We start from the raw sequence: 72,089 nt of genomic DNA, 5'->3' as shown, positions 1-72,089 counted from the left end.
TTACAATATCAAAATCAAAATATCTTGACAACCAAGTACAGTAAATCTTGCTAAAAAATGACGATTTTTATCAACATATTAAGGTAATGGTCCATACCTCACTAGATAAAAAAATGCGTACAGAATTTTTTCATATTTTTCAAACATGTATCTGAGGATATGTTCTCATCAAATTTTATCCTGTTGGGTGGTCCATCGGTATTATAAAAGCTAGGGTCGTTGCTAAAAATAGAACCGATTGCGGAAAATGGCGCTTTTTCATACATAAAGAATATAAGCCTAAGCCTGAAATTAGAATTTCACAAAATAATTTTTTGACTTATATCCTATGTAAAATAAAGGAATTATTATTTCAAAACAAAAATTTTTATGTTACACTTGCTTATTTATCAAAAATAGATAAATCTGCATACAAATGAGATAAAATGAAATAAATTTTCAAAGAGAATTTAAGCTCTTATAATTTTATTTACGTACAGAATTCTCTAAAATTTTGATATTATTTACACATTAACGCCCTTAATCAATTGGAAATAAAATTACCCAAGGGATCGGCCTTTTCAGGATCACAATGGGCGTATTTTGGGTAAAAATCATTAAAATATATATTTTGAAAAAAGATCCGTAAAAATTGTCCATAGGTTTATTATTTCATCACTCTAAAAAAAATGTTTAGATTATTGTTAAATAGAAAACATGATTTAAACAAACTGTGGATCAATCTGTATGATCTAGTCCGCAAAAGATTGTATCTTTGGATATCGGTAAGTATTATGGATCGAGATCGGTATTTAGAAATTGCAGTCCCACGCTTGGATAATGCTAACTACCTGATATATGCCTGTAAGACAAAACCTCTATTCAACTTTTTTTTACTGGTTTTAAAGACTGTTCTTAAAATGAAATAACTTTTCTTAAGCGTATGATTTTAATTCTAAAAACATTTTTTGTGGGAAAATATATCTATGCTCGTTGCTAAGCGAATATAGAATATAGATGAAATAAGTCAAATTATTTCCCCTTGTGTATTTATCTCCCTTATGAACTGGAATATAGATCTCGGTCAGGATGTTTATGCATCTTCAGGGATTAACGTTCAAAGAATTGGATTAAGTTCAACCTTGTAATGAATTGATGTTTATGCAGGACAAAAGTAAGCGGTATGTATTTTCAAAACGAGTACTCAATCGACACAACCCAGTCAATTTCTCATTTCGCTGAGTAATAGGCTAATTGATTGCAGTTTTCAGGATTTTTAATAGATTTGTTTTGAATTAATTTCTAGGTCAGCTTGATTTTTTTGTTTTGAAACACATGTACACCTTTTAGCGTTAGGTCTCGATTAGATCGGGCACGGAAAAGACGTAATAACGCGTGAATTACGTCAGACGTTGTTTTGTGACGTATGGATCATTACCTTAAATGGTAAATACCAAGTCCCTTTTTTGTTGTACCTGTAAGAATACTTTTTTCTATTCTTATATCTATATAACACCCCCCCTCCCCCCGACTTTGTGGCCCCTGTTTTCTGTAAGGAATCATGGTTTGATCAAAGTTTAATCTGCACAACCCGTACTTTCGCTAAAGTTACTAGGGAGTAGGGACCATGATTTGAACAAACTTGAATCTACGCTATTTGAGAATGCCTCCATAAAAGTTTGAGCTTTTCTGGCCTAATAATTTTTTACAAAAAGGTTTTTTTTAAAGATTTTCTCTGCATATTCCTTTGTAAAAATTCATCTGCCCATTGTGGCCCCACCCTACCCCTGGAGAACATGGTTTGAACAAACTTGAATCTACACTATTTGAGGATGCTTCCACTCCTATTTGAGCTTTTCTGGCATTATAGTTTTTGAGAAGAAGATTTTAAAAAAATTTGCTCTATATATTCCTATGTAATAATACATCCCCCATTGTGGCCCTTCATTTGAACAAACTTGAATCCATATCACCTAGTGATGCTTTGTGCCAAGTTTGATTGAAATTTGCCCAGCGGTTCTTGAGAAGAAGATGAAAATGCAAAATGTTTATGTCACGACAGCCGTCATGACTGTTCAGTCAAAAACAACAGGATTCGATTTATATTTACAATTGTATATATATATATAAAATAAAACCAAACACATATACCTAATTTATACATAACAAGAACAATAAAATGGTTAAGTTTTCTGTTGTCCCAAGTCTCCATCACGGGCATGTAGACTAGGAGTGAGTAGATATGGCATGGCGTAAGACAGTGGCGGACAGGTATAACCACGGCGATGGACTGCCAGAAACTGGATAGGGACCTTATTAAATTCAACAAATAAACATATTTTGAGTTACATGAATAATATACCTTACATAAACATAGGCTAAGTCGCACGGACTTAAATATAACATTATGGCAACAACAGCACGCCATACAATAGCACGAAACCACAGCGAATACGATCACTGCATAACGTTCAGAGTATCACACTACTTAACAAAGAAAAATCACGTCAAAACGATATACAAATACTCCGTACTACACGGACAATATACAAGTACACCGTACTACACGGCAAAATACAAGTATATCATGCATTTATATCCCAATATAAAGCACACACACTCGACACGTGACCACACAGGAACACACGCGAGCAAGCACCTATGTTTAACAGTTCTACCTCGTAAAACCAGTATATCAAAGGTTACAAAAAATACTTAATATAAACTTCACAGTTATATAAAAAGACTGAGCCGTAGTTAAATTACAAAAGTATAAAATAGTTTAACTTACCCCTAATAGGAGAAAGGGTTACTCAAAACCTTAGCTGCTCATACCTGTCATGTAGAAAACGTGGCCACTGTCTGCCAGGTCTGCAATGCGGCAGTTTAAATAAGGTAATCAAACAATAGAAAAGAAGTGACCAATACGTACTGTAGCTGACACCGTGTCCAGAGAGGTACACTTCGGGTATAAAAAAATAGTTACAGAGGAACTTTAAGAGGGTCCCTACAGGATACTTATACGTAAAAATATAATACCGGTAGATACTGATTTGTGACAGTTTACAACAACGACAACGCCAATGCCAACGCCGACAGACAACGGACACATTTTGATCAGAAAAGCTCACTTGAGCTTTCAGCTCAGGTGAGCTAAAAAATTAAAATGAAAACGCTCTAAGGTTTTTGCGTCGTTCAGCATTCAAATTGATTTATGATTCAATTGAAAATGTCATTATCATGAATCAAAAAATATAACCTTTTAATTGTAAATATTGACCAAACCTGTTTTTTTTTTTAATATATATTCATAAGGTGTGGAGGATGGTAAGAATTTTAGATTAAAGCAACAGCAGGTTTGCATATCAAGAGAATTTGTAAGAAACTGTAACATACATCTTACTATAAATGTAACAGATCTCCTTTTTTCTGAAAAAAATATTTCTAATTTGAACAAAGATTTAATTAACAGTAACAAAACTTGCAATTTATTTATTCCAAAAAAGTCGGGAATACTTATTTTGATTATGTATTGTTGTAACATAAATAACTAGCTCTGTGGTATTTATTAACTTCATAATATTCAAAGAATGATTTCTCATTACATATATGTACTTTTATTCTTATAATTTTCTTCAATTGTTTATCTTATATTAAAATTCAGATATTTTTACGTAATTTTAATTTCATTGTGTAAAATTATGCAAAGTCTGCTTACGCTATCACTAACTCATTTGCATCATTTATGAAATGTATTGTACCATACGTTATAAATTTGATACGTTGTGATATCGCAGACAAAGTCAATTTAACAAATGGGCATTTTGCCATAAGAATACCCTTCTGATTTCTTGCTTTAGTACCAAATAAGACGATGAAAACCAGCAAATCGTAATGATAAACTTTATATCTATCACATACTAAATATTTGTTTTGTTATTTAAATTTTGATTGAAAGCGCGATAAAAGATACTTTATTTTTGTTTTCTTATACTGAATAATTTATTTCCATATAGCTTTTAAAGGTTGCGATTGCAACCCTGAATATAAATCACTACATTACAATTTGTTGAGGCGGGTATTTGTCATTCTAACAATTTTTGCAATAATTTGTTTTGTGTTCCAAGCATTTCAAAACTACTTACATATGTCAATAACAATATGAATCCGAAATAACATATATTAGTACATATTATTTAGCCATACAAACTGTACGCGATCATGGTGTGCATTTTGAAAAAAAAAGTGAAACCATGCTTTCTTATGTAATAATAATCATGGATGAATTCCATTGATGATCACGTTGATGACAGAGTTGATCGATCTTATCTTTAATTTGTTAAGCAATCATGTCGTCGATAATTAATAAATTGATTGTACTTATATGCAAAGTTTTACAGTATTCTTCGACAAATATTTTGCGACTCATTTTAAACTGCGACTTTGTAAAAGCGTAGATTCTGATTCATCTGTTGCTCTCATGTTCTTATAAATAGACCCGTATTGTTAACATCCATACAGAACTAGAAAGCTAGTTGCAGTTTCAACTTCTGATATCCACAAGTTTCTCGACATGTCTAGCCTACGATTGTCTGTTATTTTGATCGCAACACTTCTCTTTGCCATAACACATGCAAGACTCTACGACAACTACAACAACAGCTATCGAGGAGGAAGAAGTTCTCTGACCAGCAACTACGAGGGGAGACTAGATTCACCGAACAACTATGAAGGTGGAAGTTTGCTGAACAACAACTATGGAGATAGACGAGGTTCCCTGGGTGGGGTGTCGTCAACGACAAGGAGAGAAACCCAGACCACCAGACATGTTGTGCGAGATAATAACCGCCTAGGACGGAACTATCGCAACGGAATGGACAGCATACGCGATACAAACAACGGGTATGATTACAACAACAACCGTGGAGTTAACACAGGACGTGGAGTTGTCGGCAGCGGATATGACAGAGTTTAGATGTAATACAAATTGTATTTTATCTCGCAAATAAAATTTCTAAAAGTTTCATCTGTTTTAAGGTTTTATAACTAAATGATTGAAAATTATAAATCGTCATTTTTATTTTTTATATGTATTTTCCATGTTTAAAAAAACCATTGAACAACAAAGATAATGAAATTTGCAATTCCATCTATAATTACAAACGTTTAATTTTGCAATTAGGATAAGTCATAAGTAGAAATAAAGAGTATGGATGCATTTTTGAAAATACCCACAAAAATCAGCTTTTTAAAAAATGTCCATACCTTTTTATAAGAAAAGTTTTTGGTAAGAAAAAACCATTACAACTCATCATATTTCAAGGCGAAATAAGCAATTGCGTGCACACGATTTACGGTTGGTGTGGGTGGTAGAGACCTAAAATAAGTTGAAATTGTCGGCTTTGTATCAAAGTTGCGACTGGTTTTTTGAAAAAAAATAAATGTATACGTTTTCTTTTTTTGCAACATCTGGGGACTATCAGGTATAATAAACTTATCAAAAATATATAATAAACTTATCAAAAATATGAAAACATGAACGAAAAATGTATATACATTTATTTCAACACTAAAAAATTAGTGAATTGGAAGTGCTCAGAAGAAACTATGTTTAACGTTGCTATTAACGTTGCATTTTTAAAGAAAACATGTCGGAAATAGATGTTGTAAAAATTGATGATTTTATTAAAACAGTTTAATATGATTTCAGTGTTAAAAATTATATAAAGTACGCTATTATAGATAAGAAGACTAGTGCATTGAATTAAAAAGTAAATAGCATATAATACTTACATAACACTTTCTTCCACTTTTCACGAAGCAAAAAGTGGTTTTCAATGGTCTGCATCGTACCAAACTGTTAAGCAGCAAAATGTCCACATCTTGTACAAGTTTCATTAAAATATGACTTGTTAATAATTTGTATTATAATGGCAATTCAGAAAATAAAAATATTTTATTTTGATATGACATTGAAAAAGCGGTATATGTTTTTCTGAAGAAAAAAAAAAGCCAATCAGGAAAAAGTTTAAGAATTGAGGATATAGAAATTTTTTTTTCTTTGCTGCAGCAGATGAATGGTTTCATGTTGAAGACATAAAGGCAACAGATGTTTCTTGTTTTGCGTTTTTGATAAAAGCGAGTCGCAAAAATGTCGAGAATTAATTTACTTTATTAATTCATAATTATAGTCATCAAAAGCTTACCAACACAAAGAAATGATCGATACTTTAATGTACTTTGTGATCAGTTTATTTACATTTATTTTATTAAGAGATTTCCAAATAATATTTTTCTGTCAAATTTTGTTAATATAGTATACTCAATTTCGAAATTGTTAACGTCTGTATCACCATTTTTACAATGATTTAATGATTGTAAACAACTAAAACCACGTGGGTTGATAACAATATGAAATAAAAATGACAGATGATACCTTACTACATGTACCTGAGTGTCCCCGTCAGTCCAAGCCCTCCGACGTTATTACCAATCAGGAGATCCAGCCAAAACATGATAGGTTCAAATGGTGCCAGTGGGGTCGGTTAAATATGACTGGTTGTCCTTGTTTTGTAGACATGTCTCCTCGATTTCGGTTCAAGAGACTTCTGCCAAGCAATCCCATTGTTAAGTGGAAGATAATCATCGTTGTAAAATATTGAGTGGGCGCTGAGGAGAGGAATCGCCACAATGAAACAGGAATATATTCTGTTATATATATCAGAAACAATACATTCTGATCTTTATATTGAAGCGTTTTGGCCCAAACAGTTCATGTTTTTTTTTATCAAACCACAGACTCATTTTAAAACAAGAGGCTCAGGGACAACATCGCTCACCTGAGCAACAATATCCTCAACTCTGATCAAATTAGAATTACAGTATCAAAATCAAAAATATCTTGACAACCAAGTACAGTAAATCATACTAAAAAAAATGACGATTTTGATCAAGATATTAAACGGTAAATACCAAGTCGCTTTTTTGTTGTACCTGTAAGAAGATTTTTTTTTCTATTCCTATATCTATATACCCCCCCCCCCGACTTTGTGGCCCCACTTTTCTCTAAGGAATCATGGTTTGATCAAAGTTTAATCTGCACAACCCGTGCTTTCACACAATTTACTAGGGGTATGGACCATGATTTGAACAAACTTGAATCTAAGCTATTTGAAATGCCTCCACAAAAGTTTGAGCTTTTCTGGCCGAATAGTTTTTTACAAGAATTTATAAGAAATTCATCCGCCCATTGTGGCCCCACCCTACCCCTGGATAACATGGTTTGAACAAACTTGAATATACACTATTTGAGGATGCTTCCACTCCAATTTGAGCTTTTCTTACCTAATAGTTTTTGAGATGAAGATTTTTAAAAAGTTTTCTCTTTATATTCCTATGTAATAATTCATCCCCCATTGTGGCCCTTCATTTGAACAAACTTTAATCCATATCACTTAGAGATGCTTTGTGCCAAGTTTGGTTGAAATCTGTCCAGTAGTTCTTGAGAAGAAGATGAAATGCAAAATGTTTACAACAACGACAACGCCAATGCCAACACCGAAAATCAACGGACACATTTTGATCATAAAAGCTCACTTGAGCTTTCAGTTCAGGTGAGCTAAAAAAATAAAACTGAAAACGCTCTAAGCTTTTTGCGTCGTCCAGCATTCAAATAAATTTATGATTCAATAGAAAATGTCATTATCATGAATCAAAATATATAACCGTTTTAATTGTAAATATTGGTCAAACCTGTTTTTGATATATTCATAAGGTGTGGAGGATGGTAAGAATTTTAGATTAAAGCAACAGCAGGTTTGAATTTCAAGAGAATTTGTAAGAGAATGTAACATACATCGTACTATAAATGTAACATATCTCCTTTTTCTGAAAACATTGAAATACTAAGAATATTTCTAATTTGAACAAAGATTTGATTAACAGTAACGAAGCTTGCAATTTATTTATTCCAAAAAAGTTGGGAATACTTATTTTGATTATGTATTGTTGTAACATAAATAAGTAGCTCTGTCGTATTTATTAACTTCATAATATTCAAAGAATGATTTCTCAATACATATATGTACCTATATTCTTATAATTTTCTTCAATTGTTTATCTTATATTAAAATATCGATATTTTTACAAAATTTTAATGTCATTGTGTATAATTATGCAATGTCTGATTACGCTATCAACTCATTTGCAACATGTATGAAATGTATTGTACCATACGTTTTAAATTTGATACTTTGTGTTATCACAGACAAAGTCAATTAAACAAATGAGCATTTTGCCATAAGAATACCCTTCTGATTTCTTGCTTCAGTACCAAATAAGACGATGAAAACCAGTAAATCGTAATAATAAACTTTATATCTATCACATACTAAATATTTGTTTTGTTATTTACATTTTGATTGAAATCGCGATAAAAGATACTTTATTTTTGTTTTTTTTTTCTGGAAAAAAAAGCCAATCAGGATTATGTTTAAAAATTGTGGATATAGGATGTTTTTTCTATGCTGCAGCAGATGAATGCATTCATGTTAAAGACATAAAAGCAACAGATGTTTTTTTGTTATGCGTTTTTGATAAAAGCGAGTCGCATAAATGTCGAGAATTAATTTACTTTAATAATTTATAATTATAGTCACCAAAAGCTTACCAACACAAAGAAACGATCGATACTTTAATGTACTTTGTGATCAGTATATATACATTTATTTAGCGTGAGAGATTTCCAAATAATATTTTTCTTGTCAAATTTTGTTAATAAAATATACTTTATTTCGACATTGTTAACGTCTGTATCACCATTTTTACAATGATTTAAATGATTGTAAACAACTAAAACCACGTGGGTTGATAACAATATGAAATAAAAATGACAGATGGTTTTATTAAATGCAACAGATAAATATTGTATATTCATTGTAAAATTTGACAACACAAAAAGCATCAGATGGATTGCATGTGTCTATAAAAAGAGATTAAATATATCGAAACCCACACCAGTTACGATTATACCCCATCTTATACCATCTTCAGACAAAATGCCTTGTCTTAGATTGTCTATTTGTTTTTGCGTGCCGGTTTTCTAGTTAATGTCCACTCTTGATTATTCAACAATGATTATCTTCCACGTAACGATGGTTAACTAGGCAGAAGTCTGTTGAACTGAAATTAAGGAGGCGTTTCTACGGTTACCAGGAGGGGGGTAAAAACACAAACAACCAATCATGTCTTGACTAACCCGACAGGAACAATTGTAGGTTTGTCTGGATCTCTGATTGGTCTTAATGGCGGAATGCTTGGACTGACTAACCAATATAACAATCGCAACCAGGTGAGACTGAGGGGTGGATCAAGCACAACGACAACACCGTTGGTGGCGGAGGACTAACAGATGGATTTGTCTTAAAAAACTATTGGCGGATTTTATTTGTAAAACAAACAATAAAAGATGCAAAATATTTCCCTGTAAATGTATTTTGTGTGCTGACACTGATAATTTTTTAATCAATGTAATAAGCATTCAACACATGTTATTAAATAAAACGATTTAGATAGTAGAAAAAACTTCATTTCAAGAAATGCAAAGTTAAATGCACTTAATATGTTGTTGTTCACTAAAAAATAGAAACTTTATTGCTGCAAATACTTTCTGTTGTTAAATTTCGATTTTCATATGCTTTAACTCTCATTTGTTTCCTTTTTTGTCAATAACAATTACATCCAATATCACGAGAGGACATTGTTTTAGAAATGGCCTCTAAGATGAAAATTAGTTACTACAAAAAAGACAGATATAAATTCAAAGTGACTTGACTTTAGTTTGCATATTATTTCAAATCTGCATTAACTATAGAATTTGCAATTTCAAGATTAAAATTTTCAAATTGCTTTCATGTTCATCTTCTTCTAATTTAAGAGTAATACAATCATTAACTTATAGTTACAAACATTAATGAATGTTCACTTGGTTATCATCATTTTGAATTTCGTTTAGCCTTTGCAGCGGTTTCATTTGCAGGTGTCAATATCCAAACAAAATAGAATTGATTTCTTAATCCTGAATATTTTTTAGATAGAGATATAACATGCAAAATACATATCTATACACAGATAAATAAATCAGAGTTCTTAATTGTGATAATCTAAGCATTATAGATATGTTATCATTATGATACACCTTTCATTTAAAAAGCCATGCCTTTTTGAGAAACACATGCATTTGTTCAGTCATATTGAATTAGTAATTTTCATAACGTTTTGTAGATGATATATAAATCATTTAGTAATCTAGGCATGTGTATATTGCTTCTGAATTTCGACTTTCTTTGTGCATTTAAGAGTTACTCGAATTAAGAGACTGAATTCAAAAGAGATGGATATAATTGAAGCATAAATACAGAGTAATACACATTTTATGTCACTAACAAAATGTAGACAGATTTTTTTAACCAACTTACAATTGAAATGAAACAGGTCATGTTGTCGTTATTTTAAACGATTTTTAATACTTTTTAAAAAATACGTTTTGTAAATTTTCAAACCCGTTAAGTTTAAAAATAATGTTTTAAAGCACAATCATCATTTTATATTTTATTTTTCAGTGAAATTTTATTGTATTAGAAACAGCAAACAACACTGCAAAACATTTTCTCCATTGTCTTTTGGGTAATAGTATCAATTCACGTTGAGAACAAAGATCGTTTTTCAGGCACAGCACTTTGTAAAGCAGAATTAAAACATTAGAGATTTGTTCTGTAGTTGTTGTCATATCTGTTGTTGTCATATCTGTTTTTGCCATATCTGTTGTTATAGCGACGTAGGTTATATCGTCTTCTGTTGTAACGATTAGTTTCTCTAGATCGAGAGTTGGAACCGTAGTTGTTGTATCTTCTACGACTAATTCCGTAATCGTTTCGGGTTTCGTAGGCAAAAGCCGATAGGAACAGGCAAATAAAAATGAGAACTCGAAGGTTTACCATTTTGTTTTGACTACACCGTTATATCGGGTTATTAAGAGTGCCTCTAACATGTCTTCTTTTATAATATTCTAATATCGTGTCATCTGCTGTTTTTACGCTTGTAATGTGATAAATATGATTAATTAAAAATTACGTCAGTAGTTTTTTTTAGTGACAAATGGTTTATATCGCCATCAATTAAAATATTTCTCTAAGGTGTCATTAACCTTGAGAAGCGGTTCAACCATTAAATTGTCGTTTTGAATTTTCAAAGAATGTGAGCTCTGAAATCAAAATGCCTAACACGGTGCCATTATGATAATATAGGAAATAGTTTACTGCCATAGCCATATGGTGATGTAATTTTCTGATGTCGTTAATTGTATCACCGGCTTTTTACGATTTGACCTTTAAATTTTTTTTTTTGGAATTTTGGACTTTCAATATGATTTCACTACTCAAAAGTTAATGGTTTTTTCCTTACTGGGATCGTAAGGAATCTCAAATATCCGGACGATACATTTATCATAATTTATCACTAGTAATTGTTATTTGTATTGCATTAAAACTTATTTTAAGATAGCAAATACACCGAATTTGTTTTTGACATCGTCATTTAGAAGTAAGACATTAAATCTGAGATTAATCATGAATGATTCGATTTATCCAAGATTCATAAACCCATTTTATTTGGCATTCTTGTAACCTTCCTTTCAATTCTCTTCAGATTATACACATATACATAAACCTATCGTTCAAAATAATATTAATCTTTAAACATAAAGTTTAATATTTTTATAAACCGCATTGCAATTTTAATTGCACGTATTCAGAAACACCGCTGATTAAAAGCAAAATTGATTTCTTTACCCTGAAATAATTTCATAGTAGTATAATGTATAAACTTGAAGAAAAATACTCATAGCTACTAAACTCGGAAATTCTAAGCATTTATAAATGTTATCAATATAATACACTTTTCAATAATATATACCTTAAATGGAAACGCAAGTATTTGTTTAGTTTTAATTTGATTTGATGTAGTTAATTACTGCCTCTAGATACTTTTGACAAATTATTGTCAATATTAAAGTGCTTTCTGAAGTATAGATGCAGTGAAATATATGTGACTAGATTGCACTAAATGTTTAATGTTTACATTTTGCCAAATGACTACTGAAATCACAACTATTTCTATTTATATAAATGGTCCTTAAATACTATTCCGATGAATTGTTTTTCTTCAAGACGGCGATTTTCTGGGAGGTGCATGTATAAATTTCAAATTGTTTTTCCTTGTGTGTCTTTATCAAATATGGTTAATCTCTTCAATTAACAAAAAACTGTAAAAGCCATGATTTTTGTTATAAATAAAAACGAAAACGTAGTTCACTAATAACATTATAGAAAATGATTGATTTCTTCCAATCATTTAATCTTATAAAACAATCAACTTTTCCATTATACTATAATTGACTTGACATTTGACAACGCAAAAAGACAACAAATGGTTTGCATTTGCTTATAAATGGGGACTGAAGTCAACTCAGCACCATATTGCTGATTTGTACCCCATCTCTCAAGTTCTACGGACAAAATGCCTTGTCTTCGATTGTCTGTTTGTATTGCCTCGGCAGTTCTTTTTGCCAGCGTCCACCCTAGATTGTACAACGATGATTATCTTCCACGTACCGATGGTTTGCTCGGCAGCAGAAGTCTGCTTAACCGAAATATGGGAGGCGTGTCTACAGTTACCAGGAGGGAGACACAAACACAAACAACCAATCATGTTTTGACTGACCCGACAGATACCATTGGAGGTTTGGCTGGATCTCTGACTGGTCGTAACGTCGGAAGGCTTGGACTGACCGACCAATATAACGATCTCAACCAGATGGGGCTGAGAGGAGGATCAAGCGGTTTATACAATGACAACGTCGTAGGCACTCAAATGGATGGAGTTGTCGGCAATACCTATGGCAGGCTTTAATTGTTGAAGGCAATAAAGAAACAAATATCATATTGCATATAGTTTTATTGTATTTATTCTGGTTAATGTAGTAATACAGCTAAACACCACATTAAATTAAAAGAAATACCAATGTTGACATTGAAAAAGGCTATTATGATAATAATATAATAATGTTTTACTGAGACCTGATTTCGAATTCGTTTCCAAATATCTAACAGCGTCATTGAGTTAACTATTCTAAATATTAAGATTAAAATAATTTTGTTTGAAATGAAAATAGATGTTAGTTTTAGTCACATGAAATGGGTTTAGAAAATTTTGGTAAAAATAAACGTTCCGTTTCTTTTATTAATCATAAACCGAGATTTGGCTCATGTAAATGACTGATAAACGGAAAGTTCAACCCAAACCTCCGTTAAAGCTTAGTTATCCAATCGAACGAATAACAAGACTATTAAACCGTTTTGTCCATCATTTTTATTCTTTCAAAAGATCACGTCTTTCAAAATTTCTTCGTAATTATGATAGACTAAAGGAAGATTTCGTTTCATACAAATCAGACGAATATGCACTGCAATGCACAGAAGCTCAGAGCAAAGTGTTTCTATGACAGAGAAAGCAAAACCAATATAAGAATCGGAAACACACAAGAGGGAAAGTTGTGATGGATGTTGTAAAAGAGGCCCCAATAATTTGTAAACTAAAGTACAACCTTCGATTGGTAAAATCTCAAAATAATGTCAAAACGTGTTGGGTCTAAACGATGCAGGCACAGAAACCACTGGAAGCTACATGTACATTTGTATATGGCCTGAAAAAAGACCATAAATGCAAAAGTGAGTCATTACTATCAAAACGACCAGCGTAAGACAGTAAAATGGTCAATAATTTTTAACAAAAAACCCACCAAAATTGAAAAAAGTACAACACGGCGCGATATATATTGACGTGATTAAAAACATGCGTGATCAATCACACTCAGACATACCTGAAGCATCGATATGTTTCTTCCGATCGATGTTGACTGTGTCACAAAACGCCAAAACAGGATAAAATTGATTAGTATTATGACTTTTAACGGCTGTACTGTGAGCACCCATTTCATCAAAATTGACTTTTTGATGTAATTTTCTAAAAGTACACATGAAATGATATTTAAATATTTAAAAATTAAGGGGATACTTAATTTTGTAATCTACAGTACCGATCAGATCCAACCTAACAGAAAGCAACCCAAAACTAAACGCTGGGTTTAGTTTATGGGTTTACCCCGGGTGTACTAGAGTGGACCCAGATTAAACCCAAAGTAAAACCAAATGTGGATACAGAGAGTAAACCCGGTTAGAAGTATACCTCTGAAAGCAGACACTAGCTGTGTAATCGGAATATAAATACACAAGGCGCAGGAATTACAGGTAGTAGGATGGTAACATAAAAGACGAGTCTGCTTCACACTTCAGTGCGTATAGTTGACCTCAAAAGCATTTTCCAAGTAACCCAAAGTAAATCCTGAGTTGACCAAAATTTTCAAAAAGTAAACCCAGAGTACACCCAAAGTAGACCAAAAAGTAAACCCGGGGTTTAGTTGGGATTCACTCTGGTGTTAGTTGGGTCTGATCGGTACTGTATTTTGAAGAAGTATTTTATACCTAAAAATTTGTAATTGTGAATGCCACAATTAAAATGCTAATGAAGACAAATACAATTCATTCTAAATTTTTTTATGCATCAAGACAACAACTAATATTTTAAAAATTCAAATTTCCATTCCAACTTTTGTATGTAACGTTTTATAACAAACATGACTTGGTAAAGAAACTTATTGGCACCACATGTTAGTTTTGATACCTACAACATTTAGACCATTTTTTGTGAAAAACAAGACACATTTTAAAATTCCATTTTACACAGTATACGAACAGTTGTAAATAATGTGCGATCTATATGAACTATGCAATGATCAATACAAAGACGGCATCTCACATATACAGTACTAGGAGGCTATCATATTGATTGCAACTGATTGTAAAAACTTCTGCTATTTTTAAAAATATCCACAATGGCCCCAGCATTCTCATTATCGTTAGTGTTGGTTGTTAAATTGAAAAAAATACGATGATGTATGAAATTTATTTTCATGAAATCTTAAAACCCTTCAAATAGCATTATTTTATTCTATAAAAAAACCTATAAATAAAATATAACTAACAATTTTTGAAAGTTATACAATCATAAACATATATTTACAAACATTATCATTCTTTTGATTTGTCTTTGCAGGGGTTTCACTCACAGGTGTCAATATAAAAAAAAAAAAAGAAAAATAGAATTGATTTTTTAATCCTGAATATTTTTTTAAATTTAGAAATAAAATGCAAAGTATATATCTATACACAGATAAATAAATCAAAGTTTTTCTTTGTGATATTCTAATCATTTTACAAATGTTCTCATTATGATAATGTTCTTATTAAATAATCCGCACATTTATGAGAGACACATGCATTGGTTCAGTCATATTAATATATATATATTTGATTTGTATTTTTTACAACGGTTTATAGATCATATATAAATCATTCGGATTCTATGTATTGGTACTGGATTTTGACTTTCTTTGTGCATTTAAGAAACTCTAATTAAGAGACTGATTTTTAGAAGAAAACAAAATGAATAATACTGAAGCATAAATACAGAGAATACACGTTATATCAGTGATAAGATATTTACAACTTGCAATTTGCAACTGATATGAAAGAGAGTTATTTGTAAATTTATCTTCATTGTTCTTGCATCATATTTACATCATTACTTTTCTTTAATATGACGATTGTCTTGTATAGTTACAATTTCTACGATACTTATTAAATATGGTTAACTATTTACAATGTTTAACAATTTCTTCTGCTCTGTGTTATATGTTTAAAGATAAGAAGAAAAAAAAATCCAAACTTATAGTTTACTAATAACATGATAGAAAATGATAGATTGACTTAAAACAAATACCGCTTATAAAACAATTAACATTTCCATAATACTTTAATTGACTTGTGACATTTATAGAAGCAAAAAGCCAGGTCATGGTTTGCATTTGACTATAACGTGGGACGATATCTACGAAAAAAACACATTTATATTCGGAAATAAAGCCTTACCTTCAACTAACTGTCTGTTTCGTTGTGGCGATTCTATTCGTCAGCATGATTATTTTCCACGTAAGAACAGTTTGCTCGACAGACGTTTTTTGAACAGAAATCCAGGGGGTGTATCTACAGTAATGTATATACTTGGAGAGAAACACAAAAATACACAGCCAACCATGTCTTGACTGGTCCCACAAGCAACGTTGAAGGTTTGGCTGGATTTCTGACTGGTCGTATCGGAGGGCTTGGACTGAGCGACCAATATAACGATCGCAATCGAATGGGACTGAGAGGAGGTTCAAGGGGTTTACACAATAACAACGGACCAACATATGGAGTTGTTGGCAGTAACTATGACAGGCTTTGGTTGCACCAAAACAAAATGCTAATCAATGATACTATATTGTTTGCTGTTTCTACAATAATGAATTTTAAAAGCTTTAATATCCTTAATTAACAATGGTATCTGTATACATTAATTAACAATGGTATCTGTTATTGACTTTGTGCCTAATCTCAAGTAGAAATGTCACTCATCATACTACCCTAAGGTAGCAAGGGACAGTTTCGGATAAAGTACCCGTCAATATTTTTGTAAAATTGAGAGTTGCTGTACTTGAAGGCTTATGAGTGTTGCTAAAATTCATGAAATGATTTTTAATGATTATCATTAGTTAGAGGGGTGTCTCTTGTTGAAATTGATATGCAATATGTAGACCCCATATGTTAGGTACATGAGAATCAGAAGTAAAATGCAAAACCTGCGGCTATGACTGTTGTGTTGACTTTACACAGTGAAATTGCAAGTTACAGACGGAAGGTAAAATAACACGAAAAGTAGGTGGATGGGACATTGTAAACTATACACCGGTAAGCTTCTGACATGTGATAGTGGAACATGCACGCGGTACAGCCCGCTGGGGGAGGTCTAAAAAGCTGAAAAATCATGAAATATTAGCAAAATATGAAAGGGTCAAAATCTCATAAAAACCAGTATGTAGAGAATTTTACAGGTTTTGACTAGTGATTTTGTTCAGAAATGGGTGATTGGCATAATATATAAAGAGTGAATTAAAGGTATTTGTGCTGAATGGAAACTGAGGAAATTCTAGTTACAGAGTTCCGAAGACACGCATCCCCTGGCTACAATGAATTGTATAAAAAAAATGTCCCGTGCCACCTAACGTCTAATTATAGTTTTATCCCAATAGATATTATTTTGACAAAATTTAAAGATTTTAAACAAAATAAGCAATGATTTTAGCCACTGATTTTAGACATCTTGATTCTAAGCTTATTAGAAGGGCCCTGTGGTTGTGACTATTTAAGACTGTATTAATCTCGTTTTGCAGAAGAGCTCTATATAAGTTTATTGAAATTAAAAGACAAAATATATGGGTTTGTCCATTACTAAATAATACTTTGTAGCTAGCTTAACAAATGATTTCTCAAATGTTTCGGTTCATCCGTGATTTTTAATTTGTTGACCAGCCAGCCTTCTTATTGTTCCGGGTGATTATAATGATAACAATCGAATCCCGTCAGATATATAATTAGGTTACTGAAAACTATAAAACTAGTCCGGGAACCAGTTTACAGTAGCATACAGCAATAAACATAATGGTGAGTTCCATGTTTCGAGAACATGCATAAGAGGAATTAAACAATTTACTGGATATGGGGGACAGTAAAAATTCTACGATAATCATTAAAGCGTCAGTAGAATTCTCCAAATATATGTCATGGAGGAAGAGTTGGATTACGATAAGTGCGTGTCATTCTCATCTTAAGAAATGAAGTCTCTCTCTTGAGGAAATTCTATGCTGAAACTAAAAGATTTAACGAAGAGGTATATGCAACGAAGTCCATGATATCGCTTTGTTATTGAATGACAGTATCATCACCGACGATGCTCGCTATACTTTAAACAAAATCTTCATAGCTTGCCTTGTAACACTGAAAAAAATTGTCTCGGTGAATCTAAACAGATGGCACCAAGCACACCAACCAAACAATATTTCCTTCCCAGAAACCTTGCTGGACAAGAGAAAAAGACAAGACTTGAGTACATGTATTATTTCTGTCATAGGGGATGAGAGATTATAAGAGATAGTATCAATTCACGTTGAGAACAAAGATCGTTTTTCAGGCACAGCACTTTGTAAAGCACAATTTAAACGTTAGAGATTTGTTCTGTAGTTGTTGTCATATCTGTTGTTGTCATATCTGTTGTTTCCATATCTGTTGTTACAGCGACGTCGGTTATATCGTCTTCTGTTGTAACGATTAGTTTCTCTAGATCGAGAGTTGGAACCATAGTTGTTGTATCTTCTACGACTAATTCCGTAATCGTTTCGGGTTTCGTAGGCAAAAGCCGATAGGAACAGGCAAATAAAAAGGAGAACTCGAAGGTTTACCATTTTGTTGATTGGGCGTTTATATCGAACCCAGGGTTATTAAGAGTCCCTTTAACATATCCCCTTTTATAATATTCCTAATATCGTGTCACCTGCTGTTTTAACGCTTGTAATGTGATAAATGTGATTAATTAAAAAAATTCATTATTGTTCTTAATGACAAATCGTTTATATCGCCATCAATTATTTCCCTAAGGATTCATTAACCTTGAACAGTGATATTCAACCATTAAATTGTCGTTTTGAATTTCCAAACAATGTGAGCTCTGAAATCAAAATGCCAAACATGGTGCCATTATGAAACTATAAGAAATAGTTTATTGCCATAGCCATATGGTGATGTAATTTTCTGAGTCGTAAATTGTATTACCGGCTGTTTACAATAAGATTTGACCTTTTAAAAATCTTTTGGAATTTTGGACTTTCAATATGAATTCACTACTCAAAAGTAAATGATTTTCATCTAACTGGGGTCTCATATATCCGGACGATAAATCAATTATAAGTTATTTCTAGTATTTGTTATTTGTATTGCTTAAAAACTTATTTAAGAAAGCAAATATACCAAATTTGTTTTGGGCATTGTTATTCAGATGTTAGACATTAAATCTGAGATTAATCTTAAATTTTTCGATTTATCCAAGATTCTAAAAGCCTTTATACTTGCCATTCTTGTAACCTTCCTCATAATTATGTTTAAGCTATACACGTTTACATCAACCTATATTTCAAAATGTTAATATTTTCAAATAGATGTTAAATTTTTAGACTCTTATATAAAGAATTGCAGTTTCAATTGCAAGACTTTAGAATTGGAAAAGTGGTTTCTTTACCCTGAAATAGTTTAATAGTAATTTAATGTATTAACTTGACGAAAAAAAAATCATAGATTCTTTAACTCTGAAAGTCTAGCCATTGTAAATGTTATCAAAATAATACACTTCTCAATGTTTGATTCTCTGAAAACGCAGGTATCTGTTTAGTTTTAATTTGATTTGATGTATTTAATTACTGTCTCTAGATACTTTTGAAAAATTATTGTCAACATTAAAGTGCTTTCAAAAGTAGACAGGCAGTGAGATATATGTTACTAGATTGTGCTTAATGTTAAGTGTTTACATTCAGCCGAATGGCTACTGAAATCAAAATTTTTTTTAATTTATATTCATTGTCCTCATATAATATTCAGATATATTGTTTTTCTTCATGATTCTCCTTGAAGTATATGCATAAATTAAAAAAAAATGTTTTACCTTGCGTATCTTTATTAAATATGGCCAATCTCTTCACAAAACTAAAAAAAAATTGAAAACCATGATTTTTGTTATGAATAAAAAACAGAAACGTAGTTTAGTAATAACATCATAGAAAATGATAGATTAAATTCAATTTATACACCTTATAAAACAATCAACTTTTCCATTATACTATGAATGGCTTGACATTTGACAACGCAAAAAAAGCCACAAATGGTGGTTTGCATTTGCCTATATAATGAGCCCTAAATCAACTAAGCCCAACACTTCAGATTTGAACATCATCTCGTACAAGTTCTACGAACAAAATGCCTGGTCTTCGATTGTCTGTTTGTTTCGCCTTGGCGGTTCTCTTCGTCAGCGTCCACTCTAGATTGTACAACGATAATTATCTTCCACGTACCGATGGTTTGCTCGGTGGCAGAAGTCTGCTTAACCGAAATCTAGGAGGCGTGTCTACAGTTACCAGGAGGGAGACACAAACACAAACAACCAATCATGTCTTGACTGACCCAACAGATGCCATTGGAGGTTTGGCTGGATCTCTGACTGGTCGTAGCGTCGGGGGGCTTGGACTGACCGACAAATATAACGATCGCAATAGGATGGGACTGAGAAGAGGATCAGGTAGTTTATACAATAACAACGTCATGGACGGACTAACAGATGGAGTTGTTGGCAATAACTATGGCAGGCTATAGTTGCAAAAAAATAAAAAATATGCAAATGAATGATACTGTATATTGTTTGTTGTTTCCAAAATAATGGATATTAAAAGCTTAATTATCTGCATTTAACACTGGTATCTGTTCAACTTATTTACTGTATCGTATACAATGCAACGTCATGAGCGGACTAAGAGATGAAGTTGTCGGCGATAGCTATATCAGGCTTTATTTGTTGTCAAGCCAATTAAATATTAAACAAAATATTTCATTGCATATCATTTCATTGTATTCACAATGATTAGTATAATAATACCGCTTAAAGCCACGTTAACTTAAATAACAATTACCAAAGTTGACATTGAAAGGCTTTTATCAGAAGTATATAATTTTTGATTTTACTGAGACCTGATTCCTATTTCTTATTTTAAATATCTAACAACATGTTATTGAGTTAATCATTTTAAATAATACGAATGAAATAATTTTAATTTAAATGAAAATAGATGTTGGTTTTAGTCACATGATACAGGTTTAGAAAACTGTGTTAAAGATACATGTACCTTTTCTTTAATTAATCATGAACCGAGATTTGGCTCAGGTAAATGACTGTTATACGGAAAGGTTAACCCACACCTCAGTTGAAGCTTAGTTATTAAATCGAACGGATAACATTAACGAGACAGTAACTCGTTGTGTTTCAAAACTGTCCATCATTTTTATCCTTTCAAATGATAGCGGTTTTTTTTTTAAAATTTGTTATCATGATTGACTAAAGGTAGATTTCGTTTTATACAAATCAGACGAATTTGCATTCCAATACAGAGAAGTTCAGAGCAAAGTGTTTTGATGACAGAAAAATCAACACCAAAATAAGAATTGAAAACATATGAGAGGGAAAGTTGTGATGGATGTTGTAAAAGATGCCCCATTAGTTTTAAGTTCAACTACAACTTTTAGTTGGTAAAATCTCAAAATAATGTCAAAACTTGTTGGGTCTAAACGTGGCGGGCATAGAAATAACTGGAAGCTACATGTAAATGGCCTGAAAAAAAAGACCCTAAATGGCAAAAGATGGTCATTATTTTCAAAACGACCAGAGTAAGATAATAAAATGTTCAAAAAGCGTTTACCAAGACAAACACAAAAATTGAGGAATAGTACAACACAGCACGAAATATATAGACGTGATTAAGAACATGCGTGATCAATCGCTCGCACTCGCACTGAAAGGATCGATATGTCTCTTCTGATCGATGTTGACCGTGTCGCAAAACAGGATAAAATTGATAATTATTATAACTTTCTAATACAAACAACGACTGTACTGTTAGCACCGATTTATATCAAAATTGACTTTTTGATGTAATTTTTTAAACAAACAGATGAAATAATATTTAAGTATTTAAGAAATAAGGGGGATACTTTATTCTGTAATCTATTTTGAAGAAGTACTATATACCTAAAATTCGTAGACGTTCCTAACGGTTATTGAATTCAAAAGTATACACTTTTTAAGATACATGTTACATATCGGTGATCATAAATGGGATTTAATTATTCAAATATATGTATAAGGGTTAATATGTCACACACCCGGGCTGGTAATCATACAATTGTATGTACAATTATATGTATACATCATTTGCAATTGCCACATGCAGTAAATACGTCACCGGTTATTGGTAATATTGTTTGTTATAGAATTGATAGTCTAAAAATCATGTATACAATTAAATATTTAAACATACTGTAACGGCGCCGTGATCATGAAAATCGGGAAATTGCGTATAATAATTAATAATAGTAATTAATACCCTAATAGTTTCAAAGCATTTAATAAAAGAAATGATTTGATCTTCTTCCTTGCATTTCATTTAGCTATGAATAAGATGAACGTATATCTACTCGGTTTAAATTTATTAACTACTTGTAAGTAGGCCTACTAGTAAGCCTGACAGTTTCCATTTAGGTATAATTTTTTTTTTCACGGAAGACCAAGTTCCGTATTTCATTCTAAATACATGCATGTTATTTATAAATTAGATATAATTGATTGTTACAGACTGAATGGAAGTCAAAATCTTTTCAATTAAAAAATACACATTCAATACATTGATTCAATATCCACCATATATAGGATATAAAAACCACATAATATATGTAAGTTACCGTGTCGTAGAGGGAGTGAGGTGATGCTGGTAAACGAAGGGTCTCGGATTCAATCCTCTTTGGGCGGTTTTAATTTTTTTTCATTTTATTTTCTAGAACAAAAACCGTTTTTAATACCTTTTTTATCATAAAGTTAATACATTTTGTAGATAAATTAATCACAATATTGAATTAAAAGATTTTTAATGGCTTATAGGTGTCTAAAAGGTAGCTTAAAGGTGGCTTAAAGAAGTTTGGACTTAAAGGACCTATAAGTTGTCCTTAAAGGTGGCTTAAAGATAGTCTTTAAGCTGCCTTTAAGCCATCTTTACGCTTTCTTTAAGCCACATTTAAGCAATACATATGGGTTTATCCCTTCAACTATTTTTAGAATCGGTAGGACAACAAAGTAGTGCCATTAAAATTAAAAGTTCCTTTATTAGCAGACTAAATAAAAAAATAATGAAGCTATGTATTATTATGAACATCATACTTGTAAGTGAGGATCATTTTTCCTGTAAGTATACTAAGCAAAATGTGATTTAACCTGAAATTGTATGGAATTATTTTGTGTTGTTTGATGCTTCACTGATAGGCAGGAGTTTACTACTTTCACTTTCTTTTTCAGGGGTTGACGTAAACAGACGGATTTTGCGGAAAAATGAATCTGACATCAAACCACGAAACTCGGACCGAAGATGGACAACTTGTGTAGCTTCAGTTTGAGGGATCGCTCGTTGCTGAACGAACATTAGGGAGAATTCTGTGTGACATTTTGTTAACATTACCGGCAATGGAAAATGTATTAGTGGACTATACCCATATAGCTTAAAGGTGGCTTAAAGATCGTCTTTAAGCTACCTTTAAGCACCTTTAAGCTTTCTTTAAGGAGAACTTAAAAATGGTCATTCATCCTGTGAAAAAGGCAAGTTCCATTGTTGGGAGCTTGCAGATGAGGACTAAGACATTTTTCTGGATATCCGACACAACAAAAATACTACCATAATCATTAAAGCCAGAAGAATTTTCAAAAAATATGTTGTGAAAAAAGAGTTGGATTATGATGAGTGCGTGGCATTCTCATCTCGGAGAAGTATGTGCAACGAAGTCCATGATATTGCTTCGTTATGGATAACTGAAACATTTTTTTAAAAACAACGCGGAATGAGGGTATCATCAACAACGTTGACAAAGCTTATCAAACTTTAAAACGAAACCTTCCTAGCTGTTCTTGTAAAACTGAAAAAGAAAATAGCCTTGGTGAATTAAAACAGAAGGAACCAGCCTCACTAGAAGATTCATCCTAACAATTTTTCCTCGACAAGAAGACAAGACTTAAGTACCTATATTATTATTGTAAAAGGGGACAAGAGAAAGAGCAAGGGAATTTCCCGAAACGAATATGTTTGCTCTCGAAGCACTGGAATCTTGCTGACTTTCTCAATAGTGTATTTAAGATTTATAATATAAGAAAAGAAAAGATTTGCAGAAAAAATCAACAAATTTGCAATAATATTCAAAAGTCTTAATAATGTCTAGATTTTGATTAAAAAACGTTATCGTAAATGATTTTAAGTACTTTTGTTGAAAATACGTATTGCAAAGTTTAAAAAAAAAACCCTTAAGAAAATATGTACAATATTTTTAAGCACAATCTTTTTTTTTTTTTTTATAAAAAGTCTAATACGCACCTAAAATTTCTGAAGTCACCACAAAAGTAAATAATTATACGTTTCTTCCCTACTGTCTTCAAATACTATTTTGTCTGATCTTCGCTTAATTGTTAACAAATGATAGCAATTCAAGCGAAACTTCGAAATGTAAAAATATTTTAGGATACGAGAAATATACATACATTCTTTTCCTATTACTTGGAACAAAGAAATGCAAAAAACATCTGTCTCACGTCGTGTTTTTTTTTTTTGAATTTCAAAGCAAGTAACTTCTACTCTTTCGATGACCAATACATGTACCTTATATACAAGCAAAAACCAAGAAAAAGAAAATGGATGAGTTTTCAACAACAGGCAGAAAACATTTTATTAAGTATAATTTAATTGTATTAAAAACAGCAAACAACACTACAAAAACCTTTCCGTCCAATGTCTTTTTGGTAATAATATCAATTCACGTTGAGAACAAAGATCGTTTTTCAGGCACAACACTTTGTAAAGCACAATTTAAACGTTAGAGATTTGTTCTGTAGTTGTTGTCATATCTGCTATTGTCATATCTGTTGTTGCCATATCTGTTGTTATAGCGACGTCGGTTATATCGTCTTCTGTTGTAACGATTAGTTTCTGTAGATCGAGAGTTGGAACCATAGTTGTTGTATCTTCTACGACTAATTCCGTAATCGTTTCGGGTTTCGTAGGCAAAAGCCGATAGGAACAGGCAAATAAAAAGGAGAACTCGAAGGTTTACCATTTTGTTGATTTGCCCGTTATATCGAACCCAGGGTTATTACGCGGCTATGTTAAGGCTGTCCGAAGCTAAATATATATCGAAAAATGATACTATTTTAATTATCCAAAAATGCTTTAACCGAGTGAGTCTCTTTTAACTTTTATTACACCAGTTAACAGTGGCATCCAACACTATATTTCATGTATTTTTGTGACGTCATATATTTTTCTTAAGCACGTGACGGGTGTATTCTAACTCGGTAAATAATCTATAAAAATCGCATCGTTACAAGTGAATAATGACATTAAATCAAAAATATTTTTATGAAAAATCCTTCGATAAGTAATGTATTTTGCAGTTCTTGCTGGGGGTTCATATAAATATTTCGTTTATTTGAAATATTGTCAAAACATTTCGCACCGCCATCGAAATTAGGCACATTTTTACCTTTTAGGCTCGATTTACACAAAATCGGGTCAATCGGTAGGTTTCCCCAGCAAGATCCACAGTGGTACTTATTTTCTCTCCCGATTTCACGTAAAATATACTAAGACTGTTTTTATCTTTCACTTGTGCCAAGCCGTTTTTTATATTCACATACATATCACCATTCATTAGATTATACGTAGCAGGGGGAGTCTCAAAACCATTATTTTATGAATAGTTATTTACCTATTACGAAGCTTTAAAACTGTTGATTTTTTTATACTCCATATCGGTGATATTGAATTTAGTATCACTAATATTTAAAACAGTGTCTATGTAAAAGAATGATGCGGTTTTATTATGCACAATGAATATCACTTATTACGTTACGATACATTCCTTAAGAACGATCGAAAGGAATGCAGATCGTGACGTCAAAGTTTACTATGACGTCATATCTTATGAAGTACAGACAAGTGACTTTCTACATATCGCTGTGAAATTAATCGGGCAGCCTTAACATAGCCGCGTAAGAGTGCTTTTAACCTGTTTCCTTTTATAGTATCCCTAATATCGTGTCATCTGCTGTTTTTACGCTTGTAATGTGATAAATGTGATTAATTAAAAAAAATTATTACTGTTTTTAATGACAAATGGTTTATATTGCCATCAATTGAAATATTTCTCGAAGGAGTCATTAACCTTGAACGGTGATTCAACCATTAAATTGTCGTTTTGAATTTCCAAACAATGTGAGCTCTGAAATCATAATGCCAAACATGGTGCCATTATGAAAAAAATAAGATATAGTTTATTGCCATAGCCATATGGTGATGTAATTTTCTGATTTCGTTCATTGTATTGCCGGCTGTTTACGATAAGATTTGACCTTTTAAAAATCTTTTGGAATTTCGGACTTTCAACATGAATTCACTACTCAAAAGTAAATGATTTTCATCTAACCAGTCTAGACGGACTCCCAAAACGGAGTCAACGGAAGTGAATTTCTGCAAGTATTTTGGACTCCGTTTTGGGAGTCTACGCATGCGCACTTGTACAAAAAATGGCGATTTTTCGATGAAAACATAGGGTCCACGAGAAATCATCTTGCAAAGTGCTGCATGTGTTGGCAGACTTCTAACATGTTTTAAAAGACCCAGGATAAAATTTACTATCGATCGTATTTGCACGAAATAGGTGTTTATTTGCACTTAAGAAAGTTATTTATCTCCGAAGTTGGATGTTTGGACGATGCTTAAAAAGTGATATTTTTGTGTTTTTCATGGAGTTTTATCGTTACTAAAAGGTAAATTGCATTAAATTGTACTTTCTTCGTATTGTGTTACAATTTAAAGTCACCAAACACACAAATTGATAAGTACATAAACGAAAAGGGCCCCGACTACTAACAAAAACTGGCTGCTCTAGCAATGATTAAAAACGTCTTATTTGTTTTGAAAAAATAGAATTGGTAGTTAAAAACCCTAGAAAATTAAACAAATTGTCATTTTAGGTACAATAACTTTTTAAATTAAACAGATAATTATCATCAAAACAATTATAATCGCTCGCGGCGTTTCCGATGTTAGTTAACCATATTAAATGCATAATTATTCGAGGTAATTAAGTAATTAAGCCTAAAAATCATGTAAATGAGATTATATATCAACCAACAACGATTAATAATCATATCCAAGCATTTAATTTATTTCTAAAAAGTTAAAGTTATGCGCGATCGAAGATATCTGTGAATTTTTCATTTTAAAAATTAATCTTAAGTAATACAAGTAAACAGTTATGAAAATTTGACATAAATATGACAAATAAACGTTTAGAAATGTTTTTGAAAGTTTAAAATTAATTTTTGTCGTGTTTTTGGCCAATTTTAGAGATTTATTTAGACCTAAGGGGCATAACTCATACGTTGTTTACATTAGAAACGCCATTTTACCGCAATGCATGGTGGAGCCAAAGACTCCGTCTTGGGAGTTAACTCCGTTTTGGGAGTCCCGTCTAGACTGCTAACTGGGGTCTTACATATCCTGACGATACATCAATTATAAGTTATTTCTAGTATTTTTTATTTGTATTGCTTAAAAACTTATTTAAGAAAGCAAATATACCAAATTTGTTTTTGGCATTGTTATTTAGATGTTAGACATTAAATCTGAGATTAATCTTAAATCTTTCGATTTACCCAAGATTCTAAAAGCCTTTATATTTGCCATTCTTGTAACCTTCCTCACAATTATGTTTAAGCTATACACGTTTACATCAACCCATATTTCAAAATGTTAATAATTTTTAAATAGATGTTAAATTTTCAGACTCTTATATAAAGAATTGCTGTTTCAATTGCAAGACTTAAAAATTGGAAAACTGGTTTCTTTACCCTGAAATAGTTTAATAGTAATTTAATGTATTAACTTGAATAAAAAACGGAAACGTAGTTTAGTAATAACATCATAGAAAATGATAGATTTAATTCAATTATATACACCTTATAAAACAATCAACTTTTCCATTATACTATGAATGGCTTGACATTTGACAACGCAAAAAAGCCACAAATGGTGGTTTGCATTTGCCTATGTAAGGAGCCCTAAATCAACTAAGCCCAACACTTCAGATTTGAAAATCATCTCGTACAAGTTCTACGAACAAAATGCCTGAGAAGAGGATCAGGCAGTTTATACAATAACAACGTCATGGACGGACTAACAGATGGAGTTGTTGGTAGTAACTATGGCAGGCTATAGTTGCAAAAAAATAAAAAATATGCAAATGAATGATACTGTATATTGTTTGTTGTTTCCAAAATAATGGATATTAAAAGCTTAATTATCTGCATTTAACACTGGTATCTGTTCAACTTATTTACCGTCTCGTATACAATGCAACGTCATGAGCGGACTAAGAGATAAAGTTGTCGGCGATAGCTATATCAGGCTTTATTTGTTGTCAAGCCAATTACAGATACAAAACATTTCATTGCATATCGTTTTATTGTATTAATGCCGCTAAAAGCCACGTTAACTTAATTAACAATTACCAAAGTTGACATTGAAAGGCTTTTATCAGAAATATATAAAAAAAATTCACTGAGACCTGATTCCTATTTCTTATTTCAAATATCTATTGAGTTAATCATTTTAAATAATACGAATGAAATAATTTTGCTTTAAATGAAAATAAATGTTGGTTTTAGTCACATGATACAGGTTTAGAAAACTGTGTTAAAAATACATGTACCTTTTCTTTAATTAATCATGAACCGAGATTTGGCTCAGGTAAATGACTGTTATACGGAAAGGTCAACCCACACCTCCGTTGAAACTTAGTTATTAAATCGAACGGATAACATTAACGAGACAGTAACTCGTTGTGTTTCAAAACTGTCCATCATTTTTATTCTTTCAAATGATAGCGTTTTTTAAAAAAAAATTTTGTAATCATGATTGACTAAAGGTAGATTTCGTTTTATACAAATCAGACGAATATGCATTCCAATACACAGAAGTTCAGAGCAAAGTGTTTTGATGACAGAGAAAGCAAAACCAAAATAAGAATTGAAAATATTTGAGTGGGAAAGTTGTGATGGATGTTGTAAAAGATACCTCATTTGTTTTAAGTTCAACTACAACTTTCAGTTGGTAAAATCTCAAAATAATGTCAAAACTTGTTGGGTCTAAACGTGGCGGGCATAGAAATCACTGGAAGCTACATGTATCTGGCCTGAAAAAAAAGACCTTAAATGGCAAAAGTTGGTCATTATTTTCAAAACGACCAGATTAGGAAAATAAAATGTTCAAAAAGCGTTTACCAAGACAAACACAAAAATTGAAGAATAGTACAACACAGCGCGAAATATATAGACGTGATTAAGAACATGCGTGATCAATCGCTCGCACTCGCACCGAAAGCATCGATATGTCTCTTCCAATCGATGTTGACCGTGTCGCAAAACGCCAAAACAGGATAAAATTGATAATTATCATGACTTTCTAATACAAACAACGACTGTACTGTTAGCACCAATTTATATCAAAATTGACTTTTTGATGTAATTTTTTAAAACAAATAGATGAAATAATGTTTGAGTATTTAAGAAATAAGGGGGATACTTTATTCTGTAATCTATTTTGAAGAAGTACTATATACCTAAAATTCGTAGACGTTCCTAACTGTTATTGAATTCAAAAGTATACACTTATAAAACTTGGAAGTGTTCACTCTGAAAATAAAATAATATCAAATTTTCATAATTTCCTTTCTGATGTGCCTTCTCAAAAATAGCATGGATTAAATAGAACAATACGTTTTGAAATTTATGTAACGTTATATCAGTAGTTGTAAAGTTTAGAATTTCTTAAACCACCAACACACAACGATTATCAAAATTTCTGTTCCTGACTATCTTTAAATGCTATTAATTCTGATCCTCAGAAAATTAATAACAAATGATTGCAATGATAGGGAAACTTTAAAATCGAAGAACACAAAAAAATATGCAAATGCGAGGGAAAACACATGCATTCATTTGTTATAAATTGGAAAAAAAAGAAATGCAAGACATCTCTGCCTCAGTTCGTAGTTTGTTTAATATCAAAGCAAGCAACTACTACTCTTTCAATGATAAATGACTAGCATCTAGGCAACATACGTGAAAAATTCAATATGGATGAGTTATTTAACCAACACTTCGGAAACAGAAAAGATATTTTTCAATGCAATTTTGTTTTATATTTTTAAAAAAACACCAAACAATGCTGTAGAAACTGTCAATTGTCTTTTGTATGATACTTTCAATTAACGTTGAGAAAATATCTTTTTTAAGCACAGCAAAATTTCACAGCAAAATTTCAAACATACTGCGAATAAAAGCCTGAAATATCATGATAAAAAAACTAGTACATGCACCAGCTTACAGTAGCACACGGCAACATACAAACACAGGGTGAAAAAAAATATCTTTAAGCAAGTCCTTAAATGTGGCTTAAAGGTGGCGTAAAGTTGGCTTAAAGGATATACAATCTTTAAGCCAACTTTAAGTCACCTTTAAGCTGAGGCTATAGGTCCTTAATGTCCAAACTTCTTTAAGTCACCTTTAAGCCATCTTTAAGCCACCTTTAAACATCTTTAAGTGGCATTTACGCTCCCTTTAAGTTGTATTTACATTTTTAAGTTACCTTTAATCCAAATCTGATCAAACTGAACAATAAAAACATATATAACTAGAGCAAAGCTCGTTGCAAAGCAACGAGTGGGTCTTCCGATAATGTCGAAGGTAAAGCTAAAACTGTCTCTAAGAAGCAGAGTTCTTAAACCAATAAGCATAAGTAAATAAAACAAAAAGAAAAAAAATCGAATTATTTTTGGTACGAGTTCACAAAATCAAAATGATTCTAGGTACGAATTAGCAATAACATTATCAATTTCAAGAACGACTTAGCAAATACAAATCCGAATGTGTTTAAGTACGATTTAACAATTATCGATATATTTTAGGTACGAGTTTATTAAACTATGAACATAACATTCTTTTCTTTACCAAGAATGTGGAATCAAAATTTCCAGAAAAGTCAATTTTCAAACACCTATATCTTTGTAATGCATCGGCCGATTTTAAAACGGATTTCAGTTTTACATTAAACTTAATAAGCTTTTATTTTTGCTTTTATGATTAATAACAAATTATCGCTCTAAAAAAGGTTACTATAAAAATACTTTGTAGCATAGCCCTCCTGGCCCCTTATTTGAAGGGTCAGCCCCTTTTTCTTGATATCAAATTAAAGGTCTCGCAAATATAAACATATTTTATTCAACAAGTGTTCACGAATTATTAACCGTTATAGAGATATTGGAACAACTGTGTTTTAGGGGCCGACCCTTCAACTCCTTACTGGGGCCACCAACGAAAAATGTTTAGGTATCACATTGTTCACAACATTATTTTCAGCAACTTTTGTTATACAATGTTTTTCAAAATATTTCTCCTTTTCAAGATAATATTGATCAAAGTTTTGGACTTCTGGCCCCTTCAAACCCCTAATTATGTAACATATGACTTTAGTATGGTCCAGAATAGATGAACAGCTGTACAATGAACATTTTTGCTTCTATAAATAATAACAAATTATTTTTCAGTAAAGAGTTATTATATAAAGATTTTAGAGCGCTCTTGGCCCCTAATTTGAGGGGCTAGTCCCTTTTTCTTAATATTAAATAAAAGATCTTATTAATATAAACATATTTTGTGTAATAAGTGTTCAGAAATTGTTGACCGATTTGGAGATATCTTAACAACAGTATTTTAGGGGCCGACCCTTAAACTCCTTACTAGGGCCACAAACCATAAATTTTAAGGTACCATGTTCTAAAGAACATTATTTTAAGCAACTTTTGTTCAACATTGCCTTTCAAAATATTTCTCCTTTTTAAGATATTAATGATCAAAGTGTTGGTCTTCTGGCCCCTTGAAACCCCTAATTACGTAACAAATGTTTAAAATAAGGTACTGTGTAGATAAACAGCTGTACAATGAACATTTTTGCTTCTATAATTAATGACAAATTATTGCTCAGTTAAGAGTTAAAATTAAAAGACTTTAGAGCCCTCCTGGCCCCTAATTAAAGGGGCCAGCCCCTTTTTATTAAAACAAAACAAAAGCTCGTGTAAATCTTAACAACTTTTGCTTTACATGTTTTAACAAATTATCAACAGGTTAAAAGATATTTTGCAAAACGTGTTAAAATTTTGCCAAAAATTTTGGTGCCAATTTTTGACCTCGGGCGAGCTTCGGCGCCGTGCGCATTTTCCACAATGTCAAATACAGAGGATCATCTACAGACATTCATCTACATATTCCTGAAAGTTTTTATACCCTTTAGTTTCGGAGGAGTTACGTGGACAAAATGGTCCTTAAAAATTCACAAAATCCTCAAAATCTCAAACCGGAAGTGACGTCATCAGCTCAAAATTTTATATTCGCAAGCACGTTTTATGTTATATCAGTCCTGTAAATTTGGTGAAAATCGACCAAATAGTTTTTGAGTTATAGCTCTCGAAAAATGTCAGAGGAAAAATATAGAATAATGATAAAAAGAAACCGTAGAATAACAAGAGGGTCTTCCGTTGGAAACGGAAGACCCTAAAAATGCAAAAGCCCTTTTTAAGGACGGGAGGGGGTGATCCGAGTGATGATATAATTTCCAAGAAAGATGGAGGGGTGTTCCAGTCGGTTTTAATTGTCGCTTCATTAAACACAGATCGCTATCACCAACACCGCTCCGATGGACAGGTTGCCTTTATAAAATTCTTTATAATTTTTAACTTTGTTTCAAAATTATTGTAGGGATGAGCGCAGTCTCTGTATCTTAATCTGTGCCTGAATTTTTATTAAAGTATGTATGTTTTCTATTATAAATTAATCGGTGATATCTCTCTCTCTCTCTCTCTCTCTCTCTATCTATCTCTCTCTATCTCTCTCTCTCTCTCTCTCTCTCTCTCTCTCTCTCTCTCTCTCTCTCTCTCTCTTAGTTCATCCGGTTACTAAACAAAATAAAGATAATGAACCAAAAATGCGTGATTTAATTCAATAATCGATTATAGGTATGTATTTTTTTCAAATTTAATTATTTCTAGGTCTAATTATAGATCTGCTAGATAAATGTTAAAGTTATGTCGGGAAGGATATTTCTGCTTTGTTTGTCTGGACATAGTTTTGTTCGTTTGTGTATATCTAATTAGAGTCTATTGTTTGTCCAACTAAAGTAAACCCCTGAAACTAACACAGAATATATAAGATATACACTAAAGGTAAGTCATGTGCCCAGGTGCACGTTTGTGTATATCTAATTAGAGTCTATTGTTTGTCCAGCATAAGAAAACCCCTGGAACTAACACAGAATTAACAGGATATACGCAACAGGTGTGTCGTGTGCCTAGGTGCACGTCAGGGTTTCTAAAGACGTTAAAATCTTAGTATGATAAAAGTTTTTTTTTACATTTGTAAATCATTTTCAAAGTATTATTTCCTAACTCTAGGTTTTAAAAATGTTACGTCTACAAATTAAAGATACATGTATGTAACAGTAAAATCTAGAGGCTAATTGATTACTGTACCGGTGATCATAAATGGGATTTAATTATTCAAATATATGTATAAGGGTAAATATGTCACACACCCGGGCTGGTAACCATACAATTGTATGTACAAATATATGTATAAATCATTTGCAATTGCCACATGCAGTAAATACGTCACCGGTTATTGGTAATATTGTTTGTTATAGAATTGATAGTCTAAACATCATGTATACAATTAAATATTTAAACATACTGGAACGGCGCCGTGATCATGAAAACCGGGAAATTGCGTAGAATTAATACCCTAAAAGTTTCAAAGCATTTAATAAAAGAAATGACTTCATCTTCTTCCTTGCATTTCATTTAGCTTTGAATTAGATGAACGTACATCTACTCAGTTTAAATATATTAACTACATATAAGTAGGCCTACTAGTAAGCCTGACAGTTTCCATTTAGGTATAATAGGTTTTTTTTCACGGAAGACCAAGTTCCGTATTTCATTCTAAATACATGCATGCATGTTATTTATAAATTAGATATTATTGATTGTTACAAACTGAATGGAAGTCAAAATCTTTTCAATTAACAAATACGCATTCAATACATTGATTCAATATCCACCATATATAGGATATAAAAACCACATAATATATGTAAGTTACCGTGTCGCAGAGGGAGTGAGGTGATGCTGGTAAACGAAGGGTCCCGGATTCAATCCGCTTTGGGCGTTTTGATTATTTTTTTTTTCATTTTATTTTCTAGAACAAAAACCGTTTTAAATACCTTTTCTATCATAGAGTTAAAACATTTTGTTGATAAATTAAACACAATATTGAATTTAAAGATTTTTAATGGCTTATAGGTGGCTTAAAGGTAGCTTAAAGGTGGCTTATAGAAGTTTGGACTTTAAGGACCTATAAGTTGTCCTTAAAGGTGGCTTAAAGGTGGCTTAAAGATAGTCTTTACGCTGCCTTTAAGCCATCTTCACGCTTTATTTAAGCCACATTTAAGCAATACATATAGCTTAAAGGTGTCTTAAAGATCGTTTTAAAGCTACATTTAAGCACCTTTAAGCTTTCTTTAAGGAGAACTTAAAGATGGTCATTCATCCTGTGAAAAAGGTAAGTTCCATTGTTGGGAGCTTGCAGATGAGGAATAAGACATTTTTCTGGACATCCGAGACAATGAAAATATTACCATAATCATTAAAGCCAGAAGAATTTTCAAAAAATATGTTGTGAAGAAAGAGTTGGATTATGATAAGTGCCTGGCATTCTCATCTCGGAGAAGTATGTGCAACAAAGTCCATGATATTGCTTCGTTATGGATAACTGAAACATTTTTATAAAACAACACGGAATGAGGGTATCATCAACGACGTTGACAAAGCTTATCAAACTTTAAAACTAAATGTTCCTAGCTGTTCTTGTAAAACTGAAAAAAAAATAGCCTTGGTGAATTAAAACAGTAGGAACCAACCACACTAGAAGATTCATCCTAACAATCTTTCCTCGACAAGAAGACACGACTTAAGTACCTATGTTATTTTTGTAAAAGGGGACAAGAGAAAGAGTAAGGGAATTTCCCGAAACGAATATGTTTGCTCTCGAAGCACTGGAATCTTGCTGACATTCTCAATAGTGTATTTAAGATTTATAATATAAGAAAGCGATAAAAGAAAAGATTTGCAGAAAAAATCAACAATTTTGCAATAATATTCAAAAGTCTTAATAATGTCTAGATTTTGATTAAAAAACGTTATCGCAAATGATTCTAAGTACTTTTTTTGGAAAATACTAATTGCAAAGTTAAAAAACCCGTTAAGAAATATGCAATGATTTTAAGCACAATCTTTTTTTTTTTATAAAAAGTCTAATACGCACCTAAAATTTCTGAAGTCACCACAAAAGTAAATAATTATACGTTTCTTCCCTACTGTCTTCAAATACTATTTTGTCTGATCTTCGCTTAATTGTTAACAAATGATAGCAATTCAAGCGAAACTTCGAAATGTAAAAAAATATTAGGATACGAGAAATATACATACATTCTTTTCCTATGACTTGGAACAAAGAAATGCAAAAAACGTCTGTCTCACGTCGTGTTATTTTCAATTTCAAAGCAAGTAACTTCTACTCTTTCAATGACCAATACATGTACCTTATATACAAGCAAAAACCAAGAAAAAGAAAATGGATGAGTTGTCAGCAAGCAGCAGAAAACATTTTATTCAGTGTAATTTAATTGTATTGAAACTTCAAACAACACTACATAAACTTTTCTGTCCAATGTCTTTTGGGTAATAGTATCAATTCACGTTGAAAACAAAGATCGTTTTTCAGGCACAGCACTTTGTAAAGCAGAATTAAAACATTAGAGATTTGTTCTGTAGTTGTTGTCATATCTGTTGTTGTCATATCTGTTGTTGCCATATCTGTTGTTATAGCGACGTCGGTTATACCGTCTTCTGTTGTAACGATTAGTTTCTCTAGATCGAGAGTTGGAACCATAGTTGTTGTATCTTCTGCGACTAATTCCGTAATCATTTCGGGTTTCGTAGGCAAAAGCCGATAGGAACAGGCAAATAAAAATGAGAACTCGAAGGTTTACCATTTTGTTGATTTGCCCGTTATATCGAACCCAGTGTTATTAATAGTGCCTTTAACATGTTTCCTTTTATAGTATCCCTTATATCGTGTCATCTGCTGTTTTTACGCTTGTAATGTGATAAATGTGATTAATTAAAAAAATTATTACTGTTTTTAATGACAAATGGTTTATATTGCCATCAATTAAAATATTTCTCGAAGGAGTTATTAACCTTTAACGGTGATTCAACCATTCAATTTTCGTTTTGGATTTTTAAACAATGTGAGCTCTGAAATCAAAACTTTTAATGCTTAACACGGTGCCATAATGAAAATATAAGAAATAGTTTATTGCCATACCCTTATGGTGATGGAATTTTCTGATGTCGTTAATTGTATTACCGGCTTTTTACGATAAGATTTGACTTTTTTTAAATCTTTTGAAATTTTGGACTTTCAATATGAATTCACTACTCAAAAGTAAATGAATTTCACATAACTGGGGTCTTGAGGAAGAAAATCTCACATATCCGGACGATATATTAATTATAAGTCATTACTATTAATTGTTATTTGTATTTCTTAAAAACTTTTTTAAGAAAGGAAATAGACCAAATTTGTTTTGAACATCGTTATTTAGATGTTAGACATTAAATCTGAGATTAATCATAAATCACTCGATTTATCCAAGGATCTAAAAGCCTATATATTTGCCATTCTTGTAACCTCCTCTCAATTATCTTTAAGCTATACACGTTTGCATAAACCTTTATTTCAAAATGTTAATAATCTTTAAATAGATGTTAAATGTTTAGATTTTTATATACCGAATTGCGGTTTCAATTTCAAGACTTAAGAATTGTCGTCGACCAAAAGGAAAATTGGTTTCTTTACCCTGAAATAGTTTTATAGTAATTTAATGTAATAACTTGAAAAAAAAAATCATAGATTCTTAACTCTGAAAGTCTAACCATTATAAATGTTATCATCATAATACACTTTTCAATGTTTGATACCTTCAATGGAAACGCAAGTATTTCTTTAGTTTTAATTTGATTTGATATATTTAATTACTGCCACTAGATACTTCTGACAAATTATTGTCAATATAAAAGTGCTTTCAAAAGTAGAGAGGCAGTGAAATATATGTGACTAGATTGTGCTTTATGTTAAATGTTTGCATTCAGCCAAATGGCTTATGAAATCAAAACTATTTTAATTTATATTCATTGTCCTCATAAAATATTCAGAAATATTGTTTTTCTTTAAGATTCTCATTGAGGTATAAGCAAAAATTTAAAAAATGTTTTCCTTGCGTATCTTTATTAAATATGGTCAATCTCTTCACAAAACAAAACAAAAGTTGAAAACCATGATTTTTGTTATGAATGAAAAACGAAAACGTAGTTTAGTAATAACATTATCGAAAATGATAGATTAAATTCAATTATATACACCTTATAAAACAATCAACTTTTCCATTATACTATGAATGACTTGACATTTGACAACGCAAAAAAGCCACAAATGGTGGTTTGCATTTGCCTATATAATGAGAACAAAATCAACTAAGCCCAACACTTCAGATTTGAACATCACCTCATACAAGTTCTACGAACAAAATGCCGGGTTTTCGATTGCCTGTTTGGATCGCCTTGGTGGTTCTCTTTGTCAGCGTCCACTCTAGGTTGTACAATGATGATTATCTACCACGTACCGATGGTTTGCTAGGCGGCAGAAGTCTGCTTAACCGAAATCTAGGAGGCGTGTCTACAGTTACCAGGAGGGAGACACAAACACAAACAACCAATCATGTCTTGACTGACCCGACAGCTGCCGTTGGAAGTTTGGCTGGATCTCTGACTGGTCGTAGCGTCGGAAGACTTGGACTGACCGACCAATATAACGATCTCAACCAGATGGGACTGAGAGGAGGATCAGACAGTTTATACAATAACAATGTCGCAGGCAGACTAACAGATGGAGTTGTTGGCAGTAACTATGGCAGGCTTTAGTTGCACAAAAATAAAACATGCAAATGTTTATTGTTTTTGTTTCCACAGTAATGGATATTAAAAGCTTTAATATCTGTTTTTAACACTGGTATCAGTTCAAGTTATTTACCGTATCGTATACAATGACAACGTCATGGGCGGACTAAGAGATTATGTTGTCAGTAATACCGTATCTCCGGTAATTTTTCTGATTATCTAAATTTCGAAAATTACATCAGCTTTATTTATTGTCAAGACAATGAAAGATACAAATTATTATATTGCATGTCATTTTCTTGAATTTAGATTAATATAATATGACAATACAGCTAAAAGCCGCCACATTAGATTAAAAAAAAATCTCAAAGTTGACATTGAAAAGGCTTTTATGAGAAGAAAATAATTAGTTTCTATTGAGACCTGATTTCTAATTCTTATTTCAAATACATGCATCTAACAACATGTTACTGAGTTAATTATTTTAAATAATACGAATGAAATAATTTTGCTTTAAATGAAAATATATGTTGGTTTTAGTCACATGATACAGGTTTAGAAAACTGTGTTAAAGATAAATGTACCTTTTCTTTTATTAATCATGAACCGAGATTTGGCTCATGTAAATGACTGTTAAACGGAAAGGTCAACCCGGTCCTCCGTTAAAGCTTAGTTATCAAATCGAACGGATACATGTAACGTTAACAAGACAGTACTGTCCATATTTTTTTTTTTCAGATGATAACGTCTTTGAAAATTTCTTTGTAGTCATGATTGACTAAAGGCAGATTTTGTTTCATACAAATTAGACGAATATGCACTCCAATACACAGAAGTTCAGAGCAAAGTGTTTTGAAGACAGAGAAATAAGAATCGAAAACATATGAGTGGGAAAGTTGTGGTAGATGTTGTAAAAGATGCCTCAGTAGTTTAAAATTCAAGTACAACTTTCAATTGGTAAAATCTCAAGATAATGTCAAAATATATTGAGTCTAAACCTGGCAGACACAGAAATCACTGGAAGCTACATGTATATGGCCTGAAAAATTCCATATATGGCAAACGTGAGTCATTTTTTCAAATCGACCAGCGTAAGAAAGTAAAATATTCAAAAACTTATACCAAAACAACCACATCACTTGAAGAAAATTACAACAAAGCGCAAAATATTATTGACGTGAATTAGAACATGCGTGATCAATCACACTCGAACACAACTAAATCATCGATATGTCTCTTCCGGTCGATGTTTACTGTGTCGCAAAACAGGATAAAATTGATAATTATAATGAATTTCTATAATCAACAATGGCTATACTGCAGACACCCATTTCTATCAAAATTGACTTTTTGATGTATTTTTTTAAAATACACATGAAATAATATTTAAATATTTAAAAAATAAGGGAAGTACTTTATACTTTAAAATTCGTAGACATTCCTAACGGCTATTGAATTAAAAAGTATACACTTTAAAAAGACAGTTTAACACTCTGGTAATCCGTTCGGATGATATAAAAGCTTTAACGGAGGTTTGGATTGATCTTCACGTCCACATTTCTTTAAATTTCATTATGTCAACTTTGTTATGTTATTGTTATTTTTTCTTATCGTCATGAATATTATCTGATTACATAAATTGATGTAAATAAAATAAAAGGCATATGATATTTTGTATCTTTTATTGTCTTGACAATACTTAAAGTATGTCATAGTTATTGCCAACAACTCCATTTCTTAGTCCGCCTACGACGTTGTTATTGTATAAACCGCTTTATCCTCCTCTCAGTCCCATCTGGTCGGTCAGTCCAAGCCTTCCGACATTACGACCAGTCAGAGATCCAGCCAAACTTCCAACGGCAGCTGTCGGGTCAGTCAAAACATGATTGGTTGTTTGTGTTTGTGTCTCCCTCCTGGTAACTGTAGATACACCTCCTTGAAGTCGGTTAAGAGGACTTCTGACGCCGAGCAAACCATCCGCACGTGGAAGATAATAATCGTCGTACAACCTAGAGTGGACGCTGACAGAGAGAACCGCCAAGGCGATACAAACAGACAATCGAAGACAAGGCATTTTGTTCGTAGAACTTGTACGAGATGATGTTCAAATCTGAAGTGTTGGGCTTAGTTGATTTTGTTCTCATTATATGGGCTAATGCAAACCACCATTTGTGGCTTTTTTGCGTTGTCAAATGTCAATTCATTCATAGTATAATGGAAATGTTGATTGTTTTATAAGGTGTATATGATTGAATTTAATCGGTCATTTTCTATAATGTTATTACTAAACTACGTTTTCGTATTTTATTCATAACAAAAATCATGGTTTTGATTTTTTTTTGGGGGGGGGGGGGGTTGTGAAGAGATTAGCCATATTTGATAAAGATACACAAGGAAAAACATTTTTTTTTACTTTATGCATATACCTCAAAGAGAATCTTGAAGAAAAACAATGTATCTGAATATTATAAAGGACAATGAATATAAATTTAAAATAGTTTTGATTTCATAAGCCATTTGGCTGAATGTAAACATTTAACATTAAGCATAAACTAGTCACATATATTTCACTGCCTCTCTACTTTTGAAAGCTCTTTTATATTGACAATATCTTGTCAGAAGTATCTAGTGGCAGTAATTAAATACATCAAATCAAATTAAAACTAAGCAAACACATGTGTTTCCATTGAGGGTATCAAACATTGAAAAGTGTATTATATTGATAACATTTATAATGGTTAGACTTTCGGACTTAAGAATCGATGATTTTTTTTCATGTTAATACATTAAATTACTATAAAACTATTTCAGGGTAAAGAAACCAATTTTCTTTTAGTCGAAGGCACTTCAAAAGTCTTGCAATTGAAACCTGAATTCGGCACATATGAATCTAAACATTTAACATCTATTTAAAAATTTTGAAATATATGTTTATGTAAACGTGTATAGCTTAAAGATAATTGAGAGGAAAGTTACAAGAATGGCAAATATAAAGGCTTTTAGAATCTTGAATGAATTGAAAGATTTATTATTAATCTCAGATTTAATGTCTAACATTTAAATATCGATGCCAAAAACAAATTTGTTCTATTTGCTTTCTTAAATAAGTTCTTAAATAAGCTTTTGAGCAATACAAATAACAATTAATAGTAATTACTTATAGTTAATGTATCGTCCGGATATATGAGATTTCTTCCTAAAGACCCCAGTTAGGTGAAATTCATTTACTTTTTAGTCGTGAAATCATATTAAAAGTCAAAAATTCCAAAAGATTTTTTAAAGGTCAAATCTTATCGTAAAAAGCCGGTTATACAATTAACGACATCCGAAAATTACATCACCATAAGGCTATGGTAATAAATATATCTAATATTTTCATAATGGCACCATGTAAGGCATTTTGTTTTGAGATCTCACATTGTTTGTAAATTCAAAACGACAATTTAATGGTTGAACCACTTCTCAAGGTTAATGACACCTTAGAGAAATATTTTAATTGATGGCGATATAAACCATTTGTCATTTAAAACAATAATGAATTGTTTTAATTCATTACATTTATCACATTACAAGTGGAAAAACAGCAGATGACACGATATTAGGGATATTATAAAAGGAGACATGTTTAAGACACTCTTAATAACACTGGGTTCGATTTAACGGTCCAGTCAACAAAATGGTAAACCTTCGAGTTCTCCTTTTTATTTGCCTGTTCCTATCGGCTCTTGCCTACGAAACCCGAAACGATTACGGAATTAGTCGTAGAAGATACAACAACTATGGTTCCAACTCTCGATCTAGAGAAACTAATCGTTACAACAGAAGACGATATAACCGACGTCGCTATAACAACAGATATGGCAACAACAGATATGACAACAACAGATATGACAACAACTACAGAACAAATCTCTAATGTTTTAATTGTGCTTTACAAAGTGCTGTGTCTGAAAAACGATCTTTGTTCTCAACGTTAAATGATTTTATTACCCAAAAGACAATGTGACAAAAATGTTTTTGCAGTCTTGTTTGCTGTTTGCAATACAATAAAATTATGCTTTAAAATTCATGTTTTCTACTGGTTGTTGAAAACTCATCCATTTTCTTTTTCTTGGTTTTAAATTTTCCTTTTATAAAACGTATATATATTGGATTGTGCTTTAAAATATTGTATATTAACTTAACGGCTTTTCACTTTACAATACGTTTTTGAAAAAAAGTATTTTATTTCATGTAAGATAACGACAAAATGACCAATTTTTTAATCAAAACCAAGACATTTTTAAGACTTTTGAGTATTCTTGAAAAATTGTTGTTTTTTTCTGCAAATCTTTCTTTCTTCAGTTTTCTGATATTATACAACTTAGATAACATATTCGTGTAGGGAAATTGCCCTGCTCTTAGAGAACTGGTGCTTCATTTCCTCAACTTTAGCTGTTTTATAATACCGATACAAACTATTAATCAGGCCAATGCTGAAATTAATATATTCTAATGTAGCCAACCAGTAATAACAAATCAATCAAAACCGATACATCAAACCTCAAGTGATAACAATCATTACTCAATTTGTTTAATATCATATAGGTAATCATATAGGTATTTTTTTCTTTTAAATAATTTGATTCAGTATCTGAGCTACATTATAAAGATGAAGGTACCATTACAATGCAGAAACCAAAACTGGTTGTTGTTGCTAAACATTGTATTTGCTAGGTTTGTATTTGAAGCAAGAATATAATCAAATTGCAAGGATTCTACTTTTCCAATTAAGTATCATTTTTTAGCAAATCCTTTACTATGCCCCTTTCAAAGAAATCAAGCTGAGGATAACATTTGCATCTGGTATCAAGCAGATTGGATGACATTGGCACAGAAAATACAATTTTAGAAAATTTATGTGTTTACTAAGTATGTCTGACGTTTCACACCTTTTATGGTCGCTTAACGCTTAATTTGGAATCGTATAACTTGATTGGTGTTTCATTTATATGGCCACTCACACCCATGATATGACTTGCTTCGATTTCCCGGTAGTCTAATGTTGAAATAACTGTTGCTATGATGCAGTGATTAGAGGAACACGCACGTTTGGGTAGATAAATCTCGGAGCTCAAATTTAATATGAACTATTGCAAAGCATTTTCCCAATAGGGGCATTTCATACCTTGTCTCATCAGATTCATTAATCTTCTCTTTTGCCCTTTGTCAGAAATACCAGGTCGATTGTTTCTTCTGCTTAGTTTACTATAGTATTTGATGTGTCATGTAGATCCGTACCTTCATAGTTCTTTGTCTGTCTATCTCTGAAACAGAGACGTTCTGTTCTTGTTCAATCTATGGAAACCGAGAAGTCATCTTTCTCTCTTATATTCTATTGTCCCCTTTTACAAAAATATCATAGGTACTTAAGTCTTGTCTTCTTCTGTGGTCCTGCAAGGTTTTTGTCGAGGAAAGATTGTTATGATAATCATCTAGTGTGGTTGATTTCTTCTGTTTTGATTCACCGAGACTTTTTTTCAGTTTTACAAAAACAGCTAGGAACATTTAGTTTTAAAGTTTAGTAAGCTTCGTCAACGTCGTTCATGATACCCCCATTCCGTGTTTTTAAAAAAATGTTTCAGTAATCCATAGCGAAACAATATCATGGACTTCGTTGCACATACGTCTCCGAGATGATAATGACATGCACTCATCATAATCCAACTCTTTCTTCACGGCATATTTTTTGAAAATTCTACCGGCTTTAATGATAATCATAGAATTGCCACTGTCCCACATATCCAGTAAATTATTTAATTCCTCATCTGCAAGCTCCCGGACTTTGAACTCACCATTTTGTTTGTTGCCGTGTGCTACTGTAAACTGGTTCCTGGACTAGTTTTATATGACAATTCATGATTTTATTCGCAGTATGTTTGAAATTTTCCTGTGAAATTTTGCTGTGCTTAAAAAAAGATATTTTCTCAACGTTATTTAAAAGTATTATACAAATTACAATTGACACAGAAGTTTTTACAGCGCTGTTTATTGTTTTTAAATATAAAATAAAATTGCGCTGAAAAATATGTTTTCTTTTTCCGAAGTGTTAGTTGTAATAACTCATCCATCTTGAAGTTTATCGTATGCGGCCTAGATCATTGAAAGAGTAGTAGTTGCTTGCTTTGAAATTAAAAAAAAAAACTAAGAACCAAGGCAGAGATGTCTGGCCTTTCTTTTTTTCACATTCAGAACAAATGAATGCATGTTTTTTCCTCGCATTTGCAGTTTTTTGGTTATTCAATTTTAAAGTTTCGCTATTATTGAAATAATTTGTTATCAATTTAGTGAGGATTAGATTTAATAGCATTTAAAGATAGTCAGGAACAGACATTTTGATAATCGTTGTGAGTTGGTGAGTTAAAAATTCTAAACTTTACAGCTTCTGATATAACGATGGATTAATTTCAATCGTATTGTTCTATTTGATCGATGATATTGTTGAGAAGTCATATCGAAAACGAAATTATCAAAATTTCATATCATTTAATTTTCAGAGTGAATACTCTATGAAATACTATGAAATATGTATATCGATATGCAAACGATACGAGATGTAGAAACCCTGATTACGCTGTCTAAATCAGACACATTATGGGCAAAGTGGTTTGGAAACAGAATAAAACAAAATAACTATATTCTTTTCCAAGATATCCTGGATTTATATTTTGGTTAATTGCATGATATTTATAAATACCTCAGGGTTCAAACGGTGCTCATTCAAAAGTATGAAAATTTTTCAAGATTTCTCAGTCAAAACGCCCCTGTTAGCTTATCAGGTTTCAATACAATGCTAAAAAATGTGATGTCTACGGGGATTTTGTATTGCAGGAAGCCCGGGTGATAACGTTGTAAAATTGCACGATGTATTCCAAGTGTATTCCGAATGGAGAAAAGATGTAAACATTCCCCATTGTAAATTTCCGTAAAGAATCTTTTTTCGTTCCTGTGAAGTTTTTCGAGTGAAAGATGATAATGTGTCAATGAAATTATCTTGGAAATTATCTCTTTCAATATTTCAATTGCACTTTTTTTTTTACAGGTATGTGTATTTTTATATTAAAACGTCCAAATGTGCTGCAAAAATTTCTTAGGACAGACTTTAGAACAAAGCTCGTTGCAAAGTAACAACTAGAAAGAACTACTGGCGAATGACAATTTTTCTTAATGCATTTTATTAGTTATGCAAGATTTCAATCGATAAAAAGACTTGTTATAAGACCTTGCCAATTTATGATTTGATTGTTCATCATTAAAAAAATGATGTAATTAATCGTTGATCTATGTCATGGTATAGAGCATATATACTAGCGGAAAAAAGAAACTGTGCATTATAAAATTTAGCATAATTTTTCTATATTTATTGTTTGTATTTATAAAATTTAAACAATCGATAATGGTAATTTTTTAGACAATATCGGATGGTAACCGTCCAGGTGCATGGACTTTTCATGGTTAGTGAGCACCTGTTATTTATTGAAGAATTTGTTCGCACGAGTTTTACGGGCCAATACTGTTTGGAATAAGAACTGTAAAGGATTTATTTAAACTTTTTTTGTTAAGGAAATCAATTTAGTTTCAACAAAATTTACCCCTTTGTCATGCCACGACTCAACAAAAACCAACGTAATTGTGCTGTTGGGATGCTGCAAGCTGGAATGGCACAAAATACTGTAGCAAGACACTTTGGAGTTCATCGGAACACCATCCAGTCATTATGGAGACGTTTCCAACAATCTGGCAACACTCAGGATCGACCGCGCTCTGGGCGACCTCGTGTGATGTCACGTCAAAGGGACAACCACACTAGACTTGTGCATCTGAGAAATCGTTTCCAGACAGCAAGTTTCACTGCCCGTAGCATTCCAGGGCTTCGACCAATTAGTCCAAGAACTGTGCGTAATCGTCTGCGCGAGCAAAACATCAGACCAAGACATCCAGCGGTGCGCCCAGTACTGCTTCAACGTCATCGTATCGCCAGACTAGCGTGGTGCACACGACATCTGCGATTCAGAATACAGGACTGGGCCAATATTCTGTTCACTGATGAATCCAGATTTCATTGTAGGGTCTACCGTCGCGTTCGGGAGCGTTACCAGGACGCTTGTGATGTGCAACGTCGACAATTTGGTGGAGGTAGCGTTATGGTGTGGGATGGAATATCAGCACGTTGAAGGACCCCTCTACAAATTGTCAATGGAAACTCACCGGCGTAGGCTATCGAGATGAAATTATTCCGCGTCATGTGATACCCTTCATACAGAGACATCAAAATCACATCACTCTGCAGCAAGACAACGCAAGGCCACACGTTGCACGTGTAGCCAGGGACTTGTTTGTTCAACAGAATGTCGGTGTCTTGCCTTGGCCAGCTGTTTCCCCCGATTTGTCGCCGATCGAGCTCGTCTGGGATGAAATGGAAAGACGTTTACGCCGTTTACCAATCAGCCAGTGACATAGCTGATTTAGACCAGGCTTTAACCAACATCTGGAACAACATCCCTCAAGCATTTCTGAACACTTTAGTGGCATCAATGATGCGTCGCTATCAAGCATGCGTGAACGCAAATGTTGGTCACACGCATTATTAATTTTGTTAATTCGATTTTAAATAACAGTGACTTTCGAGTGTGCTGAAATTGCCGTTATTCGACGTTGACATTAATGTGTTATGAGATGTTGTTACGAATACATGTGTTAACAGTATTACATTATAATAAATAATGGACAGTTTCTTTGTTGCGATAGTATATATATATATATATATATATATATATATATATATATATATATATATATATATATATATATATATATATATATATATATATATATATATATATTCTTTGAAAAGGTTTTTTTGTGATGTCAGTAATTGGATGGACATTTTCCTCCGTGTTCCGTAGAAATATTTTTTAGAACTAATCAATTAAACTACATTGATATTTTCTCCTTTTTCACTAAACCACTATATTTTAAAATGCATTAACTATTTGATAAAATGTTTTGTATATGTTTGTTTTAGTTTTTGATTCTCAAATTTGTTAATCTAATCCTTATCATTAAGTCTGTTGTAAACTATTCATTAAAAGTAGAAAATCGTTAAATTTAGTATATCAAGTTTAGAAACTGTTTGGACCTGCAGTGACACGTTAAGATAAGTACATAAAAAATTGATTAGATAATTACATTGATACTGCTTTATTCCATATAATCACAAACACTGTGCTGTTAGCATTTCATCCATTAGGATATGTTTAGAAAATACACATACTGTCATCAACGTTATTCGTTTTGCCACATGACGAACTGATCAAATCTGGTTAACCCGGTCTTTGTGTTCTCTTGTTAGCTTGTCGACCGATACTTCTTTCTTCCTTTGCAACACGTTGATTCAAGGTTCTTTTGGACTGACCTGCTTCGACCTGGTCCCTTTGGCTCGTTCTATCAACTCGTTGATTATTTCTCTCAGACGTTTGCATCAATGGCGTTCCCCTTCCCGACTGACTTCTTATGTTACTTGATCCACCTTCCCTGTTACGACCATTTCTATCATTGCGATCTCTTTCTCCGACGTTATCTGGTTGCTGTCTCCCTAGAGTATTTCCTTCTACCTGTTCTCTTTCAATCGTTCTATCACCTCGTTGATTATTTCTCTGATTGACAGAAGTTTGCATCGATGATATTTCTCTGTCCGACTGACTTATTGCGTAACTAGATCCATCCCCCTTGTTACGACCATTCCTATCGTTGCGATCTCTTTCTCCGACGTTATCTGCTTGCTGTCTTCCTACAGTATTTCCTGCTACCTGTTCTCTTTTCGTTATTCTATTACCTCGTTGATTATTTCTCTCACTGGCAGAAGTTTGCATCGATCTTGTTTCTTCTTCGGACTGACTTCTTGTGTTACTAGATCCATCCCCCTTGTTACGACCATTCCTATCGTTGCGATCTCTTTCTCCGACGTTATCTGCTTGCTGTCTTCCTACAGTATTTCCTGCTACCTGTTCTCTTTTCGTTATTCTATTACCTCGTTGATTATTTCTCTGATTGACAGAAGTTTGCATCGATCTTGTTTCTTCCTCGGACTGACTTCTTGTGTTACTAGATCCATCACCCTTGTTACGACCATTTCTATCGTTGCGATCTCTTTCTCCGACGTTATCTGCTTGCTGTCTTCCTACAGTATTTCCTTCTACCTGTTCTCTTTCAATCGTTCTATCACCTCGTTGATTATTTCTCTGATTGACAGAAGTTTGCATCGATGATATTTCTCTGTCCGACTGACTTATTGCGTAACTAGATCCACCACTCCTGTTACGACCATTTCTAACGGTGCGATCTCTGTCTCCGACGTTATCTGTTTGCTGTCTTCCTACAGTTTTCCCTTCTACTTGGTCTCTTTCGGTCGTTCTATCACCTTGGTGATTGTTTCTTTCATTGACAGAAGTTTGCATCGATGCTGTTCCTCTCTCCGACTGCCTTCTGGTGTCACTGCCCAAGTTACGACTATTTCTATTGTTGCGATCTCTTCCCACAGTATTTCCTCCTTCCTGTCTTTCTGCTTCTTGAGCTTTTTCTGTTGATCTGTCAAGTCCATGAATGGACAAAGTTCTCTCTGACTGCGATGATTGACGATGTCCTCTACCATTATTTTTTAATGTTTTGAACTGTTCTTCCCTGTTAGATTCAGATGATGACGAAGGTCTTCGGCCGAGGCTGCCATTCAGTAAGCATTGGCTTGTTTGAATGTTAACAAGAAAAATTGCAACAAAGAAGAGAGCACTTCTGTAAACTACTGAAACCATAGTGAGCGCTATAGATGATCCTAACAACTCTGCTACTATGGGACCAATTGGTCTGTGGATACAATTTCGTTTTAATTTATATACATGTCTTTTTTTTTTTTTTTTTTTTTTTTAGATTTTTTTGTAATACGTAATTTATAAGAGTTCATTAACAGTAGGATAAATATAATACGCAAAATCCTAATTAGTTATGGAGAAGATTAATTAAATGGCCTAAAGGATATCTATAGTACAGTGTTAAATGATGTAATAACTATTTTTTATCGTTGAAAATTAAATCTAATCAAAAAGTTGCAGTTATAAAAACATACTTTCGTTTTTAGGAATCTTTTTAAAACCAAATAAAATTTAATAAACTGTCGAGTTTAAATTTCGAGATGTCCATAATATCCTTTGCCTAGAAAAGCTGCAACTTGTGTGAAAGCATCCTTAGGTAGTGTAAATTAAAGTTTGATCAAATCATTATCACTGAGAGAAGAAAAACTTAAATGTTATGATTCAAGGTATTTCTTATATTCAAGCATCTTGACATTTCCTGATCTTCATTTGTTTAGAATGTAGCCCCTTGACAATCCTCGAGCCAAACCAGTAGTTTAAAGTTTGATATATATATGTTTGTATTTATTAAAACAGTTTTTTAAAGATCTTCTTGAAAGCTGAAATATCAATGATGGTGATATGAACATGAATCATCCAGTTACAAGAGGGGCCATATTAAGCATAAGAATATCAATAGGCAGTTTTGGAAATCCTTTTAAACGGAATCTGTTCTTCAACATTGTCATGACATTTTGTATAAGACTCCATAAAACTGATTTTATCATGGCTATTGTTCCCCAGGTGAGCGTTGTTGCCCGTGGGCCTTTTATTTTTTTTTTTCCAGATTAAGCACACCTATGTCTTCCAGATATTTTCTGTAATATTGACCAAAATAAGATCTTTATAAATAAGCAAATGAAATATTGGCACCGATAGACAAAACAATAAAAATAGCTCAGGTACCTAATTTACTCAGAAACCAACGAAGCGTTATTTTTTTTTAAACTTCAGAGCAACCAAATTAGAAAAGTCAAATTAGAGATTAGTTTGACCGACGGATAGTTGAATATTCCAACAATCGTTGACATTCTTTAAAAAATCATCATTGCATTATGAGAGTCATTTAGTGTAGGTGAAATTTAAATCTGAGACTTGCAAGATGTCCGTTTTCTTAATCCCCTTGAGTTGCAAACTTAGAAACCACAAAGTCTAATTATAGTTTCACAAGCAGTTTATTAAAAAGCGTGATCGTATAGATTTGTCAAAGTTACAACATCAAATTTAACAGCCCAATTTTTAAGCTGAATCAAAATCTAAAATCAAAATTATAAGCCCAAAAATGAAAGATCTAAATTAATATAAAGTTACAGGGGATTATATAACATTTTACTTATGATTGACAGCTCCGACTATTTCGGCCCATCTATGATGATCATGAGTGAACTTTCAGTAATCAAATTCTAGAGTTATATTTTATATCTAAATAAAGCAACAAAACTGTCAGATATGACTATCAAAGAGTATGGATGCAGGTTTTGAGTCTCCGAAACTCCGAGGCTCTGAGTCTCCCACATGATTATGTTGCATCGTCTACGCATAATATTAAAAAGTCATACACAAAGACATTCATACGTGCCGTTAAGATTACAAAGTTAAATAGATAGAACAAGCATTACATGACTAGATTGCAGACACAGAATCGCCAAATATGACAATTTGTTTGTAACTTGTTTATATATTTTCATTTTGGATTTTGTTGTGCCCGAATTCCGTACCTAATTAATTAATCTCATTTAGGACTAAGAGTATTGGGATGCAGGCTTTGGGTACCCCGCCTGAGTATGACACATGGCTTACTTACAATATTAAAAGGTCATCTATAAATTTAAACATGAGTTCATGGTTTAAAAGGTGACAAAGGTTATATAAAACATGCGATATGACTCACTATAGAGTACCAGAGCTATCGATGAAGACACAGAATCACCAAATATGGCAACTTATTTATAAACTCCCAATTTCGATATTAGTGTGCTTGCATTCTGCACTTGGTTGCATAACATCATTTAGGAATGCTGCGCAGTGCTACAACAGTCACAAAGTTTATTCTGTTAGTCATCTTTACAACAATTAATTGATCAGTTTCAAGGTATATATAAGTATCATAGTGACCAATTTGTAATACTAACAATTTAAATTCAAAGCATGACGATCTGGTTACAGACCACTTTATAAAGAATTTAAGTTAAAATCTATTCATTTTTTCATTTCAGATAGATTTCCTTATTAACTTTAACAATTTTTATTAGAATTCATTGCAATAATGTTAAAATGTTTCAAAATTCTTATTTGAGAATAAAAATCGATTCAAATTGTTATTATGTTTTGCAATTTCGTTTATAAAAAGTGGTACTAACATCGATTTCTTATGCATGTATGTATCAAAAAAAAAACCCTTTATTGTTTCGTCCCCCGAATAATTGGTTTTATCTAAATACATATTAGGCATCAATTATAAATGTAACAAACTTTAGAAAGACTAAGGAAAAAAAAGTGTAATGTTCATTCCTGATTTTCGAAAACATTTTTGAAATTTCATTTCCATTATAATTTTTAGCAAATGTAAAAATCTTTATACGATCATGCATGTGCTGTGCCTGTCTCAACTTCAGGGCGGCTCTGAGACAAAATAACGAAATACTAGTACCCTATCGTGGAAGTTTGTTCGCTGAAAGCTGGCTTGAATAACTGGGAAACAACCCAAATGTGTATTATAATACACATAATTAACAAAGCTATCGTTTATTTGTGCAAATCAGACCAAGAACCTTTGAATTTTTTTTTTTTCGGATAATTCTATGATGGTATTATATCATCATAGAAAAAGACTACGCTGTTGTTACAAACACCTCCCATTAAATTTTATACATCATTACTGACAGTTTAAAATTCATTACAAAGTAGAACGCAGTTTACTATTCAATCGCACGAATTTTGAATTGCGAACTGCGTTCTATAGAACGCAGTTCACTATTCAATTGCATATAAGGCAAGCGGGCCCCAAATATGAATTCTAAATTTTGAATTGCGAACTGCGTTCTAGATAAAACGCAGTTCACTATTCAATCGCACGAAATTTTGAATTGCGAACTGCGTTCTATAGAACGCAGTTCACTATTCAATTGCGAACTGCGAACTGCGTTCTAAAAACCGATTGCCAGTTCGCAATTCAAAATTTAGAATTTATATTTGGGGCCCGATTGCCTTATATGCAATTGAATAGTGAACTGTGTTCTAGAACGCAGTTCGCAATTCATTTTTGGGGCCCGAAATTTTCAGGGGCATCTACTAGTGGTATTTCACTACCACTATGAAATTTGGTGATGCAGTAATCTATAGTTTTTGAGATCTGTATGGTGTCCGGATAGGGCCATTTGCATTAGCGCGACATCGCGTTCAGATAAACGAGACATTGCGCTAACACATGTACACAACACACCGTCGCGCTAACGCAACTTTGCACAACACGCCGTCGCGCTAAAACAACTTTGCACAACACGCCGTCGCGCTAACACAACTTTGCTTAACACGCCGTCGCGCTAACGCAACTTTGCAAGTTTCACAGTCTAGTAGGAAGTCGTGTCCGGAAATATTAGACTGCGCATGCTGAAATGTGCATGCACGCAAGCATGGATAAAAAATAAATAAAATGTACTTTGAAATATATATATTATTTTCATTTATTATCAGTGCATATGAATAAAAATATAGTTATTAGTGTGTCACTAGATAAGGATATGAATTTCGTGGATCTTTGCACAACACGCCGTCGCGCTAACACAACTTTGCTTAACTCGCCGTCGCGCTCACGCAGCTTTGCAAGTTTCACAGTCTAGTAGGAAGTCGTGTCCGGAAATATTAGACTGCACATGCTGAAATATGCATGCACGCAAGCATGGATAAAAAATAAATAAAATGTATTTTAAAATATATATACTATTTTCATTTATTATCAGTGCATATGAATAAAAATATTGTTCCTAGTGTGTCACTAGATAAGGATATGAATTTCGTGGATCATTATTTAGTTGATCCACGAAATTAAATATTCATTGAAGTGCAATTTTAATTAACATTTTGTATTGATAGGTTCATTGGCCACTAATATAATTTACGTATACTTGATATTGTGATTTTCACTTTATCCACGAAAATTGATGCCCTTGAATATTAATGAAACCACAGTATTCAATTGACTATAAGTCCAATTCTCAGAAACTATAGATAACTGCATCACCATATTTTCACAGTGGTAGTGAAATACCACTAGTAGATGCCCCTGAAAAATTCAGGTCCCAAATATGAATTCTAAATTTTGAATTGCGAATTGCTTTCTAGATAGAACGCAGTTCACTATTCAATTGCATATAAGCCCGATTCTTAAACATAGGTAATAACAGATTACAAAGCTCACCGAGACGAGGGATCACCTTTTTGAGGAATCATCTTCATGAGACCACCTTTATCATATTATTTGAAAATCATAGTTAATGATCTTGGATATACATGGATACTGTTTTGACAAAATATCGTATAACAATATCATATAATAAAAATTGTATAATAATCATATGTTCATTTCATAGGGTATTATATGATACAATGTTTATCAATACGATAATATAAAATACTATATTGCATCCTATGATACCAGTACAATATATATCATATATTACAATAAAAACCTGTAATAAATAATGATGAAATATGATATTGTAACATGATATGACATTGTATCTTGACATACATTATTGTATTTGATCACAAAATACAATATCATAATATATTATGATATTGATATGATATGATACATTATAATAATATATGATACAATATCATATCAGATAATGTATCACAATATTATACTGTATAATATTATAGCATGATATTGCATTGTATGATATTGTATCATATTTGATACAATGTAGGATATTGTATCATATGATACAATAAAATTAGCTACAACATTGTATCATATCAATTGATACAATATCATGTGATATAGTACAATATCATATCGAACAATATCATGGTATACTTTATTGTATTATATGATACAATATCACATTATACAATATCATATAATACATTTTCATATGAATTGCATATAAGACAAGCAGGCCCCAAGTATGAATTCTAAATTTTGAATTGCGAACTGCGTTCTATAGAACGCAGTTCACTATTCAATTGCATATAAGACAAGCGGGCCCCAAATATGAATTCTAAATTTTGAATTGCGAACTGCGTTCTAGATACAACGCAGTTCACTATTCAATTGCATTAAATTTTGAATTGCGAACTGCGTTCTATAGAACGCAGTTCACTATTCAATTGCATATAAGGCAAGCGGGCCCCAAATATGAATTCTAAATTTTGAATTGCGAACTGCGTTCTAGATAGAACGCAGTTCACTATTCAATTGCACTAAATTTTGAATTGCGAACTGCGTTCTATAGAACGCAGTTCACTATTCAATTGCATATAAGGCAAGCGGGCCCCAAGTATGAATTCTAAATTTTGAATTGCGAACTGCGTTCTAGATAGAACGCAGTTCACTATTCAATTGCATATAAGGCAAGCGGGCCCCAAGTATGAATTCTAAATTTTGAATTGCGAACTGCGTTCTATAGAACGCAGTTCACTATTCAATTGCATATCAGGCAAGCGGGCTCCAAATATGAATTCTAAATTTTGAATTGCGAACTGCGTTCTAGATAGAACGCAGTTCACTATTCAATCGCACTAAATTTTGAATTGCGAACTGCGTTCTATAGAACGCAGTTCATTATTCAATTGCATACAAGGCAAGCAGGCCCAAAATATGAATTCTAAATTTTGAATTGCGAACTGCGTTCTAGATAGAACGCAGTTCACTATTCAATCGCATATAAGCCCGATTCTTAAACATAGGTAATAACAGATTACAAAGCTCACCGAGACGAGGGATCACCTTTTTGAGGAATCATCTTCATGAGACCACCTTTATCATATTATTTGAAAATCATAGTTAATGATCTTGGATATACATGGATACTGTTTTGACAAAATATCGTATAACAATATCATATAATAAAAATTGTATAATAATCATATGTTCTTTTCATAGGGTATTATATGATACAATGTTTATCAATACGATAATATAAAATACTATATTGCATCCTATGATACCAGTACAATATATATCATATATTACAATAAAAAACTGTAATAAATAATGATGAAATATGATATTGTAACATATGATATGACATTGTATCTTGATATACATTATTGTATTTGATCACAAAATACAATATCATAATATATTATGATATTGATATGATATGATACATTATAATAATATATGATACAATATCATATCAGATAATGTATCGCAATATTATACTGTATAATATTATAGCATGATATTGCATTGTATGATATTGTATCATATTTGATACAATGTAGGATATTGTATCATATGATACAATAAAATTAGCTACAACATTGTATCATATCAATTGATACAATATCATGTGATATAGTACAATATCATATCGAACAATATCATGGTATACTTTATTGTATTGTATGATACAATATCACATTATACAATATCATATAATACATTTTCATATGAATTGCATATAAGACAAGCGGGCCCCAAGTATGAATTCTAAATTTTGAATTGCGAACTGCGTTCTATAGAACGCAGTTCACTATTCAATTGCATATAAGGCAAGCGGGCCCCAAATATGAATTCTAAATTTTGAATTGCGAACTGCATTCTAGATACAACTCAGTTCAATATTCAATTGCATTAAATCTTGAATTGCGAACTGCGTTCTATAGAACGCAGTTCACTATTCAATTGCATATAAGGCAAGCGGGCCCCAAATATGAATTCTAAATTTTGAATTGCGAACTGCGTTCTAGATAGAACGCAGTTCACTATTCAATTGCACTAAATTTTGAATTGCGAACTGCGTTCAATAGAACGCAGTTCACTATTCAATTGCATATAAGGCAAGCGGGCCCCAAGTATGAATTCTAAATTTTGAATTGCGAACTGCGTTCTAGATAGAACGCAGTTCACTATTCAATTGCATATAAGGCAAGCGGGCCCCAAGTATGAGTTCTAAATTTTGAATTGCGAACTGCGTTCTATAGAACGCAGTTCACTATTCAATTGCATACAAGGCAAGCAGGCCCCAAATATGAATTCTAAATTTTGAATTGCGAACTGCGTTCTAGATAGAACGCAGTTCACTATTCAATCGCACTAAACTTTGAATTGCGAACTGCGTTCTATAGAACGCAGTTCACTATTCAATTGCATATAAGGCAAGCGGGCCCCAAATATGAATTCTAAATTTTGAATTGCGAACTGCATTCTAGATAGAACGCAGTTCACTATTCAATTGCACTAAATTTTGAATTGCGAACTGCGTTCTATAGAACGCAGTTCACTATTCAATTGCATATAAGGCAAGCGGGCTCCAAATATGAGTTCTAAATTTTGAATTGCGAACTGCGTTCTAGATAGAACGCAGTTCACTATTCAATCGCACTAAATTTTGAATTGCGAACTGCGTTCTATAGAACGCAGTTCATTATTCAATTGCATACAAGGCAAGCAGGCCCCAAATATGAATTCTAAATTTTGAATTGCGAACTGCGTTCTAGATAGAACGCAGTTCACTAATCAATCGCACTTAATTTTGAATTGCGAACTGCGTTCTATAGAACGCAGTTCACTATTCAATTGCATATAAGGCAAGCGGGCCCCAAATATGAATTCTAAATTTTGAATTGCGAACTGCGTTCTAGATAGAACGCAGTTCACTATTCAATCGCACTAAACTTTGAATTGCGAACTGCGTTCTATAGAATGCAGTTCACTATTCAATTGCATATAAGGCAAGCGGGCCCCAAATATGAATTCTAAATTTTGAATTGCGAACTGCGTTCTAGATAGAACGCAGTTCACTATTCAATCGCACTTAATTTTGAATTGCGAACTGCGTTCTATAGAACGCAGTTCACTATTCAATTGCATATAAGGCAAGCGGGCCCCAAGTATGAATTCTAAATTTTGAATTGCGAACTGCGTTCTAGATAGAACGCAGTTCACTATTCAATTGCATATAATGCAAGCGGGCCCCAAGTATGAATTCTAAATTTTGAATTGCGAACTGCGTTCTATAGAACGCAGTTCACTATTCAATTGCATATAAGGCAAGCGGGCTCCAAATATGAGTTCTAAATTTTGAATTGCGAACTGCGTTCTAGATAGAACGCAGTTCACTATTCAATCGCACTAAATTTTGAATTGCGAACTGCGTTCTATAGAACGCAGTTCACTATTCAATTGCATACAAGGCAAGCAGGCCCCAAATATGAATTCTAAATTTTGAATTGCGAACTGCGTTCTAGATACAACGCAGTTCACTATTCAATCGCACTAAACTTTGAATTGCGAACTGCGTTCTATAGAACGCAGTTCACTATTCAATTGCATATAAGGCAAGCGGGCCCCAAATATGAATTCTAAATTTTGAATTGCGAACTGCGTTCTAGATAGAACGCAGTTCACTATTCAATCGCACTAAACTTTGAATTGCGAACTCCGTTCTATAGAATGCAGTTCACTATTCAATTGCATATAAGGCAAGCGGGCCCCAAATATGAATTCTAAATTTTGAATTGCGAACTGCGTTCTAGATAGAACGCAGTTCACTATTCAATCGCACTTAATTTTGAATTGCGAACTGCGTTCTATAGAACGCAGTTCACTATTCAATTGCATATAAGGCAAGCGGGCCCCAAGTATGAATTCTAAATTTTGAATTGCGAACTGCGTTCTAGATAGAACGCAGTTCACTATTCAAGTGCATATAAGGCAAGCGGGCCCCAAGTATGAATTCTAAATTTTGAATTGCGAACTGCGTTCTATAGACCGCAGTTCACTATTCAATTGCATATCAGGCAAGCGGGCTCCAAATATGAATTCTAAATTTTGAATTGCGAACTGCGTTCTAGATAGAACACAGTTCACTATTCAATCGCACTAAACTTTGAATTGCGAACTCCGTTCTATAGAACGCAGTTCACTATTCAATTGCATATAAGGCAAGCGGGCCCCAAATATGAATTCTAAATTTTGAATTGCGAACTGCGTTCTAGATAGAACGCAGTTCACTATTCAATCGCACTAAATTTTGAATTGCGAACTGCGTTCTATAGAACGCAGTTCACTATTCAATTGCGAACTGCGAACTGCGAACTGCGTTCTAAAACCCGATTGCCAGACCTACCTACATTGTAAGAGACCACATTAAGAGTTTTTTAGTTGTTACAAAAAAAGAATGCCTTTCAATTTCATAATTTACTTCCGCGTAGCTTAGATGAAATATGGTGATAACGAACAGTGTTCAAAATCAAAAGCCCGAAGGAAAAATACAAACAGGAGCAGGTGTCATGGAGGAGTGAGCATCGTTTGCTGACCAGTCACACCCGCCAGGTGCTCTTTATCGTAATCGAGAAAACGGATAATCAGTATACAATTTGGTTATTGATAATGGCCTAACGATGAATATAAATCCGGAAAATTGTATTTTTTGGACAAAGTTGTTGTATCGAAGTGTTGACCACTGCAATCATGATCTTGTTTTATCAACTTGTTTGCCAGTAATTTAAATCATTCTATAGTTAAAGTTCAATTACTGCTGACAGTGTTTTGAAAAATTGTTTTTTATTTACAGTCACGTGTAAACAAATAATGGATTACATGCATAGTGTACTGTGGTTTCATTAATATTTAAGGGTATCAATTGTCGTGGATGAAGTGAAAATCACAGTTTCAAAGATAGGTAAATTCGTGGCCAATGACCCTATCAATACAAAATGTTAACAGAAATTGCGCTTCGATACACATTTAATTTCGTGGACCAACTAAACAACGAAATCCACGAAAATTGGTTTTCAACAAATATTGATGAAATCACAGTAATATTATCAGCATCGAAATATATATTCATACATATATTATGTTGTATGTTCTTTTTTTATAGACAAATGAAATAAGAATTGAAAAAAGTAGATGCAATAGATAAACCAGTTCAGTTCTGTCAAATATAAAAAAATATATATCAAAAGAGCGTTCATATTTCATATCTAATTCCTAAACGATAATGCCTTAGCCTTAATAATTGATTTGATATTATTGTCAATAATTTGTTGGAATCCTATGTGACTGTGTTGAAAGAATTTTTTCTGTTTTTAGTACCATAAAATCTACATAATAAATAACAAAGTACCTGTTTTATAATCTCATTTGTCATGTAACAGCGCATTTTTCTATTTTTAATGTTCTGTATCATCAATTTACTAGTGTAAACTACGAAAAAGATGTATCGATACCTGTGGTAATTGAAACACACTGGGACAAATTGCAGAATTCTGCAAAAATTACTTCATTAAACATCGCTATACAATGCACACACACACACGTGAACACCTTCTTATATAATATACTATTTTATCATCATAATTTTCATAATCCGTATGTGCTACCATACATGTAGACTTACTGTTTTCAGTTCACTTGAGTTACTCGGATTACCAATTAATATCTGCTTCGTTGGTCGTGGCCCATGGTCAAATTAAAGAAAACAAAGATTGGCGTCAAAAATGAGCGTCAGCATTTCGAAGGACAGATATCATATTAGATACCCCATAGTATACTTTTGGTATACGTAAACAAGCTTAATGAAAAATGGTTATATCACCATCTGAACATCAAATACAGGGATCATTTTAATAGAAAATCAAAATAAGCAATATATTTTCCAAAATTTTCCAATCTATTCCTGGACATCAAGTAGGTGTTTAAACTAAGCACTCCCTTGTAGTTAAAAAAAAAAGCAAGAAAGAGTTTTTACTTTTTGTAGAGAGGACACCAATGAATCCCCTTCATAATTTTTTTTTTTTTAGATTTTTAAATCTTCAGAATAAGTCTGTAACTGCGCAGTTCAACAGCTGTTTTGAGTGCTTAAAAAGGCATTTCCCTGTTCTTGTATTCACACTTTTCAAGCAAAATAACATGTAAGACTTCATATTTATTGCTTTTATATCTTTTGGCAATTTTTTTTTTGCCGATTTCGGGCAGAAACAAGCGAGTTCAAGAAGTGTTTTTATTCTTACTTTCAAACCTACAAGATGGCCGCACATCTCCCTTAATGTTGAACTACAAAATAATTATTTTATATTTATTCGGGTGATTCTAAAAACAAGAATCAGATAAAGAACTAACTACGTATTCATTTTTAAATTCATTTGAAGTTAGTTTTATCTAAGAGAAATCAAATCATATCCTAATGAAGGAGTTATCGGGCTTTAATCAGATACATGTAAAACAAAACAATTTGTTCCTATATTTGGTAAGGATTTTAGAGGCTTTATGTTTGACGAGTGGCAATCTTTAAATAGTTAACCGATTACTCGGTCGAAGCATTTGTAACTGGTTACAATATAAGTAATCGGTAACCGGTTATTAAATCAGTAATACGTGAGTCGTATTTAAAAAATAATGTATTTTTTAACGCATTTTCAAAAGAAATTCATATTTTGTCTTTCAAGACTAATTAATCTGGAGACCGTTAAGACATATGGCTGAGATCTTGGAGGAAAATTGGTCAGTAGATATTATTTATAATGTCTTTTAAAACAACATGTCACTGGCTTGCCTGTTCATCTCTTCACGAATCATTAATGAATGCTACTATTATCATTGTTGAGTACCGTTACAATTATTATTATGTAAGTTCCTTGATATTATCTATTACATAGAAAATGCAACTGTAAAGCGGGTACATGCGTGTTAAGTACTACTATCCAAAAGGAGAATTATTTCAAACAGATATTTATATAACTTGTCATTGCAGACTTTGTTTTGAGAAGTTTAATTGACTCCCAATTTGCGAGATGTGGTCATTTATACTATTTACGATTTGATGACAGTTTGGCCGTTGTTTACATTTTTTTTTCGAATAATTATCATGAGATTTCATTACATTAACAGACAGTTATATCGTTCTTTAAAAATAATATTTAAAAAACATGCTTAAAATCTGCGTGTCCTGATACGCGTAACTGGGTAGTTGGTCGGAAGGGATTGCAATTACCGATTAGCAATTCTGCAATCGATTGCCATCACTAATATGCTTATTTTTCACCGTGAGTATATGTACTACATTAGATATCAATGAGCTTGTATGTCATTTAATACATTTGGTGCCTTTTGGTTACAACTAGTACTTAACTAAAATGTCTTTTTAGTGTCATCTAAAATATCATTTATAATTTTGCTAGATATAGATTTTTGTCTTTCGTATCAAAATACGAATGGTGGTGCAACAGTTTTCTTCTTGAGCTAGAGAGCTTTAACCTTATGATGTACAATGCTTTCCTTATCCCATTTTGATAATGGTTGTAACTGTCTTTGGATTATCGTGAATTATATATGAATAAAACATATCATATTTAAATAAACAACACTTTCATGTACACAAATATGTGACGATAATTTTCTGCCTACACAAATCTACAAACACCACAAGATGCTGCAGAGTACCATCAATAATATGAATAAACAAAATTCGCTGATTCTTTAAATCAAATATTGATGACCTTCATAAAAATCTAAATCCCGAGATTTGATTTTCAATTCAAACTACATATCAAGTTTTTATAATAAAACAAATTACATTCGTTACGACTTTCTTACATAAAAACATTTGAGTGGTGATACAATTATTTGAGAAATCATACATTTTGCTCAATTCTCTCATGTCAAACTTTCTTGTTTCAAAAATATTCAAACAAATATCATATCGTATTTTTCAAGGAAAAGCCGACATACACATGTAGCAATTAAAAAAGTAAAATACTTGTGTCTTCACCATGTTGATTGATCGAAGAGTAAATTTTGTTTCTTGTGGAAAATAACTTTTTTGATGGATATTTTTCTTCATATCGCAAAAGAATCATTTAGAAAGCATCAGTATTGTTTGTTTATATTTTTATTAACAAATTGTTGTATTTTTCATTAACAACAGCAAAAGTATAACCAAAAAAAATGCATATGTACAGCAGTGCCATTTTGAGAAAATGTTGAATTCCTCCATGTGCATGCATGGAACTTTTTGTCTATGTTAATCGATTTCAGTTCTTTCAGTTTCTTCTGAACTGTAAATCACAGTCGATTTTCTTAAGAAATAAAGGAGAAAATACTCAAAGGATAGAAATCTAAATGTATTTATTTACATGTTTGTCCATTATAATAAATTGTATGAAAAGTTCACTTAATAAATAAAATGCTTTTATTTGTGATTCATGCATGATATGAAGGTGGCAACAATACAGGGAATACATAAAAAAAAAAAAACACGCCTTAGCACGTTATGCCAATTTTTCTGCAATGTCACTACATTCATAACTCCCATGAATCGTCAAATAGAGCATTTTATTGTTCATATTTATATTTTAATCAAATTAATAAATTGATTGTTGAGTAAGTAAATTTGTAAAACTATTGTTAATGTTCATCAGTACGTTTGATATGAGAAACAGCCAAATCGTCGTTTATGAAAATTTGAATCTGAAATCATTATGATTCTTTCGTACAATTGGGTATAGTCCACTAATGCATTTTCCATAGGCGGTAATGTTAACGTTATGGTTCATAGCTCCGGCCCTAGTTTTCGTTCAGCAACGAAGGACCTCTTGAATGAAAGCTCATCAAATTGTCTCTTCCCTGTTAAAATTTCGTGGTGTGAGGTCAGATTCGTTTTCCGGCAAAATGCGTCTGTATTGAAAAACTCTGAAAATGAAAGTAAAAGTAGGGAAGAACTGCGAACGCTAACGCCCGTTTCCCGCCTACATTTTACATCAAAATATTTCGGAATTTCTGTCAGATATTCTAAAACTAAGTTTTCTACTAAAACGTATAATCAAATCCTAATCAATTTATATCAAAGAAATGTGTAATCAAATTATTTATTTTTAAACAAAAGTTTTGCTAACGCGGGGTCTAAAAAAATTTCATTGAAACCGGTCTTTATGAGTGAGGAAAATTTTATTTAGTAGCCAATATGTGCAAAAAAACTTAATAATAACATATTTACGATATATATTAAAGTAAAATTTCATTTTCATTCATATCTGTTAATTAGTTTTCGAAAATTTACAAAGCAAAATTCTTTTTTTGGAATGTATTTCGGTCTGTAGACATATGTTCCCCCCCCCCGTGAAACAACAAACCCTTTGGTAAAAATATGCTAAATAACAATAGTTAAAATCCCTCAAAGGGAATTTTTGTTTCACGGGGGGGAAAGATGTTTTAAAAAACATTTCCGTTTTCCGTTATTTTCCATTATGAAATGAGCTATTTTAACCCAAAATACAAAGTTATCTCTCTTTGTTTGACCAAATCATTTATATTTGATGAAAATATACATAAATATTTACATTATTATAAAAATATTAACTTTAATTAGACAACTTTCAAAAAAATGACTTTTAGTTAGGCGGCTAGACAATGCTATCGTTCGCAGTCCTTTCTCAGTTTTGGAAAGGGTGTACATCAAACAATTTCAATTTTTTTCTTCAAATGATAATTCAATTTTGACACTTGTTTTTGAAATTGCAAATCCTCTTTTCTGACATGTGTCAAGCATTCTGATTTAAAATGTCTCAATAAATGTATATACACTCTGCAAGTACAGGGACTATTTTGCTTAAAGGCACTACTTTGTTGTCCTACCGATTCTAAAAATAGTTAGAGGGATATACCAAATTAGTCTTTTGCAAGGTTGTTGAAGGTTTCGACCGATTGATAAACGGGTGTATAGATTTTAGTGTTGTCATTTTTTAGAGAGCGTTGAGTTACCATCACTTTTTCGTGAGAAATAAGGAAAAATCATACTTGGTCAGTATAATTATTTATTTGCTATGGAAATTACCCCGTGTCTCATGGAAAAATGTTTTGTGGTACAAATCATGATTTTTATTTTCTCCTTTTAATGTATACATTTTAATTTCAGATACTCAACAAATTGGGGCAAATTCAACAATTTAACGTTCGTTGTACCTAAATCTTCATAAAAATGAATTAAAGCGAATAAATTATGGTTAAACGCTCAGATAGTCCTTTGGCCTGTGACGTTTTAAAATGAAAACAAAAAGAGCTTGTATTACACTGATACTGCTTTATTATTGTTGTTAATATTTCATACATAGGGACACAGTTGAAAATGACTTATTAATATATTGTCCTCAACGTCAATATGCATGTTGCATATATGAATGTTGATCAAATCTGGTTAACTCTGTCTTTGCGTTCTCTCGTTAGCTTGTCGATTGGTATTTCTTTCTGCCTTTGCAACACGTTGATTCAAGGTTCGTTCGGTCTGACTTGCTTCTACCTGTTCTGTTTCGGTTGTTCTATCACCTCGTTGATTATTTCTCTCACTGACAGAAGTTTGCCTCGGTGATATTCCTCTCCCCGACTGACTTCTTGCATTGCTAGATCCACCACCTCTGTTACGACTATTTCTATTGTTTTGATCTCTTCCTCTGACGTTATCTGCTTGCTGACCTCCCACAGTATTTCGTTCTACCTGTTCTATTTCGGTCGTTCTAATACCTTGTTGAGTATTTCTCTCACTTTCAGAAGTTTGCATCGATGATGTTCCTCTCCCCGACTGACTTCTTGCATTGCTAGATCCACCACCTCTGTTACGATTATTTCTATTGTTGCGATCTCTTCCTCTGACGTTATCTGCTTGCTGACCTCCCACAGTATTTCGTTCTACCTGTTCTGTTTCGGCCGTTCTAATACCTTGTTGATTATTTCTCTCACTGACAGAAGTTTGCATCGATGATGTTCCTCTTCCCGACTGACTTCTTGCATTACTAGATCCACCACCTCTGTTACGACTATTTCTATTGTTTTGATCTCTTCCTCTGACGTTATCTGCTTGCTGACCTCCCACAGTATTTCCTTCTCTCTGTTCTCTATCGGTCGTTCTAATACCTTGTTGAGTATTTCTCTCATTTTCAGAAGTTTGCATCGATGATGTTCCTCTCCCCGACTGACTTCTTGCATTGCTAGATCCACCACCTCTGTTACGATTATTTCTATTGTTGCGATCTCTTCCTCTGACGTTATCTGCTTGCTGACCTCCCACAGTATTTCGTTCTACCTGTTCTGTTTCGGCCGTTCTAATACCTTGTTGATTATTTCTCTCACTGACAGAAGTTTGCATCGATGATGTTCCTCTTCCCGACTGACTTCTTGCATTACTAGATCCACCACCTCTGTTACGACTATTTCTATTGTTGCGATCTCTTCTTCCAACATTATCTGCTTGCTGTCCTTCTTGAGTATTTTCTACTTCTTGAACTCTTTCTCTTGTTCTGTCAAGTCCTTGTGTGGACGAAGTTCTTTCTGACTGCATTGATTTTTGATTTTGTCTTTCACCATTTTTTCTGTTTTGCCTTTCATTTAGATTATCGTTTGTCAATCCGCTTGTCAGATCCCCGACTTTCTTTAATGGGTTATCATTTGTTAATCCGCTGGTCAAACCTTCTACTTTGTTGAGTGGATTACCATTGGTCAAATCTCTTACTTTGTTGAGTGGATTACCATTGGTCAAATCTCTTACTTTGTTGAGTGGATTACCATTGGTCAAATCTCCTACTTTGCTGAGTGGATTACCATTGGTCAAATCTCCTACTTTGTTGAGTGGATTACCATTGGTCAAATCTCCTACTTTGCTGAGTGGATTACCATTGGTCAAATCTCCTACTTTGTTGAGTGGATTACCATTGGTCAAATCTCCTACTTTGTTGAGTGGATTACCATTGGTCAAATCTCCTACTTTGTTGAGTGGATTACCATTGGTCAAATCTCCTACTTTGCTGAGTGGATTACCATTGGTCAAATCTCCCTCTTTGTTTAATGGATTTCTGTTAGTCGGTCCGCTGGTCAATCCCTCTACTTTGTTGAGTGGGTTTCCGTTGGCTAATCCTCCTACTTTGTTCAATGGATTTTCGTCGGTCAAGCCACCGGTCAGTGAACCTAAATTAGGTAGTGGATTTCCATTTGCCAAATCACCTGTCAGACTTCCCACATTTCTCTGGGGACCGCTGTTTCGAACTGTTTTGGATTGTTCTCTCGTGTTAGTTACAGTTGTCGACGAAGCTCTACGGCCAAGGAGGTCATTCAGCAAGCATTGGCTTGTATGAATGTTTACAACAAAAACTGCTACAAAGAAGAGAGCACTTCTGTATACTACTGAAACCATAGTGAGCGCTATAGAAAATCCTTACAACGCTGCGACTATGGGACAAATTGGTCTGTTGATAGGAGATTCGTTTTACTTTATATACATGTCTTGTTTTCACATTTTATTTGTAGTACGTAATTCAAAAATTGTTCATTAACAGCACAGTAAATAAATGCGCAGAATTCTAATTAGTCTACAAAAGAGATGAATGAAGTGGCCTAAAGAGATATTATATAAAATGTTATAAAGATGTAATTGATAATCTGTTAATCGTTGAAAAGATATCTTTTAGATTCGACTTCTAATAATTAAATATTTGCAGTTAAAAGTACAACACCTTAGTTTTAGTTTTTAAGAATTTTTATTTATCAAACGACAGCTGCTTAATTAAGCTGCTTACCATTAAAATTGTTATGCCGCTCGTAACATCACAATATTATATAACTATAATAGTTGATCTTGTTAAAAACAGATCATATATCTTAATTTGAAATTTATTTAAGAATCTTTATATAGGTTTGGAGAATTTTGACCAGCGGTCGATTAACATTCGATATCTTTTATAAACTTCTCGTAAAATGAGAATGATTATCAGCATCATTGTATATTGGCATTTCAGTTATAAATTCAATATCTTGAAAAGTATTTGTAATGATATTGATTTTTTGTGCAAAGTATCTTTAGGAAGTATGTTCAGTTTCTTGAAAAGGCTTTTTAAGTTACAGTGAAAATGATATTACAATTTCAGTTCTTACCAAAAAGAACATCAAATATATGCAACAAAAAAGAACATCTCTAAAAAGGTCTTTCTAAAAATTAAGGTCTTGTCAAAACATTGATGGTATGCATATATTTAAATGTTTTGAGCGACAAGAATTGGACCTAATTGTATTCAATTTAATTAAAAATTATTTTCCTGATTATTTTATGATGATATTGTATTTCATTGAAATTATTCAATCTGGCCCAAAATTATTTGATTCTATTTCATGCAAAAAAAAAAAAAAAAAACCCGCTGTTGTTACAAAACACTTTCCATTAATTTTTTTAAATCATAGCTTATAATTGTATAATTCATTAAAAAGTATATGTTTTGTAACATAATTTGTCATTTAACAACGCATTATTTTATTTTTGATGTGTAATATCATCATTTATTTGTTTGTCTCTATTTAAAAGCTACGAAATAGAATTATGAATACCACTACTATTCACAACGTTACAGGTGCGCAGAACACTGCAATTATTATCAAATTAGTGCGGTGTAAGACATTGGCACGTGAGTGTTGAATAAAGACAGCTGAATGTATCTGTCGTTTAAATTTTCAGATGTATCTATTCACAATTTTTACAAAACATTTAAACAGTACATGTATAGACACAATGGCTGACCATGAAACCTTCATCCGTGAGCTTAAATGGCCATACTATACAGGTATTGCGATTTTTATGTTCACTGTTTAAACAATAATATTCATTCTGCGGTGATTCATGTGGGATATGTCAGCGGCGACATTGCAGAAAAAAATATATATACATTTTTTGGCAAAAATCGCCACTTACATTGCCCTCACGATTTATCAAAGGAAGCAATCTATTGTTTATATTTGCATCTATCTTGTAACGAATTAATAAAAATTTATCGTAAAATTTACATAACAAAAAAATAAGTTATTGTTCATGTACATCAATACGTTAAATAAAAGAAACAGTCAAATTGTCTTCTATGGAAATTTTAGTCTAACATCAGCATGACTGTTTCATGTAGTCCGTGATTTCTCTTAGGTTGCTGAAGGTTTCGACCGATCAACAAAATACGTGTGAAGATTTCAGTTCTGACAGTTTTTACAGAGCTATGGATGTACAATCAAATTTCATAGGAAATAGAGGGAAATTTTGGTGGGTGTGAATGCAACAATATAACTCTAAAATGTATTAAAACAGTAAGAGATGCTTTTATTGCTTAATTGATCATGCGGTTATAAAGATATCGGAAAAATCATACCTTGCTTTAACTTGTTATGTTATATTTTGCATTGATGAAAAATCCTTTTGCATGAAAAGGATTTCAATATTTTTAAGAACAGTTACGTTTCTCCATCTTTAAAAGAAACCATGCACAAAATTCCCTCGTCTTTCATTACTTTACGATATGAATCAGTTACATTCTGATAATATTAACTATTAAATAAAACGATAAAACACATATATTTAAGTAAATTTTAATACTTGTTCTGGCTTTTTTTAAGCTAAAAAAGTATTAATAATGCAGCTTGGAAGAAAACATCTAGGAGATGTACGGATGATGGTGATATCGAGAAAAAACATGGTTACTGGTCATTGATTTAATTTTGATTAAAGAATTAAAAGTTAACCATGCACTCAAACCTATTTAAACAGAGACTTTTTTGACATCCTTTAATTTTTTAAATAATGAAATGATCAACACCTATATATATTAAAATAACCTAAAGAATGATAAAAGTATTATTTCGCATATCGTCTTTTGAACTGTAATATGAACTAGTAAGAAAAAGTTCGTTTGTGCGGTTGTATCATACACACAAGAAAATTAATCAAAATTTTCATTGCCTTGGATTTATTCATTATTAAAAACTGTTTGTCCGTCTTATCTAACATAACAATCGTAGTTCATACACAGCGTTGCCCTTTTTACACCTGTAAGGTAAATCGTACAAAAAAGCAACGGAGAAGTTCAGCGCAATGGCCTACCTGGGATTACTCAGGTGTAAAGGGATCATACATCATCAAGTGAATAAAAAACAACGCAATTACAATCAAGCTATCATGTGCAAAATTAATCATATTTTGTGTTTTGTTTTTTCATAAGGAAACCTGACCTTGAAATTTTTAATTTAAAAAAGATAAGAAAAATTTATGAAAGATTTACAGTAGTTGTGTAGTTGTGTGTGTATATATATATATATATATATATATATATATATATATACACACACACACACCCAAACACCATGGGTATTTCATATACATTTGAGCACTAAATTTCCAACGACTTAATAAATGCAAAGCAATCTTTAAAGACAGATGCATGGTGATTTGTTTTAATAACTGCAAACAAGTCTACAAGGAACCTACAGTACAATTCGTCACTGTTCACAAATGTAGAAATAAGTCTAGAAAGTAAATATTTGCTTTTAATAACGGGATAGAAAAAGGGAATTAAAGTTTAATGAAAGACTGAAATGATGGAAATGAATATCAAGTTGTATGTTTGATTTACAAATGTACTCAAAAAGACTTACTTTTGAAATCAGATGGACAGTGTATGTGTAACGAATCAAGAATGTATAAAACAGCAAAGGAAGGGTACGCCAGTAAAGAGTGAGAAAGTATATTAGGATCAGAGTTTGTATATATGAGTTATATATGAATGAGTTTGACAAAGTAATTAAAAATGTTACAAAAAACTATTTTTTTTCCTTATTAATTTGCTTCTCAAAATAATGAAAAAGATTGAACTAATCTAATCAAGAATGAATTCCTACAACGCAGTTTCATTTCGTAATCAAATAATTATTGAATGTAATTACAAATTATTGAACAATTTATTATTTATGTCACATAAATAGTTAAACAGATGTTGTATTTAAAATTATATAAAACCATCCGTTTAGTCAGCCAATTCACTCGATATCTCTGGTATCCATACGCATCCAAGCAAAATGGTGGTTATTCGCTCAGTCCTATTCCTAACCCTGATTTTGTCAGCACTTGGTTGTGGAAACGATGGCAACGTTCAAAATCGAAATAATTACGACACAGACTTAAGTCGACGATCCGGCCTAAACACAGGAAGGCGCGGAGGTTCCATAGGGAGCACCCTGCGTGGGTCAACAAGCCTTGGCGATGGCCTTAGAACCGGCATAAATGATCGTCTAGACAATGGCATCGATAATACAGGCATCAGTACCCGATACGATACAGATGTGCGAGGTTCCAGATCCGGGGGTCTCAATGCCAATGGAATGGATGGGCAGTACAGAAATGACGTCATGGGCACTAGATCTGGACGTTTGGATAATGACGTCATCGGCTCTGGAGCGGGGCGTCTAGGAGGGTCATTATTCAATCGAAGAAGACAGGGAAGTCTGCTGTAAACCTTGTAACACACTGGAAACACCGAGATATAGCTTTATGAAATCGTTTTAGATTTATATTTGACTGAGATTAATTTTTTTCATAATTTTTTTTTAATTGTAATTTGTGAGAAAATAGAAGCTGTATTTATTTTATTGATTACACTACAATGACGTTTTGATAATTGTTGAAAGTTAGAAACAACAAATTGTACAAATAACTTGAAATAAAGTTTCACAGAAATCTACATGTTGTATTGGTTTTATGTTGGGCGCAGAGGAAACGCTCATCAGAAAAATTACTTATTTGTAATACTCTAAAGGCTACCAATGGGTTGCCATTCAGTTAGTTGTAGACTGAAAAAGGGGTATTCAAAGAGATGCTGATCAAAAGTTTTGATATTCTGATCATATATTTCAAACAATTGAGATTGGTTAAAAGAGAGGAGGTGGCATATTGAGGACAAGCATTGAGAAAACGGCTGAAGCACCAGCGGAAGAGTGTGTTAACGGGGAACATAAGTAAATGGTCAATTGAAAGCACTTATATAACGGTAATTTTTTTTAAAACTAAAGTAGTACATATGTACATTGCTATCGATAATTTTATTGTATTTTGATAACCAATTAATCGAACGGGAAAACACAACACTTGTTATATCATAAAAATGTTATTAATAAATTTAGCCGGTGAAACGTGTCCCGGTGTCAGAATATTTCTTTATTGTTGTTTAACGTCTTCTAGAGTAACTTTTGTGGACATAAAAAAAGCAGTACGTGGATTGACGTGTTTTGTCATTCTTTTCTACATTGCTATGATTGGCGTTATTTACATCTCTTCTCCACTTTTTATGTTAAGTGGGTAGTAATAGATTTATATGTCAATTTTAAATATTGATTTTTTTGTGGAAAAAGTTACTTTTTAAATATTTTTTTTTTATTCTCTTGATTTTCAATTTTTACGTTTTCGCTCACCACTGATTTTCGTTCCCACCGCACTTTATAGCAAAAATAAGTTTCTTATAAAAACAACGAATGTTCGATTGAATTAACAAAGTGAATTGGGTATAAGAGACATATATTTGTTTGATTTAAGGTAAGATTGCATCTTAATGTATGTTCAGTCGAACAATGAAAGCATGACAAATACAGTTTATATAATTAGCTATATAGGTTGAACATTTGAATTGTTAGAAGGCACTGTCAATGATAAAGAAGTTGGCAATTTTAATAATGCGATAAAAATTTGCTAATTTCCTTTTCATCATATCTTTGCATTTTTGTTTGTTTGTTTTTTTTTTTGTTTTTTTTTTTTTGTTGATGTTGGGATTAAGTTTCAAAAATAGTATCACTTAGCATACCAAATTGAGAATTAAAAAATATTATCTGACAGTTTAATGAAATAACTGACTGTATTTACATGCATATGGGCATTTCCACTCAATAAAATTAAATATTTAATGAAAATGAACCTCATTGACTGGTTTTAATAGCAAAGAACGTATCTTTTATTATATTAGATGGAACAATGGGATAAAAATGGAAATTAGTTCAATCTTCAAATTCAAATAGAAAATCGATTGAATAAAAAAGCTCAATTTATGATTATCATGCAATGATTTTAAGATATAA

The 72,089-nt window shown here is 32.4% G+C and overlaps 2 protein-coding genes across 2 annotated transcripts; both read right to left on the bottom strand.

Annotated features, from left to right (window-relative positions):
* Nucleotides 1-47,422: 47,422 nt before the first annotated feature.
* LOC128177485 (GATA zinc finger domain-containing protein 14-like) lies at nucleotides 47,423-48,907 on the bottom strand. The gene has a single exon (XM_052844205.1). It carries the CDS (start codon nucleotides 48,905-48,907, stop codon nucleotides 47,423-47,425), a length of 1,485 nt encoding a protein of 494 aa, XP_052700165.1.
* Nucleotides 48,908-64,371: 15,464 nt separating this feature from the next.
* LOC128177476 (uncharacterized protein DDB_G0287625-like) lies at nucleotides 64,372-66,357 on the bottom strand. Its single transcript, XM_052844194.1, has one exon. It carries the CDS (start codon nucleotides 66,355-66,357, stop codon nucleotides 64,372-64,374), a length of 1,986 nt encoding a protein of 661 aa, XP_052700154.1.
* Between the last annotated feature and the right edge of the window lie 5,732 nt (nucleotides 66,358-72,089).

This window comes from Crassostrea angulata, chromosome 1 (genome assembly GCF_025612915.1).
Source record: "Crassostrea angulata isolate pt1a10 chromosome 1, ASM2561291v2, whole genome shotgun sequence".
In the NCBI taxonomy this organism is placed as follows: Eukaryota; Metazoa; Mollusca; class Bivalvia; order Ostreida; family Ostreidae; genus Magallana; species Magallana angulata.
The sequence above is the reverse complement of the archived record's forward strand: the minus strand, read 5'-3'. Positions and strand labels throughout refer to the sequence as shown.

Excerpts from the sequence above, each read along its gene's own strand:
- LOC128177485 (XM_052844205.1), bottom strand. The coding sequence starts at position 48,907 with ATGGTTTCAGTAGTTTACAGAAGTGCTCTCTTCTTTGTTGCAATTTTT.
- LOC128177476 (XM_052844194.1), bottom strand. The coding sequence starts at position 66,357 with ATGGTTTCAGTAGTATACAGAAGTGCTCTCTTCTTTGTAGCAGTTTTT.